Genomic DNA, 68,169 nt, shown 5'->3' with positions numbered 1-68,169 from the left:
AAGGGGCCCGAGTAGACGCCCTGGACCGAGCCGGCCGCACGCCGCTGCACCTGGCCAAGTCGAAGCTGAACATCCTGCAGGAAGGCCACTCGCAGTGCCTGGAGGCGGTACGGCTGGAAGTGAAGCAGGTGAGTGCCCCTCGTGCTGAGCCCATGGCATTGAACAAGCACCGGGCAGGTGCTGCCCTCACCACAGACACCCCGCCTCCAGCACCAGGGCTCCTGGGTCACTTACACTCACCCCAGTTGGCACCTGTGCCACCGGGCCTCTTAGCAGCAGTATCAGGCCTCATGTACCTGCTAGCTGGGACCCCCCAGCTCAGTGCACCCTGGTTTCAGATCATCCAGATGCTGAGAGAGTACTTGGAGCGCCTGGGGCGGCACGAGCAGCGGGAACGGCTGGATGACCTGTGCACGCGCCTCCAGATGACAAGCACCAGAGAACAGGTGAGCCGCCGCCGCAGGGCCAGACCCAGGGCCTGGCCGCAGCCGCAGGGCCAGTCTGTTCCTGCTCTGAGGCAGCCAGACCCTCATCGTAGAAAGAGGCCATGGCTATGGGTTGTAGCTCACTGTGGACCTCAGAGCCTCTGCCCACTTCCTTTGAAGTTGCTCATGGCCCTTCTCTCTGGGGCATTCTGAGACCATCAGGTGTCGAGAATTGACACTTGGACACCTATTCCCTAGTCACAGTGAAGCCACCACATCCCCTAGAAGAGAGAGAATGTCTGCCCACCAGGCTTTGGAATTGGGAAGGAGACCCAGGGGCCGAGGCACCTGGGCCTGTCCTGGCACCCATGACAGAGCCTTACTTTTGTCCTGCAGGTGGATGAGGTGACCGACCTCCTGGCCAGCTTCACCTCCCTCAGCTTGCAGATGCAGAACATGGAGAAGAGGTAGCAAGAGGGGCTCCCTGCCCTCCTGCCCCACCCCTGCCCTCCCTGCCCACCTGCTGTCTCATTACAAAGAAAAGCCTGATGCCCAGGACTATGGAGCTGCACGTGTCTGGGAGGCCCTCGACCCGCCCCCAGAGGCCAGAGATGCTCTTCCACCAACCTCAGAGCCGTTCCCAGCCATGGTTTCCAGCGTCTCTGTGGGCCGGGACTATAGCCCCCAGCTTCTTCCTCTGACTCCCATCGCAACGCAGCCACACCTCAGCTCTGGCCCACACGCGCTGTTGTAGCAGGCCTCACTTGTCCCATGGCCTCCCTGGCACCCTTAGCAGGCCCCAGACCCTTTCTGTGTCCCTTCCCGAACATGGGCTTGTTGCAGCCGCAAGGGGTGGACTTTGGGCAGGCATCCTCAAGCCTAGAGGGCTTCTTGGCTGGCCTGCACCTCTCACCAGCACTTAGATTTAGACTTGGCACCTGACTTGCAAGGAGACACCGCAGTGAGTTTCTCTGGTTGGCAGGGGAGGGTTGGTGTTGGTGAAGCTCAGACCTTAGAAATACAAAGTTAGGAAGGACCCTGCTGAACCCAAAGCTGAAAGCCCCCAACCCTTTTTCTCCCAATCACTGAAACACCAGGAGGGCATTGCAGTCCTGTAGCCTCGCCAGGGTAGGCTGAATAGTGTCCCCAAGATGTCCGTGTTCTAATCCCAGGAACCTGTGGACGTGACTACATGGCAAAAGGGACTTTGCAGGTATAGTAAGTTAAAGGATCTTTGGACAAGGCGATTATCATGGATGATCCAGGCGGGCCGGATGTGATCACAGGGATCCTCGTAAGAGGGAAGTAGGAGATCAGAGAGGCAGTAGGAGATACGGTGACAGAAGCAAGAAGTTGGAGTAATGCGAGGAAGGGGTCACAAGCCAAGGAATGCAGGCAGCCTCCAGAAACTAGAAAAGGCAAGGAAATGGATTCTCCCTTCAGATTCCAGAAGAAGCCAGCACTGCTGACACCTTGACTTTTGCCCAATCAGACTGATTTTAGAATTCTGACCGTCCAAACTATAAGAGAATAAATTTGTGTTTTAAGCCACTAAGTCTGTGGTAATTTGTTGCAGCATCAGCAGTAAACTAATACACTAGAGAGGGCTCAAAACTCACTGGAAAGAAGGTATCCACTCCCACCCCTGCAGGAGCAGACATTCCCTTTGTTGTGGGCCTGGATGCACAAAAGGCAGGGCTCGTCTACAAGGGGAACCTGACGGGAGGGTGCTGCCTGGCCTGGCCCTCCCCAAGGAGGCGTCTGTCTGCAGAGTAAAGGCAGACTTATTCGAGGTCATCAGTCATGTCCACTCGCTCTGCTCCACTTCCCCTCACCAAATTGGAATCCTGGCTACTTTTCAGAGGGGAGCTTGTCCCCAGATCCCAACTGGATCTGAATTAAACATGAAAACCAGCTGTTCCTCAGACCCTGAAAGAAAAAGGGTCTCCCTTTCGGTATGAGATACAGGCCCAGGCTGCCTCCAGGATCCTGTAAGTGGGGAAGCTGGAAAGCCCACCAGGTCTGCAGGGTTGAGGAAGGGAAGGGCAGAGGTAGCAATAAAGTGTTTCCAGGGAACTTGAGCTGCTGCTGTTGTGTGTGAGGTGGCTGCCGGCTGGCTGTGTGTGGGGTGAGGAACGGAGTGAGTGAGGTGAGGAATGGGGTGAGCAAGTGGGAAAGGTGCAGTGGGTGGGTGGCTTTTCTCCCTTTCTGTCCATGTTATTACCCCTGCCCACTCGGGCCCGGGAGGCAAGTTTGAGCTTGCTCTCCTACAGGGGCTGTGCTGGCGCTTGGAGCCTGGACACAGCCCCCCTTAGCCCATGGCCCCAAGGATGGGCTGGGCAGGGAAGAGTCCGGGGCAGTGGGGAGCCAGGGGCGAAAGGGAGTGGGCCCCTTCTCTTGAAACCAGCGTCTCTGAGCCTCTGCCCACCATGCCCCCAGGGCCAGGGCCCATCATCCTGGAGAGAGTTGAGGTAAGGTTTCTCAACCTCAGGTCTAAGGAGTTCAATTAATGGGCCCTTAAAGAGGTATGAACCCCTGAAATGATGTAAGATTTTGTGCAGAGAGTGCATGTGTTTGTGAGAAAAGGGTGCATAGCTTTCATTCTCAGGAGGGTCCACACACAAAAGGTTAGGAACTCTTGCTGTAGAACTTAGGGAGCAGATAGGTGAGGGGCCTGCCAAGGGCATCCTGGGCACTGCCTGGGCCCTTCTGGGACCCGTTATCCGAAGGGCAGGCTGCTTTACATTGGTAGGCTGACAGGTGGTGGCTTGCTCGGACTTTGTGAAGCTGCCTTGAGATGATTGCACGTTTCCAGGATGGCCCGGCACGGAAACTCTGGCTCAGTTCTAACAAGCCCTTGGCCTGGATTGACCTGTCCCCACCTGGGTCCTTCATCCTGGTGGTGCCTTATCCAGCCACTCCTGGCCCTGTAGCCATGTAACCATGAGAACAGACTGCTGGGGCAAGTGAATGGGACACTGTCAACTCTCCCCGGCCATGTAGACAGTGAACAAAGGGTGTGACAGATGAAGGTGGCTTGTACAGGCCAGTCATCAAACACTTGCCAACAAGGCAGCAGCCAGCCAATCTGCCTCATCTCATTTCCAGCCAGGATTTACCCTGTAATCCCATATCTGTCTGAAGAGCCAGCCAGTTCAAGACACTGGAGTGAGTCAGAAAACACACTAGTGGGCCCTGAGCTGGCTGGGCTGGGCGGGGGGCAGGAGGGAGAATCAGCAGAGGATGCCTGCCTGGGAGTTAGTTCTGTTACTGGGATAGTGAGGGGGGCGGGGGCGGGGGGGGGTTGCAGGAAGCAACAATCCACATCTGTTGATTTCACTTTCTGGGGAGGGTCCTTTGCATTATATCTCACATTTGTTCGTGTTAGAAACTATAAATTAACAGTCATATTGTCTAGAAACATTAAACAGAATTTTTTTCCATTTGTACATGGGTAATGCACTGTATTAAATATGTAAGGTCTTATCTTACATGGGTTTGATTACAGAAACTAATAAAGTATTCTCTAAATTAAAAAAGAGGGAGAGAGAAACTTTCTGTGCATGAGGCAATGGTCCAGGTGGGAACACAGCAGTGAACGAGAGGACAAAATCCTTGTCATGGCCCATGGCAAATGGTGGGAAGTGCTTGGAGAAGACACAAGTGCTCACAACCATCCTGTGAGACAACTGGCCTTGCTGCTGCCTTTGCTAGGTGAGCAAATGCAGGTTGCCAGGATGACCCCACCAGGTAGCTGGGCTGGAACCTGGACCAACCTCCAAGCTCATGCAGTTTCCACCAGGCCTGAAATTAGAGCCATCTCAGAAGCAGTTTCCTAAAGCGAGGGCGGCAACATTTGTTGATTTCTTACTATATGCTGGCAGGCCCTTCATACAAACTCTTTGATTTAGTGGTTGCAATAAAATGTTAGGGAGCCAATGTTATTGCTCCCACTATTTTATAGATGCAGAGACTTGAGGCTCAAAGAAAGTTGCTTGAGGTCAGGTGCGTGGGACCCAGCCCAGGTCAAGTGTAATCTCTGCCCAGGTTTCCAAAGTGCCAGTGTCCCCAGTGCCCCTGGGACCCAGTTGGTAGGAACCGACGGGCCTTACTGAGTGGGTCTCTCTCTCCGTGACCAGCTTCAGGTGCGGGAGGGTCTGGCCTTTTCCCCACTTAGCACAGCATATAACGTGCATGCACATGGTCACTGGGGAGCAGAGAGGGGCCAGCACTAGGCAATGGGTTTGAGCTGAGTCTGGAGTGGTCCTTAATGACCTCTGGTGGCTGCCTCCACTATTACAGGCCTTCCGAGGTGGTCCGAAAGCTCGCAATGGGACCAGGAGGGTGACAGACTGGCAAGAGAGGGAGGTGGGACCAGTTTGCAGAGGTTCTGAGGTCTGAAGATCTGCCCTGGTGGCAGAAACCAGGTGAGGCAGGCTGTCACCTCCACCTGGAGATCAGATGTGTCCTTACCCAGAGCAGGCACCATGAGCTCTGAGAGAAAAGCCCTCTGGGAGAAAATTTCTTTCCCCACAAGGGCTGCCTGCTGCCCAAACTGCTTTAGATGCTGAGCCCAAGTCACGGTTAGAAGGTCAAGAAACTGGACCGATTCCTGGGCAATCCCAACAAAGTCCCTGGCTCCCCTCAGCTATGGGGCCCAAAGGGAATTACCACCGAAACCCCCTGATGCTGGCTTGCCAGCTGACACGAGGTCTCCGTCCCTGCAGAGAGAGATGGTCAGCTCATTTTACAGATGAGGAAACAAGCTCAGGGAAGCAAAGGAGTCCTGCCCAACACCGCAGACGAGGGACCAGAGTGTTCTCTTGTCCCTATGGCTGGCCCAAGCCAACCTGGTGACTCTCCCACTTTGGAAGCCTGGAAGAATGGCACGTGCTATAGAAGCACATGGTGGTCAGCATGCCCAGGGGGCAGAGGTGGGTGAGTCCGCACTTCCTCAGTTGGATTGTGAGAGTTTTGATGGAGACCAAGATCTGCCTGGGGGAGCCCTTGAAAAATCACCTATGGCTGGCAGCAGCCAGTGAGCGATGTGACACGGTTTGCCTCCAGTGGGGCCTGGCTCAGACAGAACTCACATCTGCAGGTGGCTGAGGCACAGGACGTCAGAGCTAGGAAGTGCAGGAGCCAGGATTCCAACTTGACTTAGAATCCACGTCTTGACCCCTGCACGATGCCACCTCTGAGTTGACCTGGCAGTCCACCAATGAGCAGGCCAGCGCCCTCCCCTGCACCACCACCTCCAAGCTGGCACCTTCCCGTCCCCTCCCCATCACCCTTCCTCCTGCTTCAGTCTCACCCCTCCACAGAGCCTGGGCCACTGGAACTAAGCAGATGCCTCAATAAATCAGTCTAGTCCTCTTACACCAGAAACAATCCCAGCCTGCACAGCCTGGCCCTCTGGCCTCAGGCCATCTTGGATCCAGCTGACAGCTTGCAAATGAGCCCAGCATCGGGCTGAGGAACTGGTGTTCATTAATAGGAAACCTCAGGTACTTAATTGGTATGGATGTCCCCAGGTACACACCTCGAAGTTGATAGATGAAGCTGAGTCTGCCAGCCTTAGGCAGGGAGAGGGGTTGGTGAGTGCTGCCATGCCAACGCCCTCACCTCACCCGCCCTCCCCAGGGCTGAGTTTTAGTTCCTCTCTCCCCTTCAACTAACTCCTTCTTGCCTTTCTCTTCCCCAAAGACCATGAAACCAAATCAGACAAACCTGAGCCGAAGACCCCAGCTCTGTTTCTGGCTAGCTCTGTGGTCTTGGACAAGTTACTTAATCTCTCTGAGTTTCAGTTCCTTCATCTCCAAACTTGAAAGCAGATGAGACACAACACACCTTCCAGGCCAAGCACAAGGCCTGAAAGGTGGTAGGTGCCCAGTGCACCAGTGCCCTCTGGACACCACTCACCATGTCCCACAGGCCCCTTAGTCTCAACATGTTCCAACCAAGCTCAACATCTTCCCCCTCAAACCTGACCCCCGTCACCCCCAATAGCCCAAGACAGAAGTCTGGGGTGTCATCTGGGATCTCTCTCCTCCCCCAACAATGTTCAATCACCAAGTCCCGACAACTGTACCTCCTAAGTGGCTATCCCATCTGCCCACGTCTCCTCACGTCTCCCCACTGCTGGCGTCTCGGATATCTTCATCTCCGGGTTCCCACACCAGCCTCCTAACGCTTCTCCCTCCTCAGGAAAACCTGCCTTGCAGCCGGAAAGAGTTCCCTGAAGAGTAAATCTGATCAGGTTGTTCTTTTATTTAAAACCTTTCAGTGGCTCCCCATTGCCCTCAGGACAAAGTACAGTCTCAATTTCAGACTGAAATCCAGAATCCTTCGTGAATGCCCCCACCTCTCCCACCCCATTCCTGCCGGCGCTCCCGTGTGCCCCATTCCAGGCCGCCCCACGCCTGACTCCAGGCAGCCCATGCCCGTGTTCTATGTCTCCCTCCCCCATCTGAGCTGATTTCCTTCCACTCCAGACTTGGCCCACCAGCTCTTCCAGAAGTCTTCTCTGCCTCTCCAAACTGGCTGACGGCCCTCTCCTGGGCTCCCACAATCCCCGGTGCCTCTTTCTTTCCTGCAGGAGAACCCTGTACCTACTAGGTGCTCAGGCATGAATGCTACAGGCCCATCCCTAAGAGGTTTGCACAAATGGGAAGTGGGGTTCCTTCCCGGGCCCCCCAGGTTGCCCCAGCCCAGCCTGAGACCTTGCAGGGGATTCAGGTCAAGTGAGTTCTTCTGGGCCCCGAGGGCAGCAGCCAGGGCTCATGCAGCCTCTACTCCAGGCCCCGTTGCCGCCTCTGGCCCTACAGGACTCACAGCTCTCTTCTAAGCAAAGTACAGTAAGTTCTCACCTCACCTTGTCAATAGGTGCTATGACTTTAAACAAAATGACATATAATGAAACCAGTTTTATATAGACTAATTGATGTAAACAAGTTAAGTTCCTATGGCATATCATCAACGTTATAATGAACGAAATGACATTGAGCAAAACGACTTTATTCGAGGACCTGCTGCATTAACGACCATCTGCTCTTCCAAGCATTTCATTAGCCCCCTGAAGCAGACCCAGGAGCTTCTGGGGCCAAGCCCAAGCTCAGCAGTAGGCCATGGATCTTCCTGCCAAATCCATAACAAAACTCATTTCCCAGCCCCAGGCCAGACCCTTGGCGGTGGCTTTCCCAGCCAAGGGCTCACAGAGCAGCCTCTGGATTGGGCTCCTCGCTGCCAGCCTGGCACCTCCAACACAGCGTCTACACAGCAACTCCGGCGGCTTTCTGACCACATGTCTGATGGGGCCCCTCCCCTCCTGAAAACCTTCAGTGGTATCACCACCTGCCTGAAGGAGGAAGTCCCTGCTTTCCAGCTGGCTTAGGGGGCCCTCGTGACCTCAACCGCACCTCCCCTCGCAGCCTGCTTCAGCAGTGTGAGCCCACGCACGTATCGCTCCTACCCTACCTGTCTTGGCACAGGCTATTGCCCCATCTGGCAGGCCCTTCCCACCTTTTTCCAGGAAAATGCATATTAAATGTTACCTCCTCTGAGATGCCTGCTTGGACCGCCCAGGAAGGCAGGAGTGTCCTCCTCTGTGCCCTTTCCAAACTGTGTGCTTTTCTGTGATGGTCCCATCACACGGTGCTGTCCTTTCTTCTTTCAGTGTTTGGCTCTCCTTGTAGACTGAGAGCTCCTGAAAGGGAGAGACCAGGTCAAACTCATGCCATCTCTGTCTTCCCAGCAAGGCCTAGCTTAGGGCAGGCACTCAAATGTTGGGGGTGGGGGTGGGGGGAGAGGTAAAGGAAAGAACGAAGGGAAGTGTCATATCTCTCCTTCCCTGGCACCTCTGTGCTCATGTATCCAATATCTGCTGTGTGCCTACCCTGGGCCAGGCTGTACTGTCCTCCATTAATCAGGGCCTCCGGGCTTCTTTATCTTTCCTGCAGGAGACAGTGGAGGCCATCTTGGATCCAGCTGGCAGTTTGCAATTGAGCCTGACATGAGAGCTGAGGAACTGATATTCATTAATAGGAAAACGCTGGTTCTTAATTGGTATTGATGGGCTAGAGAGACCTGCTTTGTAGGAAGATGAAGTAGGAGGCCTGGGAGCCCAGCCAGAAGTCTGGGCTGTACAACTGTCCCTCTACCAGGTGAGCAGAGACCCAGGTCTCTATGGAGGGATTCCACTGACCAACCCTCTCCCCGGGGCCTGGGGTTTCATGCAGGATTGAACTCTGGCTCTGCTACTCCCTGGCTGGGTGAGCTTGTCTCCTGCCCATCCTAGAGGGAGGGAGGCCGTTCCAAGTCAATCACCTATCTGTGCCCACAGAGGCGACTGTGGCAGAACATAAGCCAACCCCAGGAGATTTTGTTCTCTTCTGCTTTACAGGCACTCACCGTTGTTGTGCAGAGAAATTTGTCAAATGCTTTTAGATGTTTTCTCAATGCTGCCTGGGCTGCTGTGAGAGCCATCCCTGGAGCCCAGTTAGGATCTCAGCTCTGCCGTGAATTTGCCACGTGTTTCTGGTCAAGCTACCTCACCTCCTTGAGGCTCAGCTTTTGAATGGAAGTAATATTCCTTGCTTGCCAGTGTTGGCATGAGGCCCAGATGAGCCAGTGGAGGTGTGAGTGAGGACACAGGGAGACAGAGGCCACGCTGGGTGCTGTGGAAGCGGGCAGCATCGCACCCCCTGCCCTCTGGGAAACACTGGCACTGCTGCAGCCTGAGTCAGTCATGGAAACCTTGGCAGACGTGGGAGAAAGAACACTGGCCCAGGTGTCAGGCCCCTGTGGTGGGCCCTTGTAGCAGTTGCTTCCCCCAGCTGGGTCTCAGCTTCCCCCTGTGCAGGGTGACTGCCATTCTGATCCCTGGGTCTGTGGCAGGTGGCAGGCAATGATGAGGACTCAGCAGTTGCCTATTGTCAGGAAAGGGCCTTCTCAGGGCGCTGGCAAGGCATGGAGGCCAAAAGGTCTCAGCCAGAAGCTGATAAACATTATTGGTGTGTGGTGAGGAAGGGAGGGAAGTAGGTAGCTCTGCAACCGCTGAGACTGATTTATTGGTTAATTAGGAGGTTTCCACAGCCACAGCGTACCCCAGCTGTGTACAGGAACAGGGAGGGAGGGGCCACAGGGCAGCCAGGGCTGCTGGGAGGCCAGCTGGGGCTCGAGTGTGGCTCAATGTTTCTCTTGAGCCAGGAGCACCAAATGGTTGAGGACTGATGCAAGGGGCTTGGGCCAGGCCTAGGATTGGAAGCCCATCGGAACCCACTGCCCTAAGTACCTGAACAGAACTTTCCTACGGGACCTGGGAGCCCTCTGAGGTTGCCAGGGCATTCAGCTGGGTGTGGTAGCAGTGGGTTTGGGGAAGAGGGCTGATGCAGAATCAGGAAGAACCAAGACAAACCTTGGAAACCATGGAAACAGAGTAGAGGCCCCAGAGATGGAGAAGGAGGTTCCACTGAGTAGAAAAAGTTATACAGCAGTGGGTTTGAATCCAGTGTCTGCCAAACACTAGTTACCAGACCTTCAGCAAATCACTAAACTCTGATTCTTGATTGATTTCTTCATCTGTAAAATGGAACAAATTAGATTGAACTTGCAAAGCTGTTTCTGATAATTAGATTTAAGAATGTAGCTCTGCATAAAATACATAATAAATGCTTAATAAATATCTGCTATATTAGCTGTTAATATTAAACAACTGAGGACAGGGCTTGAAAAGGAGAAGGGGCTTGGTGAAGGGTGGTGGAGGAAGCAGGTCTTAGAAGCTGCTGACGAACTGGAGGGACGGGCAGAGGTCCTGCCCTCCTGCTAGACTGGCTACCGACAGAGTCTGGGGGCTGCCGGCTTAGGAGGCTGCGCTAAGCTGTACTGACCCATTTTCACCGCCCAGGGGTGTCCACTGGGCCAAAGCCCCAACTCAGCCACTGCTCCTCACAGGGCTCCTGGCCTTGGTCCCACCTCCTAGTAGCGTCCTGCCCTAAGGGAAGAGGAATGACAAACAGACTTGACACGCAGCAGAGTGGAGAGGGACAAGGTTTATTCTGATCCTCGGGGAGACAGGGCTGGTCCAGCCTCGCGGCCGCGGGCAGGCTCCTTCCCGGGCTCCCTGCCCCAGCCGCCGCCGCCACCACCGGCCGGCAGCCTCCCGCGAGGCCGTGCGTCCCCGGGGCAGCCCGCAGGGTTCGAGGACGCCGGGCGGATGCGACGTAGGGCTCGGCGAGCGCCCCGGGGGCAGCAGGCGCGATGGCGGCGGTGGCGGCCGTAGGGCCACAGGCGGCGGAGGCGCGCGCGGAAGTGGCGCGAGGCGAGCGCGTAGACGAGCGGGTTGAGGCAGGAGTTGGCGTAGGCTAGGCAGTGCGAGGCCAGGCGGCAGGCGTAGGTGGCCGGGCTGAAGGCGAAGCGGCCATACCAGAAGCAGAGGATGAGCGCATGATGCGGCCCCCAGCACAGCGCGTAGAGCGCTGCCACGGCCAACATGGCGCGCCCCGCGCGGCCCGTGGCCCTGCGCCGGGCCTCTGCCGCTGCAGCGCCCGCGGGGCCCACGGCCGCCCAAAGGAAGTGCAGCGTGCGCGCGTAGGCCAGGCTCACCACAGCCACCGGCAGCAGGTAGCCGGCGGCGAAGGTGGCCACGTCGAGGGCGCGCCGCTGCGCGTCCTCCCAAGCCGGCACGCAGAGTTCGAGCGCGCCGTAGCGCACCGTACCGTAGTAGCTGAGGTAGGGCGCTGAGAAGAGCGTCGCCAGCAGCCAGACCAGGCCCACCGCGGCACGGGCGTTGCGCGGGGTGCGCAGGGCCCGCGAGCGCAGCGGGTGCCGCACGGCCAGGTACCTGCGGGCGGGCGCTGTGTCAGCGCGGCGGGCGGGTGGCCAGCTGGCCTGCATCCGCGCCCCCACGGAGACACTGTACTGGGGACCTGGGGCTGGTGGCCTTGATTTCCGTGTCGCAGCAGTGGGGTTGACCGCGTGACCCGCCTCCCAGGGTGGTGATGATTAAGGGAGCTGAGGCACAAAGCGCTCAGAGCAGTGCCTGGCACCTAGCAGGGCAGGGTCAGAGGCCCTGAGAGAAGTGACTTGACCAAGGTCATCAGCTAGAGAGTGAGCCTGGATTTGACCCCAAGTTTCAAGCCATGAAAACAGGTATGAACACAACCTGGGCCAGGTGTGGGCGGTAATAAAATACCTGAATTCATTCGTGTTCCTTTTGCCATTCATTTCACACTCAGAGAGCACCTACTATGTATGTACCAGGCCCTGTGCTGACACTTGAAACACAGAGATGTCCTGGGGAAGCTCACAATAGAGTTGGGGGAAGGGCAGGATGGTCCCCTTAAACACACCCTGCACGTGCCCAGAGACGGGATGGTGCCCGCCAAAGAGCTGTTACTTTTCTCCCACCCATCTCACTTTTTGGTCCCCCATTCTCTTTCCTTAGGCCAATGACCATCCATCTGTTCAGGCTTTCCCTCCCCAGCCCAGACCCAGCCAGGTCCCGGGCACAGCGCACCTGTCCACTGAGACGGCGGCAAGTGTGAAGCTGCTGGCATACATGGTGAGGTAGATGAGAAGGTGCACGGCCTTACAGACGAGGGCCCCAAAGAGCCAGGCGTCCAGTGTATAGATGGTGGCCTGGAAAGGCACGCAGCACAGGATGAAGCAGAGGTCCGCCACTGCCAGGTTGAGGATGAACAGATCCGTAGTGCTGCCTGGCTCCTGCCAGGCACTCGGGCCGGGTTGCAGCAGCACCGCCAGCACTAGCCCGTTGCCCACTGTGCCCAGCAGGAAGATGAGGGCAAAGACCACAGGCACTGCCACAGCGCCCACACTCCCTGGGTTGTCTAGCGAAATGTTCTGGGCATCAGCCATCTCGCAATCAGATGATCACCTGGGGAAGAGAAGCTGGAGTCTGATCACTCAACCCAGGAGTCTAGTTCCCCCATCCTGGGCCTGGCTAGGTCCCCTGGGCTAGAAGCTCTTAAGAGTGGGAGTGGGGGACAGAGCCAAAAGTTATCACTGAGACCCACTGTACAAGCTCCTGACACAAGTCACATTGGTGTCTGAGGTGGGTTTGTTTCCTAGGGAACAGCCCCATAGCCCAGGGTGTGAAGGGTTGATTAGGGAGTTGATGGACATCTAAAGACACAGCCAGAGTGGGGTGAGGACAGAGTGGGAGGGGGGAGGGCAACTTCAACCCCAGGAGCCTGTGCATTTTCCTTATTTCTCAGTGGGGATCCAAAGATCAGGGAAGACTCTTGGACATGGGTCATGGTCAGCAAAACACGGGTGACACCCCTGCATCATCGGAGAGTCCAGTTTAGTGAGAACCCCATAATGGCACAGCTGGGAAAACCATATAGGTCACTGCCCACTTTTTGCACGAGGAAATCGAGGCTCAGAGGGGACATGGAAAGCTAAAGATCACACTTTGAGTGGCAACTATGGGGCTGTAGCCGTCCTGGGACTCTGACTCCCAGGCTAGAGCACTCATCTGAGAGCCTGTTAACAGGTGATGCCTCTGACAACCTGCGTGTGTGTGCACACGTGCATTTGTGCAAGCTGTGTCCACCCTCACTCCCATCCCACCCACAGCCCACATCAGCTACTACCTGTGGATCCCCTAGAAGCCTGGGACCTCTGGGGTGGTGGACAAATTAAGGACAAGGGAGCCAGGCAGAGGGGAGAGAAGGTGGTATTTTGTATGCCCCCCCCCCGCCCCCAGCACCCAGCATGCAGAAGACCCCCGAGGCGCTGGATGGGCAACACCCACCTTGAGTCTGGGCCCTGGACCCTGCTTGATCCTAGGTGAACCAGCCAGGCTGAGGCTCCCTCCTGGCTCGGTGGCTGCCCCGTGGTGCCTCCCTGCAGGTAGAGGTCTGCCTCACTTCGCCCTCTTCTCCTTTAAGGCCCCTCCTCCGCTGAGCGGGACTTGGGCAGTCCTTCTGGAGTGCCCAATGGCTACCTCCTCCTCAGTCCCTGCTCTCCCCCAGGTGGCATGCTCTTCTGCCTGGCCCTTCTCTGCCTTTCTGCGTTGCTTCTGCCTCTTTCTGCAGTGGGTAACCCATTGATCTCACTCTCTGAGATTCGCTTTGTAGTTAACCCCTCCGTGCCCAGGGCCCAGCCCATCCTTGGCACTCCCACCTCTTCTGGCCCTGCCTGATGACTCCGCCTCCACCTTCCCCCATCCCTGCTCCAATTCAAGCTCAGAAAGGATTTCTAGTCTTGAATGAGGTGTCCAAGTTAGAAAACAAGAATATGAATCCATTTTCTGCAGGCTTCAGATAGGACTCCTCCCCCAGGCCCTGAGAACCCCGAGACCCATCAGCTTCCCAAAGCTTGGTCCAAGGGTCCAATCTGGCTGGAGACTGGAGGGTTTATATGCCTGTCCAGAGTCTGGCTTTAGCTCGAGAGCTATGGGGGAACTAATGAAAGTTCCAGAGCAGGGACATGACCTGCCCATTTTATAATTAGTTTATTATGGCCTGGGGTGGAAAGGATGGACAGGAGAGGAGTGATTTAATGAGTGAGCCTCTTATCCAGGTAAGAGGCAAAGAAGTTAATAGGTCTTGGTGAATGGTTGATTCACTCATGGGATTCTGGCCTGGCCGGTTGGAGGGGGCCACATGGCGAAATGCTTCCAGAGGGTTAGAGGCTAGCACCTGTGGGGCGAGGGGCATTGGAATTAGCAACAAGGAGGGTGTTGGTAAACTGGACTTTGGGCAGGTGGAAAGCAGTGTGCAAGGAATTCAGGGAGAAGAGGTAATAGGGACTGTGTGTGAAGTCTTTCTAGAAGTTGGGAGGGTGGGGAGAATGTCAAAGTCTGGGAAAACAGAGAAAATTGTCTGAGGAGATGTTAATGAAGCCAGGACTTGTGTTCAACTGAGGAGCGGGGGAAAAAGACTCTTTGGAATTGGCTGCTTCAGGCCCCTGGGATTTTCACAGTGCTCAGAGGTGCTTCCCTAAAGCCTGATGTCACTCACCCCAGATCCAGAGCATCCCCAAATTTGGGAAAGCAGAGTCACTGAAGATATTAGGAATCAATATCTACTCTCCAAACCTGAATGTAGAAGTTATCAGAATTGAATTAAGGAATTAAAATTGTTGAATCTTGTGATCACTGAAGGGCAGTACTGTAGGATTCTAAACTCATGTGGTGGCATTTTATTAGGTTGGTGCAAAAGTAATTGTGGTTTTTACAATTATAACCTTTTAAACCTTAATTACTTTTGCACCAACCTAATATAAGCATTGATAGCTAGAGATCCACAAGCACCCTGTATGAAAGTAAGGCACCAAAAGACTGCCAGAATCCTAGACTCACAAATGTAGCATGCCTGAACCCTGAAAGCCCCTAAGATCCCTGACATACAGTCCCCCCTCCTCCCCTTGGGGACCCCAGCTCTCCTGGGACAGGCTCTTTATGGGCTCTCATAGTACTAGGTCAAAGAGCTCCCAGCAGTGGTGAAGCTGAGCTGCTGATACAATAGCAGAGGCCCAGGGAAGGAGGGGAGGACCGAGGCGATTACAGAAGGCCCAGCCGTGGAGCGGGCAGGAAGGGCACAGTCATGCCCAGCTCTACACAACCCTGGTACCACCTCCTCCCCTTGCTCCAATTGCTGCTCCTGATGGCCACAGCTTGAACCCATGCCTCACACAGAGGACATAAACGACGTTCCCTGGGAGCCTGCAGCGGGCAACCAGCCGCAACTACCATATCCAAGCCAAAGCATGTGTGCCTGGAGCTGCTGCAGCCTCCTACAACCCCTTCTGGATGGTGGTGGACTGGGCGTGTGCAGCTCTGCATGCCGGTTGACCACGCAGTGTGCTACCGTGGCCAGCTAGCCCAGGATGTTGCGACGTTGGCACTGCCCATGACGTTGGCACTGCCCATGCCGTTGGCTGAAGAGCGCCACCCCAGCGGCAGCACCTGAGAGCTGCAGGAGGAGGCGACATACACTCTGCCACTGGCTGGCAAACCTGGGCCTGGTGTTCTGGCCCCGCCGGGCACACCGCACCCACTGTAGTCGTTCCCACGCAGCTGCTCTTGGCCACCAGGTATCATCATGTGCCATCCTGAGCAACGATGCATATCAAGCTGCTGGTTGGGCGTGGGGCTGGCACCAGGTCATGTACCTTTGCTGCTGCCACAGTATGCCTGGCACCATGTGCCCTATCCCATGGCGGTGGCATGTAAGTGTTCCTGCCGATGACGTGGCCACAGTAGCCCCCTGCCCCTGGCTGCATCCCCCAGCACTTGGAGCTCCTGAACCCCAGCCTCAAGCTCCCCCGGATCACAAGCCAGGAATCCCCAAATGCCAGCATTAAGATCCCGCGGGACTGGGCCGCAGCTGGAGCAGATTATCCATCCTAGGAAGTCCAGGCTAAGGGGCGGCTGGGAGTGCGAGCGCCAGACACCTGGTCCTAGTGCCCCGCTGTTAATGAACGGCCTTTTTATCCTTCCTCCTCTACCCACAGCAAATCACGAGCTTCCCAAGGCCACACCATCCTGAGGCTGGGAACTTGGTGACTCAGAAGCCATCCCCCACCCCCACCAGGTGCCCATAAGGCTGGGGCGGGGAGAGCCCCAGGGGCACCGACTGTGGGAAGGGGTTGTAATCTCTAGCAGGGGTGCAGCGAGCCTTTGCGGAAGACAAAGGCATGTGGGGCTTTGCCCGCAGAGTCCAAGGCTAGGAGTCTGGGGGCGGGGCTATAGTGACCGGAGCCTGAGTTCACTGCGCCCCCTGGCGGCTGATCATCCGGCCAGGCCAGTAGGCTTTGGGATGAGCCAGCTGGGAAGGGCCCCAGACATCAACGTAACACCCACCCACTCTTGGTACAGCAAGGGAAACTGGGGCATACACAGGGGACGGGGCCTGCCCAAGGCCACAGAGTCAGGGACAAGGTGGGCAGGAACACAGGGTTCCAGACTGTCAGACATCTCTCCAGTAGTGCCCCACATTCTTTCCTTTGAGGCCTGAATCCTCTGCTTCTCCTCCCAAACATGGGTTTGGGTGACTAGCCCCTGCTTATCTGGGCAGCTGTAGGCCATGCTTTGGATGGGGAATAGAGGACGAAGTGTTCACCAAAGCTAGACTCTGGAGGCTGTGGAGAGCAGGGGGTAGGGGGTGGGTGGTATAGGAAAGGGCCCGCAGGGTTGGTGCTCACCTGCCCTCTACAGCAGCACAGAACCCAGCTGACCAGACAATGGCCCCTGCTGTATTACCCCAGCTGCCTGGGTCTTAACTGGGGGGAGGTGATCAGCTCTGAGGTCTATGACAGTCCTCAGGAACCTGCCTGCAGAGCCCTAGCTTCTGCCTGCTTGTTCAATCAGTCAGAGAGCAGCTCAGCCTGCTCAGAGAGAATAAAGCAGACCAACAGGTAACAACCAATTTCCACACTGTTGCTTCACTCACAGCCACAAGCACAGGACTTGCCCCAGCACGACCCCAGGACTTTGACAGGGCTCAGAGCCTCTGGACTTTTGTCGCTGCGGAGCAAGGGGGACCTTGGCTCTGCTTGTCACAAGCCAGGGCTCAGGACAGTGCCCCGTGCAGCCGCCCCACCTCCACGAAGGCGTCCACGCAGCGGTCGATGTCCTCCTCGCTGTGCACTGCTGAGATCTGAACCCGGATCCGGGCCTTGCCCTTGGGAACCACTGGGTAGCTGAACCCGATGACAAAGATGCCTGGGAAGGTAGAGGGTCATCGTGGGGCTCAGTAGAGCCAAGCAGGCTTTGGGGCATGATATACACCTCCCACTTTCCAGAGGATCACAGAGGGCAAGGAAGCTGAGCAAGGTGTCTCAGACGGGCCTGCCTCATGGCCTGGGGTTTTCAAGCTTGGACAGACACATGGTCTAACAGGGGTAGCAGGGTGGTGAAAAGGGAGCGTGTTCAGTCTAGGGGTGCCCCCCTCTTCCCTACAGCGCGTCCCTCTTGTCCTGGTTCCCTTACCTCTCTTTAACATGTCATCTGCCATGCAAGAGGCCAGCCGAGCATCACCCAGCATCACGGGGCAGATGGGGTGATTGGCTCCCGAGATGGTGAAGCCAGCAGCCTCCATCTTACTGCGGAACCTGTGGGCACAAGCAGGTTGCTGGGGGGGGGGGGGGGGCTATGAAACATTCACACCTGCTCCTGATGGGCATGTGACCCAAGATCTGTGCCCAAGTCTGCAGGGAGGACCAACAAAGACAGAGATGTAGACCCAGAGAGTCAGATGGGGAGCCAGACAGAGGAACAAGCAGACAGGATTGCCCAAGATGAAGAAACACAGGGTCATTCAAGGACATATGCCAAGCGAGGGAAGGAAGAGGCTGAGACAGGCAGCTCTCAGCTAAGAGAGCGGAGCTGAGTCCCAGTGCCACCTGCTAGCGATGTGGTGTGGGCAGCAGCAGAACCTGTAGGCATGGAGCTACGGGCTGGGCAGGCACACAGGGGCAGTGCACACCAGCTCCCCCACCCCAGCCTTCCCCACCCCTGCCAGGGACCACACCGCTGGGTTTTGGTGGCCATAGACTGAACAATGGCGTTACTCTCCATGAGCAGGTCCAGGGCCTTGGAGGCACAGCCAACAACAGCAGGTGGCAGGCTGTTGGAGAAGAGGTAGGGCCGGGAACGTTGCCGTAGCAGGGATGTCAGGGCCCTAGGCCCTGTCGTGTAGCCCCCTGAAAACAAGGGCAGAGGTTAGGGTAGTCGGCGGCTTGCCGCCAGAGCCTACCCCAATCCCTTCCTGAGAGTATAATCCATGCTGCCCTCTTCTATGCAGCCACAGGTCTCCCTTCCCCACCTCCCCTGAGACCCCAGGGGCATGACCCTGCAGGCACCTGACGCTCCTCCCAGCGCCTTCCCCAGTGTGGAGTTGATGATGGTGACCTGGTCCGTCACGCCCAGCAGCTCATCCGTCCCCCTGCAAAGGAAGCTGCCACTGCTACCACCGGACGCCTGAGCACCCAGCTACCACGGCTTGGGCTGGGGGCTGGCCTCCTGGTTTCCCCACCCACCCTTACAACCCCAACCCAAGCCCTTGGGTGTCCCTTGTTCCCACCGTCCTGTAGCCCCCAGGAAGCCAGTGGCGTGACATTCATCCACAAAGACCAGGGCACCGTATCGAGAGGCGAGGAGGCAGATCTCTCGCAGGGGCGCAATGTCACCATCCATGGAAAAGGCCCCGTCAGTGGCCACCAGGCGTAGTCGATGCTTCTGCAGGGAGGACAGGGACAGGTGGCAGCTGGTATCGCAAGCTGGGCCAAACCACGCAGGCTCTGTGCTGCTTGGGGCTCTAAGTGCTCAGCTTGCCCAGTGCCCAGCACAGAGGTGATCACATAAGTACTACTGAACTGGGGCGGGGACATCTTCTCCCTCATCTATGCCTCTCTGAGCCTTACCCTTCTCATCCAGGGCAGTCTGGAGCCACACTTAGCCCTGGGCAGTGAGAATGCTCTCAGTCTGCCCTTCAGAGGGGCAGGGTGGGGATGGGGCCAGCTCTTTCCATAAGCTCATCCCACCATTCTGCCTACTAGAGGTCTGCCACACATATGGTGCCTGATAAAACTCAAGGCAGCATAGCACCATGGAATAAAGCTCTGGATCTGAGGGATTGGGGTTCAAATCTCGGCTGTTTCAGACTTTCAGGCTGTTTGTCTGTGAGTGCAGAGTTGGCCTCTTCAAGCATCCCTTCCTTCACCAGGGGGCGGCTGAGGATAAGCCCAATCTTTGTCCCTGGATCCCCTGGGCCTCGCCCCACCTGGGCCTCCTGCAGCTTGGCCTCTAGGTCAGCCATGTCCAGGTGGCGGTAGCGGTACTTGTGGGCCTTGCACAGACGGATGCCATCGATGATGGAGGCATGGTTCAGCTCGTCTGACAGGACTGCATCCTCTGGTGTCAGTAGGGCCTGGAGGAAGGCAATTGGAGTAGAGCCACCACCCAACCACCTTGGGGATCTCCCTCCCCTATGACTCCCCTTGAGCCCAAATATCACTGCCGGCCAGGGCATCTATCTGGGCAGGGAGGCAAGGGGCCCTCTGCCTCCGCGACCCCAGAGCCCCAGGACTGGGCTGAACTAGGGCCGTGCTCTAGGGAGAGCAGGTGAGAACATATTTAGCGAGTACCTGGCTCCTGCTACCCCCAGTCTTCCAGCTGATGTAGATTAACCCCCCAAAACCCTGGAAGTTGGCCTCCCTGCAAGCCTCAGGATCCCTCCTGGAGCATCTATTTGGCCCAACCTGACTTCCATAAGAAGTGGGCACTGAAGCCTCGAGCCCTGACACTGGCATCCTGCCAGGTTCCGACTGCACACTCAAGGCTTCTACAGCCTAGCAGGCTTCACCAACTCCCACCCACGGCCTCCACGCACCTCAAAGAGGCCAGCGTTGGCATCAAAACAGCTGGGATAGAGGATGGCATCCTCCCGCTGGTGGAAGCGGGCTAGCTTTGCTTCTAGATCCTTGTGGATGCTCTGAAGAAAGTGAGTGAAACAGGTGTTAATGCCTACAGGACCACATGGGACAAGCCCTGGGGACAGAGGCTTAGGAGGCGTGCAGCCTTAGCCTCTCCTTTCTTCACCACAAGGGTTCCTCATGGCTGTCAGGAATTAAGGGCTTGCTAGGTGTCCTTTCCTGGTTGGCTCTTCTTTTTGTAATAGGAGTTGGGTGGTGGAATTATGGGTGCTGATGGCAAAGGAACGTGTCTTCTTGATATCAAACTGAGTGCCTTTTTTGGTTGCTTCATGGCAAAGAAAAGGATTACATAAGAAACTCTAAGTTCATTTGGGCCTTGAATTCTTAGATTTGAAAGCTGTCCAGTCTGCGTGAGAGTTTTGTTGGAAAGTGTCCTGGCTGGGAGTCAAGAATTCCATGTCTGACATTCATTTCACCCTCACCTTTCTGAGAGGACAGGTAATAGAAATCATAAGTAGACAGGATCATGGGCTCTTGAGCCAGGCCCATGGGTTCAAATCCCACCACGACAGCCTATGTTCCCTTGAATACATCACTTCCCTTCTCTGGGCTTCAGTGTTCTCATCTCTTTAACAGGGACTAACATAGCACCTATCACTTAGGATTGTTATGAGCATTAATGAGTTAATATTTGTAAGATTCTTAAAACAGTACCTAACACCCAGTAATCACAATGAATTTCATGTTTCATGTAAATTTATTTTACAATATTTACAAAATAATAACCAACATTTATTGAGCACTACTATGTGTCAGGTACTGTTCCAAGCATTTTTGCATGTATTAACTCTTTAATTTGTACAGATCCTATCAAGTACTATTATCCCCATTTTATCAATGAAGGGATTATGGCACAGAGAGCTTAAGGCACTTGCCCACAGTCACAGAGCCAATAAAAGGTGGTGCTGGGAACTGAGCACAGGCAGAACAGTTTCAGAACCCTCGATCTCAATCCCTGCCTTCTATTTTTCCTTTCCTGTAGTGGGACAGGTGAACTCCGTTCTACAGGTGGGGAAATGAATGCTCAGAGTGGTAAAGTTTCTTGTCCAAAGCTTTGCAGCAAAACAGAAGGCTGAACAGTCTTTCTAGTGGACAGCTCTGGGGCTAAGAGTGGGGCCAGGGCCTAGGGATGGGATGAGCTGAGCTGTCTAAACCAGCCCTGCTGACTGTGGGAAGCAGACAGCTGGGGTGGGTGCCCAATGCTGGGGACAAGGCCCCCTTCCATCCCAGCAACACTTGCTGTGTACCTGGGTTCCACAGATGAAGCGGACAGAGCTAAGGCCGGCTCCAAACTCCTCCAGGGCCTGCAGACCTGCCTGGATCACCTCGGGATGGCTGCACAGGCCCAGATAATTGTTGGCACAGAAGTTAAGGATTCCTGAGGTGGAGGACAGGGAGCAGACACAGCAGCTCAAGGCCCCAGGGAAGGGCCAGAGGAGGTGTCAGTGCTAGGCCCTGGGGAAGCAGAGAGTAAATGAACCTGGATTTACCCTTAAGGAGGCAACAACCACATAATACAATTTGTTCTGAGGCAGAGGCCAGGATGGGGAGCTGGGGGCCCCTCAGAGACAGCAAATCCACCAGTTACAGGAGAGGAAGGGTCAGGAAAAGACTCTCAGAGCGGTGCCTTGAAGGATGAGAAATTTAAACTCTGGCTCTGAATTCCCCACGAGGAGGAACCAGCCCTGCCTAACAGGCTTCTCCTGTCCCCGAGGATCACCAGAAAGCCATCATCTGGGCCTTGGTGTCCTCGTGGATAAGAGAGTTGGGTCAGATGCCTGCCACGGTCCTCAAACTCCACAACTGACTTTAACTGCCTGGTATAGAATCAGACCCTGAATAGACCTGGACCCTGAAATGATAAAAACCCAGTGAACACAGCTGGCCAGAAGAGGAAACAGGCCTGAGGAGGGCAAGGTGCACGCAGACCAGGAGCAGCAAAAACAGGATGAGCATGCTAGTCTCCTAATCTCCCATCTTTTGACCTGCTCCAAGCTTTCCCTGGAGGGAAGGTAGGGATTTCCTGGGGCTTCCATCTTACCAATGAGTGCAAAGCACCAAGGATTCCATGCCTATTTCTTGGGCAGAAGGCAGGTTTGGGGGCCTGTTTACAACCAACACCCAACTTGGGCCTGGCACAGACAAGAGGGGCCGTGACCAATGGTTAGACAGAAACTAGGGAGGCCCAATGGGCCAATTCATGGTGTGCCTTCTGCAGAGGCCACGAGCCCCTTTGGCCAGGAAGTTGGCCTCTCTGGCCCATTAGGTGACCTTCCAGCTCCGATATACCAGAGGACCTGGACCAAAGCCCAGCTCTGCCTGCAGCTGGCTGGGGACTTCGAGGCAGCCCACTTCACGTCTCTGAGCTTCAGCTTCATTTGTAAAACGGTATTAGTCATTCCTATGTTTGGAGGTTTGCAAGAGTCCACGTGCAGCAATTAGTAGAGGCTTGCACAAAGTAGCAGTTCCAGAAATGCGGGGTTTCTTGCTGCGCCTTCCCACTACCCTCCCTTGAAAGAGTATGGTGGGACTCAGCTGTGTGTATCTCTTTTTTTCTCATGTTCTTCCAGGGCTGGGTTTCAGTCCAGCCCTGCCCTCTGCGTCAAACAGGCGCTCAAGGGCGAATCACCTCCCTCCGTGGAAACGGGTTTAACCAGGTTAGAGTTATCACTGGAAAGCGTAAAGTCGGCCTGATAGCTGGGAAAGGGGCCAGTGGCTACGTGTGTAGGGGCTCCCGCCGCCCACTGCCTTCAGGACCTCCATTCAGCGCAAGTCTCCGTACCGCCCTCTAACACCCAGCCACGTCCGACGACTCCCGCGAGGGGGAGTTACCTCCGGAGACGCTTTCCACGTGGATGCGCGGCCCCTGGCGCGACGTGATGACCCGCTCGCTCTTCCAGGTGCCAGCCTCGCGGATTCCTTCCAGCTCCTCCTCCAGAATGCCACGCAATTGAGCCAGCGCTGAGTGCGCGCGGTGGCCGCGGGAGAGCGCCGCGCGGAGGGCGCTGCCAGCCCACATCGCGCTCATCTCAACTGCCACGCGCGAGCGCGCCTGCCGGGGAGCCTTAAGCAACGCAGCGGCGTCACGTGACCGGGGGCCCGGCCCCTGCAGCCAATCAGAGTGAGAGCGTCCCCTTAGAAGGGCGGAGAGGCGGGCCAAAAGGCGGGCTCAGGGCCGGGTGGGCGGGGCCAGGAGGGATGCGCAGAGGACGAAAGTGGATTGATTTGTAAGTTGAGACTGGAGCGGTCCGTGAGGGGGAGGGGAGGCGACGCGGCAGAGCGAGGCAAGCATGGCCCAGCCTACCAGACCCCTCAGCATTCCGTGCCTGCTTACACACCCACCTCTCGCAAGGAACGGAGGTGCTCTGTACCCCAAGGCAGGAGCAGCCAGGATCACATTGTTCCCTACAGCCCTGAGGTTTCCCTGTTTCTGTGGAGCTCTTGGAACCCTCCCCCCCATTATCAGGTGTAAACGCCCCAGATTTCCCCACTGCTGGCCCGCCGAATTGCTCCGCCTTCTCCAATCTTAGAAGTGAGGAAAAATAGCGCTCAGGTTTTGTCCTTTTTCAATTTTTATTTTAAAGTTTTGAAGTTACAAAGACAGCAAATTCTTCCCGGCACAAATAACAGTTGTTTAAAAAAAAGGGGGGGGTAACAACGCGCAATTGCGCGTTTTCCTATTTTATAAGACTGTACAGAATTTTTCTCCCAGCTCCCGGGGGTGAAACGAAGTGCTAGCTCTAGATAGGTATATACACATTTACACGCACACAGACCTAGCTCTGTAAAACTACTTAGCAATTTAAAATCGACTGCAGTATGTCTTACTGTCCACTCCCCGCCCACTACCCCTCCCCCATCTACCACTACTTAGAAAAGACTCAGAAGTAAAGAGGTCGGGAGGTTTTTAAGTGGTGGTGGCAGGGCTGGAGCCCCACCAGACTACCAAGCAAAGCCACCTCTTGTACATGAGGAACCAAAAACCAAGGGAAAAAGAAAAAAGTCTTCCTACGATACAATCCAATTGTGTGGAAAAAACCCAAATTTCAACAGGGCATACTGAGGCACTTGGCTGACTGACTCCCTACTCTTCCTCCAAAGTTTCCACTCCCATTTAACAGACTTTTGGAAGCCACAAGGACACCCCCCCACCCCATGGCTAGTTTCCAGCTGAAAGAAGCCACAGCTTCTGAGACCAGCTGTCACATTGACACGCCCCCCCCACCCTAGCCCCTTCCTTAGGACAATAGGGAGGCCACAAGGCAGATTAAGAGAAATGAGAAGGAAAACGGATTTGGACCCCCAACCCCAACGCTCACTTGAGAGATGGAAGTCAGGCCAGGGAGGGTTTATTCCACCTCCCTCCTTTGCATCCAGCTGCTGCCACCCCTTCTCCCCGCCAAGGCTCTGAAACTTACAAGGGTTGCTCAACTTAAGAAAACTAGCTCTTCTTAAATATACTCCTACAAACCATATAATTCCTGGGCTCCCTCTCATCTAGCCAGAACAAGCTGCCTTCCCGATTTCCACTTTTATCTTCATAGCAAACAAACCTCCCAACTAAAAACACAATCCCACCCCAAACCCTAAACCCATAAGTAGATCAATAACAAATTAACAACAAAAAAATATATAAGTACATTCTCATCATTACAGAGATGAGACTGCTGTTGCTGTCCTTGCACAACCGGTTAAGGAAAAATGAACTATTCCCTAATTTCTGAGGAATCCAAATTCTGTCTCTTACAAAGTCAGAATAGAAAGGGGCAAGGGGCTGCAGATGAGTAAGAGAAGAAAAAAGTATTTACAGAAAATAGGAGACAGACAGGAGTGTCCACAAGAAAGGCTTCACTGTCACTTCTTCTTGCTGGCCCTCTTGGCACTGGACTTGGCTTTGGGCTTCACTGGTTTGGCCTTCTTAGGCTTGGATGCCTTGACTGGCTTGGCCTTGACAGTCTTGGGTTTTTTGGTTTTCTTGGGCGTGGCAGCTGGCTTCTTCTTGGCCTTCTTGACTGGGGTGGCTTTGGGCTTCTTGCTAGGAGCTTTGGAGGCAGCCTTCTTGGGCTTGGCTGCCTTCTTTGGCGTGGCCACCTTCTTGACTTCCTTCTTCGTCTTCTTGAAGGCCACTGACCTCTTGGGCTCATCGCTCTTGGCTAGCCGGAAGGACCCCGAGGCACCCACTCCTTTGGTCTGCTTGAGGACTCCGGTGGTAACCAGCCGCTTGATGGACAACTTGATCTGGGAGTCAGCGTTCTCACCCACCTTGTAGTGGCTCTTGATGTACTTCTGGATGGACTGGCGCGAGGAACCAGCGCGGTTCTTCTCCGCCTGGATGGCAGCCACGATCATGTCTGAGTACTTGGGGTGGTCTGTGGACTTCTTGGAGGCCTTGGCCCGCTTGGGCTTGGCCGCTGGGGTGGACGTGGAGTTCTCGGTCATGGTGGCCTGCCTCGTTCTGCTGTTGAAGAAGGCGCCTTCAAAAGGGCCAGCCCCCGTCGGAGACCAAGGAAATCCTGACTTGGGATCGGCTCTCGCGCCCCTGACTCCCAGGCCAGTGCAGAGCCCGGCTCTCGGGGACCTGGCTCGGGTCGTGGGAGGACTCGCTGGGCCGGGTATGCTTTGCCCAGACCCGCCGGATGATCGGTCGGTCTCGGCGCCGGGCTCCGGCTCAAGCTCTGGTTCTTGCCACCACCACCGTTCCCGCTGCCTCTCTTTTCCCAGCTCCGCGTCTGGCGCTCGGGCGGCGCATCCGGGTATTTAGCGGCGGCGGGCGGACCGCGGTGAGGACAGGGCTGCTGGCTGCCTGCTCCCGGCCCGGAATGGCGCCGCGCCGCCGCCATCTGTGTTTCTTCCGCCGAGCAAATCCGACCTTTCCCCCCGGCCCTGGCCTTCCCGCTCCCCGCTGCCGCTCGGGGTCGCTGCCCGGCTCCCTGGGCTCCCCCGCCAGGCGGCCCGCCGGCCCGGCCGCCGCCCCCCGAGACCGCCAGGAGCCTCAAACGGCGCCAAGGACCGCCGATGCGCCGGCACATTTCCCCTTTGCGGGGGGCTCGCTCTGCGGGGCCGGGGAGCCCAGATGCGGGAAACCCCCCGTAGCAAAGCCCCCCCCTGGGGCTACCGGGGACCCCATTCCTGGGCCGCTGCGGTGTCCCCCAGCCCGTCGGAGTGGCCGGAAAGCGGCCCCAACTAACACACGCAGCCCCGAGCCGGGCGACTCCCAGCCGGGCCGAGCCGGGACAGGGGGGAGGGGTCGCTCCCCCGGGGTCCGGTCACCTCTCGGGGGTCATCCCGCCACCGGGCCCCCCGCACCTCTACCCCCTCTCTGTCCATTGGGCCCCTAGGCAAACTTTCCCTGGAAGAGTTGGAAGGGCACTTTCAAACTTTGTCCCTTCCCCCTCCTCTATCTGCTCTCCCCCAGTGCGCCCCCTGACCTCTGCGGTCGAGGTTCTCTCCTGAGGCCGAACCCCCAATGCTGCCTAGTTGCCCTGAGGTAATGAGGAGGGGTCTCCTGAATCACCCCCTCTCCTCAAAGACCCCCAAATCCCCCAAGTAGCCTAACCGGGAATTCATTTATATAGCTCCCTCATCCTAGGAATTTTAGGGTATCAGAGACAGAGCCCGCTACCTCCACCCCTGAGACCCAGTCTGGGGGTCCAGTCCCCCTCCAAAGGCCCCTCGAAGGCGGGGTCTTGGGGGGGGGGGCGGACCACAATGGAGGAACTGCCCCACAGGCTCTAACCAGAGACTGTCCTGGGGGACCCTGGGATGAGGAGAGGCTCTGAGTGCACTGAGAGCTTGGGAAAACGGGGCTCTGGGGAAGAGGTCGAGGAGGGGGTCGCGTTCCTTGGGTCCTGACTAATCCTCCGAAAGTGTGCAGTCATTCAGGGAATCGGGGCCGGGACCACCGCCATTTTGCAGGGAGAAGGGAGGATGCGCTGTCTTTGTTAAAATGTATACATCTTTTCCGGTGCTTGGCAGGTATAAATGAGGCAAACAAGGGGCGGCACCGTCAATAGGGAGTATTGGGGGGCTCTGAGGGACTTTAGGGGTCCACAGGCCAGAGGAAGGGACCCCAGAGCTCCTGGGACGCCTTGTTTGCAATAGACATCCTACTCACGTGCAGTGTCCTGCTTTGGCAGGGGCCCTGGGTTAAGATTCTGGGATGTTCCTCCCTGAGCCCCCTCCCACAACAAACCAGCTTTTATTTCCCAAGCAGAGGCCCATCACTGTTCATTCAAAACAAAACCCTGGGAGTGGGGGTTTATAGTTGGTCAAAACCATGAGTCCCAGAGTCCTGGGAGCTGTTTGCAGACACTCGCTGTTGGGAAGGGAGTGGGGAAGGGTTAAAGGGTTTAGATGGGGACCGGGTGGTAGCAGGGAGTGGGGGGAAGGGCTCACACTGGACTTGGGCATCTCTGAGGCCAGGGAAATTAATGGGTTCCCCCCCCCCCCACACACACACCAAGGGATGGATTAATCCAAATGACTGGGGGAGTGAGGGGGAGGCCTAAGACTCGGTATCAGATGCCTTCTCCCCAGGGCTTATCTTGGTGGCACAGGTGGGGAAAGGAAGCGAAGGGCCAGGTTAGTTCAAAAGGTCAAGGTTCTTATTTGGATGATGTCAATTACTCCCAAAGTTGCCTCATTTGAAAATACAATATCTAGTCGGTTTGTTTTGGTTATTTTCAAAGACAATTCTGGTTCCCACTAAGATCCAAATAGACACCAGGTCCCAGATGTTCCACCCTGCGCTCTGAGACATGTCACCCCACCCCCACCCCAGGTCCGTGCACATCACAGAATAAGGACTGGATGAATCCAAAGGCACGAGGACGAAATAATTTTATTTACACGGCGCATTACATTTCGCAAAGTGCTCTTCATCCGTTTCTTGAGCCTCTAAGCCTCCAGCCTGGGGAGACAGGCAACGTAGTCACTTCCCCCCCATCACCCATTTTACCGTGGAGGCCACTCAGAAGCGTGGATGGGGGGGCTCCCCCAGGCCTTCACTTGATTTTGTAGTTCTCACATCCCTATCCTCCCCCATTCCTGCGACCTGTAAATTCTCTCCCGGAACTGAAGCCAGAAATGGAGGGAGAGATCGCTTCAGGATCGCGGGGTCTTCCCGCCGGTGGAAAGCCCACCTTCCTCCTGGTGGCCGGATTCACCACCCCTACCCCAGTTCGGGAGAACTGAGGGGAGGAGAGGGTCCGGGACGGGTTCTCCAGGAGCTGGAGGCAGAGTCCGTGGCCGAGGGGGGCAAGGTGAGGAATAGGCTGCCTCCAGATTGGCTTGGCCTCACCTCGCCTCACTGATACTGGCAGGACCGGGAGGATTCTTGACTCTGGCTGGGCCTCGTCCCGGCACCGGGCAGGCAGCTCTCGGGTCCCCCACCTAGAGCAGAGCCGTTTTCTGGCCGGCAGTCGGCGGAACTCCCTCCGCCCCTTTTAACGCTAGCCCTTTAAAATCCCGGAGCCGCAGAGCTGCGGGCAACTCCTCCTGGGAAATGTAGTCCCCCATCCGGCACCGAGACCCGCATTCCACTCCCGCCCGGGACCCTCGCGAGCCTCGGAACGTCTGGCCGCCCCGGGCGCGGGGAGAGGCCCAGGCCTCCTTGCTGTTGCCCACCTGTCAAAAGTGGGTTCTACCTACCTGTGGGGTTAGTGTGAGAGTGAAATGAAATCCTGTATGGAAAAGTATAAATCACTTTAGAATTCCAGGGGTCATGCTTTTACCATGTGGGTGTGTACATGTACCAGCATTTATTGAACATAATATCTTCATTATTCATTGAGGAGGTATAAAATGACTAAACGACTTCTCCACTGATGGGTCAGCCTGAAGGAAGTGACTGCTGACAGACTCCCAAGCCAATGACTTTCCCACTGCACCACCTGTGGTCTCCTAAGATCTTGTAAGACACCCACTCATTCTGGGCTTTGGAACCCTAAGGAATTCACTTGCTATGTGCCAGGCACTGGGATAGGACCTCTAAACATTAACCAACCTGAAATAATCCTTATGCCAAAAAAATGTTGTGGTGACAACTTCTGTTCCCCTGTAGCTCCTAGGCTACAACCCTGTACAGCATGTTACTGTACTGAATACTGTAGGCAATTGTAACACAATGGTATTTGTGTAATGCCTTGAGCTACATTACTAGTGTGCTAAAACGGCACTAGGCAATAGGAATTTTTCAGCTCCATTATAATCCCATGGGATCGCTGCCCATGTGGTCCTGTCATTGACCGAAATGTTATTATGCAGCACATGACTGTATTCAAGCCTCTTTAAAGAGTAGAGAAAGTTTTGTCCCACAAGAGCCAGATGCAGTCAGAGAGCTATGACTGGCTGTCCTTGGGTCTCTGCCTTTTTACCTTGAGGAGAGGTAGGAAAAGAATAAATTATCCAGTGTATAGTCTCTTGCTGCTGCTGCTGTAACTTCAGGTAAGCATTCCTTCTGGAAGCTCTAAGGGGAGGATCTGTTCTTTTCCAACTTCCAGAGGCAGCTTGCATTCCTTGGCTGTGGGCCCTTTCCATCGTAAAATCCAGCAACGATCTATTGAGTCTTTATCATGATGCCATCTTCTGGTTCTAACTCTTCCACCTCCCTCATTTAAGCATCTTTGAGATTCCACTGGACCCACCTGGATAATCCAGGATAATCTCCCTTCTCAAAGTCAGCTGATTAGCAACCCTAATTCCCCCCTTGCCATGTGTCATAACAATTCATGGGTTTTAGGCATCAGGAGATAAACATCATTGGGGAGCCATTATTCTGCCTCCCACATGTAGCTACCCACATGCGCACCTGGGCAGGGCCTGGGGGATCTGAGCAACATCCCTCCACATCTGCTGTGGCACCAAGTGAAGCCCAACTCCCATCCAGGGCTGTTCTGTCTTCTGAGAAATCCCTCATTGGGTAGAGAGCTGGAAACGGGATGGGTACCTCCCAGTCACCTTGCAGCAGTGTGACTGGTAGGGAAGAGGGGGCATTGTAAAAACCCTTTGGTTGGACTCTGTTAGAATCCCCATGTCCCTAAACGTCCATCGCTTTTCAATGTAAAGAGTCTAAGTGACACCTAACCTGGTGGGGGTGAGGGGCAGCTCCTATTTCTGGCAGGTCCTCAGACGAAGAGTAACTACAGAACCTTGTTGAAAGGAGAGGACCCAGCCCTCCAGGCCATAGGGGCCATCCTTCCTGAGTGAAGGAACTGTTTGCTGGCCCCTCCTTCTCCCTGACCTCCTACCCGTCCATCTCCAGGTTTGGCTCCCTTTCCCTCTGAAGGCCCCGTTCTCCCATCTGCCTTGTCCACTTCACAGAGTGTGAGCTTCAACTCAAACCATCCAAGTCAAAGCTCTTCAGAAGTGGAAGAGGCCCAGGTGGGCACTAGAACAGACCAGGCACTTAGCCTCTTGGGGCTCAGAGTGCGGTGGGGGAGGACAGCATGGATATCATTGCAAACTGTGGTTGTTTCAAGCTCCAAGAAGGAAGATAACGGGGCTGTGAGAGAGGGTGACAGACAGACTTAAATCAGGTGCCAGGAAAGACAGTTTGGTTGGATGGGGACAGTAAAGGAGAGTGTGGTGTGAGATGCATCAGAGAGGGGAACCAACCTCAGCACGTGGGGATTTTAGCCATGGCAAGGGGTGTGGATTTGGTTCTAAGTGCATTAAGGAGCCACTGCAGAATTTTAAGCTCGAAATGTTACGTTTCTTTAAAAAATTAATTCAGTTATTTTAAAATAAAAATGTTAATGATGACAAATATTCATGCTAGAGAATATACATGTTTACGATTCTAAAACTAATATGGAAAAAAAAATCAACTGTGTTCTCATCACTGAAGTTAACATAATAAACATTGCGAGACCCTCAGAAGCCCCCTTTGTGCCCTCCCTGATCAAATCTCAGTGACCTCTATCCTCAAATCATGTAAACAATGCCCTTGTTTTTCTTTATAGTTTTCCATACATGGACTTATCCCCATACACTAGATAGCTTAGTTCTGCCTAGTTTTGGACCACATACAAATGGGATCATATTGTGGGTATTTTTTTCTATAACTTGCTTCTTTCACCTAGTGTTATATTTTTGAGTCATCGACATTGGTACAAGTATCTGAGGCTTGTTCGTTTTCCCTGCTGTGGTCAGAGCGCATATTGGTTTTGCAGAAACTGAAGTTTCTATAATTTGGGGGGGTCCTTTTTAAAAACAAAATTTAATAGAATATTAGGTAATAAATGGGTTTATATTTAGAGTGAGAAAATAATTCACAATATATTATAGATTTTTTCAGAAGCTGATAAATACAAGCATCATGAAATCTAGAAATATTCTTATTTTTTTATTTTAATGTAGAAATATATATATATATTTGGAAATATATTATTTTTACTAATTAACTGTCTGATCCACATTGCTAGGATTCTTCTCAGAGCTTTGCAAGGGACCTGGGGATTCCTCTGAGGGTCTTGCAAGGGGTTTGGGCAAGGGAGGGACCCGAAGACTTCAACAAGGTCAACTTCACAGTGAATCCATCCTAAAATGTGGTATGTTCCACCATAGGAAGAGCCCACAGTTTGCCTCTGTTCTACTTGTGGTAAAATGGCTCCCAAAGATGTCCACGTCCTAATTCCTGGAGGCTATGAATATGTTGTTTCATGGCAAGGAGGAATTAAGGTTGCAGACGGAATTAAAGTTGCTGATCTTGAGATGGGAGATTATCCTGGATTATCCAGGTGGCCCAATGTAGTCACAAAGGTCCTTAAATGGGGGAAGAGGGAGGTGGAAGAATCAGAACCAGAGAGATGGCCTTCTGAAAGAGACTTGATCCACCATTGCTGGCTTTTAAGATGGAAAGAGGCCACAGTCCAAGGAATGCAGGCTGCCTCTGGAGGCTGGAAAAAGCCAAAACTGGACCCCCCACCCCCACCACAGCCTTCAGAAGGAACACACAGCTGCTAACACCTTGATTTTAGCCCAATGAGACCCATTTTGGACTACTGAACTCCAGCACCATAAGGTAATAGATTTGTGTTGTTATAAACCACCAAGTTTGGGACAATTTGTTACGGCAGCCTTAGGAAACTAATACACTACTGTGTTGGTTGTATATTTGGGTTGTTTCCAGTTTCTTGCTTTCCGATTGTTGCTGTGAATTTCCTACTTCATGCATTCTGGTGCAAACAGGAAGGAGTAGCAATATGCGTAGCTTCAGCTTTACCAGGCTGTACCTGTGCTTTTCACAGGCTGCAGTGTGGACAATGGCTAGGGAAGGGCAGGATGAGGATGCAAGGCCAGCGGGAGCCATCTCAGCTATACAAGTACTGAAGTAAAGAGGTGGCAGTGGAGGTGGAAAGAAGGGGCAGATGCGAGAAATATTTAGGACAAGTCCACTGGACTTGCTAAGGGGTTCATGGTTGGGGGTTTAGGGAGGAACCAGAAAAACTCCCCGGTTCCTGGAGCAGAAGCAAGGATGGAGGTGGGTCTAGAGGCGGTGATGGCCAGGGAATCTGACATCAGGACCCTTCCCCAGCGGGCCTGCCCTTTCCTGCCCCAGCTCTCCTTGTCCCTCCTTCTCCCTTATAGCAGGGGTGTCCGAACTGCGGCCCGCGGGCCAACTGCCGCCCATGATCCATTGTTCATTGGCCCGCAGCAAATTCCAAAAATATATTTACTTTACTTAAATAAACCAGGTGAGGCAATATGTACTTCACCTCGAGTGAGTGGCCCGGCTGTTTGTGTATTTTACCGCATATGGCCCTTGGTGAAAAACGTTGAAAAAAGTTTGGACACCCCTGCCTTATAGCCTCATGGAAGCTAACCTCTCACTTGCTTCTCCCAAGTTAGGAAAACAGTGGACTGAAAGTCAAATAATGGACAAACACATACTGCCGGGACAAAGGAATGAAAATGCAGGTGACAGCTTTATAGTTAAACTAACTGATCTAACTGAACTAAACTTTGTCTTGACAAATCTTCCTAAGATTTAAAGCAACAGAACACATCACCAATGCAAAGACTGTGGGTTTTGACCCTTTGGAAGGCTAGGAAGCTCTTACACAGGAGAGGCGGCTGCATGTGCAGACACGGGAAATGTCTGCAGTATGCTAAGTGAGAAAAACGTGTGGAGGACCTTATTTATATCAAATAGGGAAATTCAAGAGCTCCTTGCAGGTATAAAATAATAGTTCACGTTTACTGAGCAGTTACTATGTGCCTGGCACTGTGTTAAGTGTGGACAGGTGACCCAAGCTCAGAGCCAGAGGCCAGGCATTATGAGAGGGGCAGACGTCATGTGTGGCGTGGGCTGGAAGTCCTACTGGACCCACCCATTCTGACATCAATCCCATTTCAGGGAGCAAGGACTGAGCTTGTGGTGTGAACCAGAGGGCTGTAACCCCGGGCGGGCGCGGGGCGAGCAGGCCTGACCCTTGTGGACGTGGGACGGGCTTCCTTTGGATGCAGTGAGCCCCAGGGATTCTCAGACTATTCTGGAAGAGACCTCAAGAGGGAGATGCTGGGCTTCTTACCAATAAAAGAGGGCGCATGAGAGATTGGTTAAAAAGAAACAACCACAGGGCACTATGCCTGGGTCATTCACCAAGCTGAGCAAATGGGCCGTGGATGTGTGCGTGGGTTCACTCCACAGTACTACGCACTGTTTTCTGTGAGAAGTGGAATTGGGTCATGGCAAGCTTTATTTTTCGCTTTATCCACTAGACATGTTTTAATTGTATACACTAGTATTTTATTATACACTAGTTTTCATTCCTACACTGGTATTGTTTTAATTTCATAAACAATAAGCATGTTTTACTTTTGTCATGAAGAAAGAACCTTCATAATGTCAAAAACACACATGATGAAAAGGCAAAAAATAATATAGGAAAAAACCTTTAGAGTAAATACGATGAGTGATAAACATCTTTAGCACACAGAATACTGTTATAAATCCTTAAGAGAAAAATGGTCGTGCCCAAATGGGAGAAAGTACATAAACAGATCATTTATAGACAACTAAATACCAATAGCCACTTTGATTTCCTAAGTAAGCAAAGCTGTACAGTTTGAAACAACACCTATATCATGTTTGTCACTTTTCATAACTCAGGTTTTCAGAAATGAGAGTTGTGCTGGGAGTGAGCCGGGCACTCCCTTACCTGCTCGCCAAGTACACAGGACCTGAGATTAATATGTTTGGATAACAAGTTGCCTCTAGGTATCGAGAGCCTGAAACTATTCAGACTCATCCTGGATCTAATTGTGGTATAAGAACTGGACAAACCCAAACTGAAGGACATTTTGCAAGATGACTGGCCTAGACCCTCCAAAACCACTAAAGTCATGAAAGACTACAAAAGGCAGGAGACGTGTTCCAGATGAAAGGAGACGAAAGTGACCTGCCCACTAAAAGCAATGCATGATCCTTGATTGTGCTATAGGAAAAAAGCGTTCTCCCTGTATTAACTGGACCTCAGATTCGAAAAAAACAAATTCTAAAAGACATTTTTGAAACAATTGAGGAAATGTGAATGTGAATTGTATATTAGGTAATATCGTACCTATGGTCCATCTCCTGAATATGCTCATTGGCCATGTAGGCAAATGTCCTTTTACTTACGAGATGAGAGGATTGAGAGAGTGTTATGATGTCTACAACTTAGCTCATTCACAAAATATATGTATTAATATTTAGACAGAGATAGAATAATAGATTTGTATGTATGTAGACACTGATGCCAATAGACAGCACGAGACAAAGCAAAGGTGGCAAAATGGCAGTACTTGGTGAGCCTGGCAAAGGATGTTTGGGTATTTATTGTCCTCCTCTTGCAGTCATTGATCGATTTGAAACGTACAGAATAAGCTGGAGGAAAAGGATTCAAAGCCAAGGGAGTTCAGCCGCAGGGTCCATTCTCAGCGCCATATCTGAGTGAGAGAGGCAGGGTGCGCCAGTCTGATGAGACTGACCCTGGCTCTGGTCCTGAATGCCACTCTTCCTGCTCTCCCAGTCCTTAGACCCCACCCTCAGCGCCTCCGGGTTGGAGACTCTTTACAGGCCTGTTTGGGGGCTCACACCACAAGCCGCCTCCCCCACCTGGCCCTATTCCAGATCCCGGAGCCAGTCCCTCATCCCATATCAGGCCCAGGACCGAGCCAAACCCCACCGGTGTCCCAGACTTGGCACTCACAGCTGGACAGTGTCAGGGAGACTGAGTCCCAGTCCCGGCTCTGCCTGTGGCCCTGCCTGAGTCCCTCCCACCCCCACCCTTTAGTCCTGCTCTGGGACCATTTCCTCACTGGACTTGCCCATCCCGAATGCTCAGAGTATGTGTCTTTTCCAGCCATGGGCCACTGTTGGACATGTGGCCACAGCCAAGAAGGTCATGGAAGCCCCCGAAGGTGGGGGACTCCCAGGAGAGGTCCTGGAGCACCCCATCCTAAATCCAAGGCCCTTCTGCCACTCAGAGCAGGCTCTGCTGTTGAAGCCCAGAGCACATGGAGGGGCTGTTTGTGCTTTGTTTTTCAAAAAGAAATAACAGCCAACCTAAGCACCAGCTGTTTTCCTAACCTTGGGACACGTGCTCTGCTATCAAAGCTCTCACCTGAGCTTGACCTTGGGGCCCCTCATGTGAGCAAGAACACTCCTGGAGGAGAAGATAAGGAGGCGTCCCGGGGTGGGGGGACCAGGGAGTCCTGGGAGCAACACTGTCAGGGGGTTGGGGTGGGGGCAGTGGATGTGGGGCCTCATCACTCTGGCTGCACCCCCATGTTGTTGGCTGCCGGGAGAGACACCGGAAGTAGAATCAACGTGATCCACAATCCACAATCTGCTTGCTAACCCCACTTGCTAGCTGCAATCCGCTGTCTGCTTCTCTGCCTGCCGCCAACCACCAACCAACCCCCCCAGTCTAGCCACGGCAGTTATATTAGTGGCTAATGGCTAACTGGTAACAGCTGGTGTCCACCCAGCCACAGTGGATGGGCATCTGATTACAGCTGATGGCCATGTAATAACCGAGCCAGCACCTTTGCACGTGAGGCCGAGAGCCTGGAAACTGCTCTCCTGGCTCTGTCCCCACAAGGATATTCACTGCAGCATTATTTTTAATCCGAGAAAAACTGGAAAAAACTTACAAGTGAAACAATTAGAGAGGGCCCAGTGGAATACATCTTGGTCTTACGAAGCCAGTAAGAATAGTAGAGCTCTCCAATTTGTTAGCATGGAGAGATGTTGATGCATCAAGAGGTGAAAAAGTTGTGTTTCAACAGGGTAGTTTTTAGCATTTTGAGGCTTTCAAATAGTCTATGTATAGTGTGATCCCATGAAAGTATATACATTTTACACTAAAAGAAGCATATAAGTATGCGTAGTTGTCATTCAGGGTGTCAGGCAGGGTCTCTGCTCCTGCTCCCCACATAGGAACGCAGGACATGGTGAGGCCAAAAGGAACACCCATGGAGCCATAGATAGGGGAGTCATACCACTATAGTCTCACTGGCAGCTGGGTTGGAGACACAGGAAGCAGGAGCCACAGAATCCGCAATCCACACTTGTCATGCGGGAGACCCTGCTGGCTGCGCCATTTGTCATGCGGGGAGTCCAGCAGGGTCTCCAGAGTGGTCTCTGCTCCCCACATAAGAACGCAAGATATGGTGAGGCCAAAAAGGAACACCCACGGAGCCATAAGTAGGGGAGTCATACCACTATATTCTCACTGGAGGCTGGATCCACACTGTCCGCAAACCGCCATCCACACTTGCTAGCCCAGCCGCCATCTTCTTGCTAGCCCCCATTTTTCTGCTAGCGTAGCCACAGCAGTTATATTAGTGGCCAATGGCTCACTGGTTACAGCTGACGACCAACTAGCCACAGCTGATGGCCATCCAGTCACAGTTGACGGCCATTTACTACCTGAGCCAGCGCCTTTCTATGTGAGGCCGAGAGCCTGGAAACTGCTTTCTGGGGCTCTGTCCCCACAACACTCCACCACACTCCACCGCTTGCTAGCTCAGCCACCATCTTCTTGCTAGCCCCCCATTTTCTGCTAGCGTAGCCACAGCAGTTATATTAGTAGCCAATGGCTCACTGGTTACAGCTGATGTCCAACTAGCCACAGCTGATGGCCATCCAATCACAGTTGATGGCCATTACTACCTGAGCCAGCACCTTTCCACGTGAGGCCAAGAGCCTGGACTCTGGGGCTCTGTCCCCACAGTGTCCGCCTTGGAGCAGACTGATATAGCCTCTGAAACAGCCACCCAAAATGGAGACTGCGTTTCCCAGCCTCTTTTGCAGGTAGGACTGGCCATATGACCAAGTTTTGGCCAAAGGAATGTAAGCGGCAGTGTTGTGCTAGAGCTTCCTTAAGAGAAAGCTGGCACAGGCTTTTTAGCTTTTCTTCATTTCACTTCTACCTGCTGGCTGGGATAAAGATGTGTTGACTGGAGCTAGAGCAGCCATCTTGGACCATGTGGTGCATTTGTGAGTGGAGACTGTGCACGATGGAGTCTAGGTCCTAGATATGAAGATATAAGGTGTCTGGATCCCAGACACTGGCTCAGCCTGGGATCCCTCCCATCAGACTTTTCCGGATAAGATACATAAATTATGCCTTTCTAGTTTAAGCTATTGTTATTGCCACTTACAGCCAAATATGTCCTATCTAATCCACTCACTGATGATCACTCATTGCCAGAATCTGGTGCCAGGAATGAAGATAAATCAGACATGAGCCCGATCTTCATGAAACTTCCATCCCAGAGGGGAGATGAAGGTGAGACAGACAATCCCAAGACAACTCTGTTTTCAATTTCATACACTAGGCAGCTATTTGTTCACACTGTCAGTCAACTCTCACTGGGAGTCAGGTCTCCTGCTCAACACCAGGCACTGTGCTCGGTGCAGGGACTCCATTATCGCTGGCCCTCAAGGGGCCCCAGGCGAAGAACACACACTATGATCCTAGCGTCTTCTCTCCATCCAGAGCCTCTGGCCTCTGACCCAGTGGCTCCAGAATAACAAAGAACATCTATTAAACAGTGTTCTCAGTGCTCTGCAGCAACTGGCTCATGTAACCCTCACCACATCCCTAGAGGGCAGTACTGTTATCCCCAGGTTAGAGGTGAGGGAACTGAGGCCCAGAGAGGTTAAGTGACTTGCCTGGGGTCACACAGGTTGTCAGCAGTCTACCCCCAGCCTGCACCCGAGGGTTGCATGCTGCCATGACCTGCACGCTCAGCCTGCCTTGCAAGCACCTAGAGTACGTACAGGCACATGCAGGAGCTGTAGGTGAGAGCAGGGGAGCGTGTGTAGCATGGGGCAGTGTGCACACAGGTGTTCATGACAACTCTGTTTATGTGATGTGTCTATGGGTGTGTCCAGCCTGCTCCTCCTGCCTGGAACGCCCTTCCTCCCCTCTGTCTCCTAATTAGCTCACTTATCTTTGGAGACTCAGTGGGGTAGCGTCACCTCTGCCTGCAGCCTGCCCTGGCTCCTCCGGCAGGGTCAGTTTGCATCATCAGTCTTCCCTGGTGTTGTCCTCCGGGGTTAAGGATGGGTCCCTTCATGTCTGTGTCATCCAGGTGCTTGGAACAGGCCTGATTAGGACATTAACAGTAATGATAACAGCTGCCACTCAATGGGCGTGGCTTCTGTGGCGGGCGTGTGCTGGAGCAGCGCCCTCATGACCTCACCTCAGTCTCATTCATTAAGCCCGTCTCAGGTAAGGAGGAAACGAGGTCTCAGAGGGTAACTGACAGGAGCAGATACGTGGCAGAACCAGAAAGGGACCCCCACGCTTAGCTCCAGCTCTGTTGTCCCCATACTATGCTCCCTTTGGGGCTATTTCACTATTTTTCGAATATTTATTTTGGATAGAGATCACGTACACCTGGGAAACAATTCCGACTGTATGAAAACATACAATGTCAAAATAAGTGTCCCTCCACCCATTCCCCAGCCTTCTCGCCCCTGGCGTCAGGCAATCGCTGTTCCCAGTTCTTACATGTCCAGGCCCCCTTCACACTGGGTTTTCTCACTCTGGGTGTGTGTGTGTACAAATCCTTCCAGAGAAGTTTTAAGCATGTATACACACACATGCCCACCTGTACCTACCATATTTCCCTTCTTTTACACAAATAGTGCCCCATGCATCCCACACCAGCTTCTGCACCTTGCTTTGTTCATGTCACAATATATCTTGGTGATCTCTGCACATCAACATACAGAGAACCCCCTCACCGCATTTAATAACTGCTCGGCGCCTGTGGTGTGCATTTATTTAAACACTTCGACTTCTGGTGCTGTGATGAATGCTCTTGTATAGGCAGACTTTCGTTGAATGAATGGGTCAATGAAAGAATAGGGTAGAGGTCAGAGAGCGCATGAGGTCGGGCCCTGGGTTATGGGGGGACCCTGGGCATAGGGCGGGAGACACCTGCAAACTGGAGACACCTGGAAACAGGAGAACGTGAGAATCTGCTGGACTGCAGAGGGTCACAGCTGGCCAGCTCCATGTGCAGGTCTCTCGGCAGCGCCCCCTCGGTTCCTCCTCCTCCATGCAGTAAGGTGACCCTGCCGGCGAAGTGTGTCCACCACTAGTCACCTTTCAGACTCGCTCAGCCGGAGCAGCCAGCTGCCCCACTCCTGAGGCAGGGTCCTTGCCCTGGAGATGCCCTACCTGAGATCACAGGGCCAGTGGGTGGCCAAGCCGGGCCTCAGGCCCAGGTGACCGTCTTTGGGATGCCCGCTCTTCCCCTGCACTGATAGGGGAGATGGAAACACAGAGATGCTGCTGGCCTCACTGAGCCACGGCCCCAAGGAGCCTGGAGAGGGTGGTCGACGGGGTCTATGGCAGCCCGAGCTGGGATCTGACTTGTGACTGAAGGGAGTGGGGAGGGAGGGCTATGCAGGGAGCAGCACTGCAGGAGCTGTGGGAAGATGGTGGCATTAGCACCCCCCATGGGGTGAGTCTAGAACTGCAGGATGGTGAAGGGCTGAGGGCCAGCCAATGAAACAGGCACCCCTGGAACACCCTCCTGCCCTTAGGAGGAAGCTCTTGCTCTGCTTTATTAGGGAAACTGAGGCACGAGTGTGAAGAAGGCTCATCCAAGTCAGCCTAACAGAGATGCACCCAGACCTCTCCCCACGCCTACAGCCCAAACAGGACCCAAGGCGCCTGCTCTCCAGGCTGTCTCCAATAGAGGACCTGGGTCAACTCAGGAAGCCACCTATGCAGAGACCAACGGACCTGGACTCCAGCTCTGTGACCACTTGACTGCGCTGCTCTGAGTCCCGGCCCCCCTCACCTATAATGCGGGGATAATGTGCACCTCCCTCCCTGGGCTGTTCTGGGGATTCAAGGAGGTAATGAATGTGAACACTTATTGCAGGGCTTGGCACACAGTAAGTGCTCAACAAAAGCTAGATATTATTACTGTTAGGTCAGGTGGCCGGGGGGAGAGAAACTTAGGGTTCCGGAGCCAGGTGTACCGAGATGTGAGTTACTAAATTATTGACCTTGGTGAGTCATGTCTCCTCTCTGAGCCTCAGTTTCCTCCTCTGTAAATGGGGACAGCAATGGGTACTTCAAAGAGTGGTTGTGAGCATGAATGGGGATGGTGCCTGTAAGTCTGCTCATGGCAGAAGCTCCATCAAAGTAAGTTCCTCCCTCTCTGGGCCTTACAGCCCCCAGGGCCCTACTAAAAGTCCACAGGATGCTGGGATGACAGGGTTGACTCACTGTTGTAGCCTGGCCCTTTCATGTACCAGAAGCTGCCATTAACTCCCAGCTCATCAGGCTGGCTGCTGAGCTTCCCAGCTGATTTATGGGGAGACTCCGCCTTTTGCCATTTGGCGTGTGGGTGGGGCTGATGCTGTGGCTGTGCCCTGTCCAGAGGGTGCCCAGCTGGGTAAGCATTCACTTCCAGTCAGTGGGTCAGTCAGCCAGTCAGTCAACAAACACTCATCCAGCTGAGACTTCACGTGCTCTGTGCTGGGCCCTGGGGACACAGAGGTAAATCAGAACTGGTCCCTGGCTTCAGGGGGCTCAGAGTTGAGGAGAGGGGTTCTATGTGGAAAAAAAACCTATCAAGTGGGGAGAATGTGAAAGCAAGAGCAGTCATCTAGCCCAATATGGGGGATCTGGGAGGGCTACCTGGAGGTGGCAGATGATGACTGATCTGACTCCTGACTCCATCAGGTGAGGGGCAGGGGCATGAGGAGAGCAGTCAGGATAGATGAGTGCATGGCTGGGCACCCTCAGGAACCGCAGTGGGCTTCATGTGGAAGCCTGGAGCCCAGAGAGCCCGAAGGGACAGGGAGAGGGGGGTGGGGGAGGCTGAGGGGCGCATGCGCAGGAGACCAGGGCAGAGCTTCACGAGGGGAGACAATTCCCAGCTCTGTTTTAGACAGTCCACACTGGTGCTGTGTGCATTGGACAGGAGGGGAAAAGCCCGAGGCTGGGGACAAGGGAAGAGGCTAATCCAGGTCCCAGTCATGTGGACGAGGGAAGAGGCTGCGAGAGGCCATGGTCATGGGGACTGGATAAGCAGCTGCATCCCGGAGTGAGAAAGGGGGGGAGCAAAGGGCAGCAGTGTAAACAGGTACAAACAGCGTGTAAACAGGAGGAGCGGGAGGGATGGGAGTGGGAGTGTGGGGGCCTGCATCATTAGCGCTTTCTGAGGGGGAGTCGCTGTGGGGTGACAATGTCCCCTATATACCCAAAGGCTCTGCAGGTCCCTGGGGCTGAGAGGGGTGGCTGGTCCTAGAGCCCCTGGGTGGGGTGTGGTGGGGGTGACTGGAGCTCTAGGCCTTAGCAAAGGGAGGAGGAGTAAAATCTGACTCACCGGTGACAAAGGAAGTGACAAAACCTCTCTGTCCTCCCCCACAGCCCCATACCCATAGCCTCCACACCTCTGCGGCCTGAGGAAATTCAGTGGCCATCTTGTGGGCCTTTTCTTCCGGCTCCTGTTGGCCATTCGCTTCTTGAAGCTTCCGCTCCCTCCTGCTATGAACCCACCTGGTACTTTGGCGCTCTGGCCTCCTCCAGGAGGAGCTGAGGAGAGCTGGAGAAGCAGGAGCTCGGAGAACCACCCCCAGCACTCATGCCCGACTGCGGTCCCCTCCCCTGGAATCTGGGCTGGCTCTGTGACCTGATTGTGACTCATGTTTTAGAAGGGATGCCACAGCACTTCCAAGCCTGTCATAAGCAGCATGTCATTCCAGCGGGGTCTCTTAAAACTCTTTCTCTGGGAGGTCAACTGCCATATAAGCAGACCACAGGCTACCCTGAGACTGCCATGCTGTGAGGAAGCCCAAGTTATGCCACATGGAGTGCTGCATGGAGAAAGGGAAAGATGTCTGGGGGGCCCCTGTCGTAGCCATCCCAGCTGAGGCACCAGACAGGAGTGAAGAAGCCATCTGACATCCAACCCAACTGAGCCTTCAGATGACGCCAGCCCAGCCACCATTTGACAGCAACTGCAAAAAAGACACGAAGAAAACTGCCCATTTGAGCCCAGTCAATGCACGGGACCATGCATGATAATTTAGAAAAAAACACCTGTTTGTTCTACGGTATTAAGTTTGTGGTAGTTGGTTACACAGCAAGATATTGAAACAGTTGGTAATTTAACACCTGAACAGCCCTCTGTGGTAGACATTATTGTCCCCATTTAACACATGGGGAAATAAAGCCCAGGAAGGAATGTGACTCAGTGAGGTTCACGTAGCCAGCTGGAGGCAGTGATTGGGGCTTGAATCCAGGCAGGCGTTGTCTGATAGCCCAGCCCATGCTCTTTTCACAGCACATGCCTGCCTGCCTGCCTGAGACCTGGCAGCCAAGCCACATGGTTTTGGCTCAATTCCCTGTGTGACAGGTTACTGGGGCTTTCCCCTGGTGGCTTGCCTGGGCACCCACTGGAACCCTAGCTTTCTAAAAATTAAGACATGATTCACAATCAAATACACAAACATTACGTGTGCAGCACGTACATTTTTGCATGTGTACAGACCATGTGGTCACTACCCAGATCAAGACATGGACCATTCCTGGCACCCAGCAAGTTCCCTGTGCCCACTGCCAATCAATGTCAGCCCCGCCCCAGCCAGAGGTACTCCCTGTCCTGATAACCATCACCATAGTGCCAGTTTTGCCTGTTCTTGAACTTCACATAAATGGAATTGGACAGTATGTGCCCTTTTATGGCTGGCTTGTTTCACTCTGTCATTATCTGGAAGATTCATCACGCCGAGTGCAGCAGCAATTCTTTTTCATGGCCGTGTATAATATGTACGCTAATATATGAACATACCACCATTTACTTATTCATTCTGCTGTTAATGGACATGTGCATTGTTTTCCGATTTGGGCTGCTGTGAATATTATTGTTCTAGTTATGTTGTGGCTCTAAACACTCACTGCTGCTGGATGTGCAGGTAGGAGTGGAAATTGGTCATAGGGTAGACGTGTTTAACTTTCTAAGAACTTGACAAAGAGCCTGACAACGCGTCGCCCACAGTGGTGATACAAAGGGCACTCCCACCAGCAGTGCGCGAGAACGCGTTCCCCACATCCTCAGACACTTGGCATTGTCAGTCCTTTTAACTTGAGCTAGTCTAGTAGGTGGGGAGTGGTATCTCAGTGGAGCACCTTTTCAGATTTTGGCCTGATTTTTTAGCTTGTCCAGGCAGCCCGGAGGAGTGAGTGGGGCGGGAGGGAGCCAGTGAGGGGGGTATTGCCACAGCCCAGGTGCAAGATGGGAGCCCCGAGTTGGCTGAGGCAGTCATGGAGGCAAGAGAGCAGTGACTATGGGCAGAGCTCTGGACTCAACTGTCTGGCTACTGGGGCTGCCATCCCATCTCTGCGTGGCTCAGGGGCGCTCCTTATCTCATGAGACAAGAGGCCTGACGCAGGGCAGCACCAAAGCTGGGTGATTTGATGGTTCAGGGTCCTGGTCCTTTCGGCTTGGCCACTTGTAACATATTGATAAAGCAAGATGGTGGTAACAGGGATTTCACCCGATGTCCAAAGGCCTCCCTTCCTCGTGACTCAGGAAGAGCAAGGAAAACCTTCCCTGCAGCCCTCCCCTGCCACCCAGACTTCCCACGGCATCTCAGCGGCCAGAACTGCACCACATGCTCACCCCTAAACCCATCGCTGGCAAGGAAATGGGGTCCATTTCCCCACACCCCCTGTGAGTCTTTCCCTGAAACCACCAGGGATGTTCACAGGGCATTTGCTCATGCTGTTCCCTCACTTGGAATGCCCTTCCTGATTTTTCCATCTAGAAAAGTCATATTTCAAAGCCACCTCCAAAAGCCCTTTGACCCATAGGCTGGGTCGAGGTCTCTTCTGGGTTCCCACAGCCTTTTGGGACCCAACTCCATGTGGCCTGTTTTAGTGGCCTCAGTGGGGACAGGGCCAGTTCTTGTTCACCTCTATGTGCCCAACCTGAGGTGCCCAAGAATTGATGGGTACAGCCATGAGGACGAGGCTGGCTCAAGTTGTCCTTCTGTCTTCATCAGCCACAGCCTTGCAAGTCAGACACCTGGACTGGGTCTAGGGCTACTCAGAAACGGGGCCTCTTCCCAGCCCTACACGTGGCCATGATCAGCACCACCAGCCAGCAGTGATGAGGCCCCACATCCACTGCCCCCACCCCAACCCCACCCAGGGCTGGATAGGACCTGGGGCATAGCCTCAATATAGGACTGGGGTAGAAAGGTACCCATTTGATGGAGAAGCAAATCAAGGCTCAGAGGGGACGTGGCTTGCCCAAGGTCGGTCAGGGGCAGTCTCAGCCCCTCCTCTTTCGAAGGCCTGGGCCCAGCACCTGCTCTAGGGCCTCTCAGACTCAGGTGCATGTGAATCACTGGGGAATGTGTTAAAATACAGACTCTCGGTCAGTAGGTCGGGTGGGGCCTGCTGTTTCTAACAAGCTCCCTGGTGGCGCTGCTGGTGGAGGTGCTTGTGTGCAAACCCCACGTGGAGCCTGCTAGAGGAAGGAGATTCTCAGCTCCACCCTCAGAAGCCCACAAGCCACCCTCTAGGAAGGGTGGAGTGCTAGGGTGGGGGGCAGGGGATTAAGAAACCCCAACTTCCATAACGCGCCCTGCCCCAGCCTTGCAGGACACCGGAGTTGCTGGAACATTTTATTAAGTTAAGAAGGCTGATGGACCAGGAGAGAAATGCCTTCATGGGGCGGCTCCAGCGCCTCCACGCCCAGCACCCCCTCAGCGGAGGAGGTGGGGCCATGGGGATAGCGGCTGGCTCCCTCTGTCCATCTGTCCCTCAGTCCAGAGTCCCAGGGTGTGAGTCCCCCCAGGGCAGGAAGTAGTTAGTGGGGGGTAGGGTAGGAGGAGGGTAGCTGGCTCCTTGCCTCTCCCACCAGAGTCAACGCTGCCATGGCCGCTTCTAGACCCGGGGGCAGGGCCATGAGTCCAGAAGCCCAAGCAGGAGGCTGGAGACAGAGGGGGAGCCAGTATTGGAGGCACACGTCCACCAGGAATTGCTTTTTAAAAAGTACAAAGGGTTTTGGGGGGGGAAAAAAAGAAAAAAGTCTATATAAAAATCTCTTCACATATAAAATCCTGAAGAAGGTGCAAGGTAAGACCCAGTGCGAGGGGCGCGCTCAGATACGCAGTGTGTGTATGTGTGTATGTGTGTGTGTCTGTGTGTGTGTGTGCGTGTGCAGTGTGTGTGCCTGTGCGTGTGTCGTGTGTGTGTCTGTGCGTGTGTGGTGGTGAGTGCACGTGTAGCCCACAGAGGGTGAGAAGAAAGCTTGGCTTCTGACTTCCATCCAGCAGGGAAGGAGGGCAACTGGTCCCCTCGGGCTCAGGGGTCTGCAGCGGGGTTGGACCATATGGACCTGGAAGACAAGAGAGGGGCAGCTGAGGGCTAGGGAAGCCCCAGCCTCAGCCCTGAGCCCCAGCGTGGCTTTGGCCGGGCAAGGGGAGGCCGTAGGTCCTTCCAACACCTCTTGGTCCCAAAGGCTGGACCAGATTTCCTCTACATCTCCTCCGGGCTTCTCCCCAAAGACTCTGGCGCACAGAGCGGCCACTAGGAAATCCACAGGCCTTGTCAGAAAGAGGAAGCTGTCCTTGATGAGTGGTGTCAGAGTGCGAAGCTCAGTGGAAGGAATGGCGGGAGTGATCAGTGATGAGTGCCTGCTGCAGAGTCTGAAGTGGGGCGGGCGCACAGGATTTGCCACCCCAGCCTACGCAGATCAGCCAGGGGCCGTCAGCCCTGAGCAGAGGCGTGGACTCATCAGGCTGCGGCTGTGGCACTGTGTTAAGAGGTGCCGCTGTCACATGGGGGCACATGGCAATAATCAGATCCCCAGTGACTTCCCCACCTCTGCAGAAACATGCTCAAGCTTATAAAGCAGCCCTGGCTGAGTCGGACTAATCCCCACAACAGCCCCATGTTGCTGGTGTCACTGTTCTCATTTACAGAAAAAGAAACAAAGGCCAGGAAAGGGAAGTGCCCTGGGCCTGGTGGCCCAGCATATCGGGTGGGGATGAGCCTTGAGCTCACAGCTTCAGGCCGGGTGCCCCGCCCGGCCTCACTCCTGTCTGCCTGGTGGTGCCGGCCCGGTGGCACCCACCTCTACTCGGCCACACTGTTGCGCATCGCCTCCTTCTCCTGCAGGGCCGCCATGGCAAGGCGCAGGTGCTCCTTTAGCTGCTCGATCTCCCGCTCTGACCGCGTCTTGATGTGGTTCAGCTCCACATACACGTCCTGGTACTTTCCTGAAGCGAAGCGCTTGTCCTAGGGGGCAGGGAGGGGTTATGAGGGCATGAAGCCCTCCCTACCTGGCCCTGCCCACCTGGCACATGCCCACCGTGCGCCCTGCTGGCCAGCACAAAGCAGCCAGGCCCCTCCACAGCCCTCATGGCCTCGTCCCTCCTGGTGGCCCTCCTAGGCAGTCCCCAGCCCTGGGCAAACCCCTCCCAGCAACACCCAGGGACACAGGCTTCAGCTGCCTTTGCATTCTGCTCGAGAGCTGAGGCTCAGGAAGGTGAACCTTTTGCCCAAGATCACATGGCAGCACGTGGCTAGGATGAGACCCAGGTCAGCCTGCCCCAGTGCATGGGCCTTTTCCATGAGTCTGGCTCACACATGCTCCCAGAGTCACAAACACACAGAGCGTGTCAGACACAGGGACAGGGCACCAGGCAAGCCAGACTTACAGATCCCGGCCTTCCCAACTGATAGCAACGCGGCTTACTCCACACTGGAATGCACGTTCCACGTGTGAAGGGATTTGGGCCCTTTTTGTTCACAGCTGTCTCCTAGCATGTGCCTGGCATGTAGCAGATGCTCAATAAATATTTGCTGAATAAATCAAAGCAAGTGTGGCCTTGAGCAAGTCACGTACCCTTTCTTAGCCTCAATTTTGTCTGTAAATGGGGATAATGACACCTCCGCGGGAGAGGCACGAGGAGTGCCTGGCACAGAGCAGGTGCTCACAGGATGGGGCATCCAGATGGAACCAGAGGGTCCCCACCCACAGACACCTCGCTTCACCTGGCTGGGACCTACCTTCTGCATCATCTGGAGCTCGTCCCGGAGGCACTGCACCTCCTTCTTCAGGTACTGAAGTTCATTCTCCTTCACTCGCAGCAGCACCTAGGGTCATGGGTGCCAGGCTGATCCAGGGCCAGAAGCCAGAGCTATCCAGCCCACCGCACCCTGCAGACTGGCTTCTCCCTGCCTCAGGCCCCTAGAATTCAGCGCCCAACGTGCAGCGCCCAGGGACAGACTCCTCCAGGAAGCCCTCTCTGATTTCTCCTTGCTCGCTCACCCATGTCCAAATCAGGTTCTCAACTTGAAGGCAAAGAAGACAAAAGGAGGCCATAATGTGGCCCTACTCTGAACCAGAGAGGCTGGGACTCCCTTCAGACTATCTCATTAAACCCTCCCCAAACACTGAAAGCCAAGTGTTGCTATCTTGACTTGACCAAGGAGACAGGTTCAGCCAGACTGGGGAGGCTTAAAAGCTTAGACTCTGAGGCCAGAATACCAGGTACAAATCCCAGCTCCCACAGCTGACTAGCTGTGCGTCCTTGGGCAAGGTACTTGACCTCTCTGTGACTCAGTTTCCTCATCTGTAAAATCAGGATAGTAACAGCATGTACCTCCTAGGCCTGTTAGGAGGATTCAGTAGGTTAAAATGCAAAGGGCTTCCAGAAGTTCCAGGCAGGGAGTAGAGCCACATATAAATGTTTATGTAATAAAATATTTTCTCACTCCCTTGTCTCCCAGTAAGAAGGGTGCTAGCTCCATTTTACAGATGAGCCCTGGGGCTCAGAAAGGTGAGGCGACTTGTCCTGGTCACACAGCAGGCCGGTGGAGGACTGGGATGGAGGCGCTGGACTCTGGCTGCAGCAGTGCTGGGCACACAGTAGGTGCCCTTCCTGGCTGTGCTGGCATCTCCTCACTGGGGCCCAGGCCCTCAGGGTCATGCTGCAGGGCAGACCCAGCCTATCGGGTTCTCGCCCCACGCCCAGGCCACGAGGACTGGCTGGGCTGCCTGGCACGTCACTCACCTCCAGCTCACAGGAGCTCCGTTCGCTGCGCCCACAGCTGTTGCCCGTTCCCTGCGAGGCGATGAAGCCACGCAGCCGGTCAATCTCGTCGGACAGGCGGCCATGCAACTCCTGGGGGCGGTTTGGGATGGTCAGTGCAGGGCTGCTGGGGCCACCCATGCCCACAACCCCGGGGGCCAGCCCCACCTGGTTGTGGCGCAGTAGTTCCTGGCCCTCCTGCTGGCAGCGCCGCAGCGTGTGCTCGCGCTCCTCGGCCTGCCGCGTCAGGGCCCCGATCTCCAGGCACTTCTGTGAGTACTGCTCCGATAGCACCTGCAGCTCCCGCTTCAGCGCTTCCACGTCTGACCTACCCAGGGCAGAGGGTGGCATGAGTTCGCTTGCTCTCCGCCAAGCTCGGAGTCAGGTCATGGCAGACTCAGCAGCTCAGGACTCCTGCGTTCCCGCCCTAGTTGTGCCTTTAGCCCGCTGTGAAGCTGTGAACCTGTAACAGACTCTCTGGGCTGCAGGTGCCTCCTACATTAGGGGTGGGTTGGAAGAGCCCATCTCTAAAGCTTCCATAGCCCCAACATTCCAGAACTGTGCTCTGTGGCAGGGAGGGACCCTGAATGGCTGAGGGTAATACTGCTGTTCAGCTCTAGGGGACACTAATGAGGGGAAGAGGGTGGAGGCCGAGACCAGCTAGACAAAAAGGGGCTTGAAAAACTGTATATGTGGATGGCATGGAGGTCTGGCTGCGGCCCCGCTGGAGTCTCAGCTAGGGGCAAACTGAAGTGTCCTTCTCCAAGGGGCCTCAGCACAGGTCCTTGACTCATAACCACCAGGTGGGCAGCTGGGCCCCTGGCTCAGAGGGAGGCCCAGCCCACAGAGCCCAGGACCCAGGTGCCATCTTACTGATGCTGCTTCCGGACGCCATCTGGGCCCTGCTGGAGACTCCGTGTCTTGCTCAGCTCGCGGCTCAGCTCCTCCTGGTAGGCTTTCTTCATGGCTTCAATGGCTGGAAGCAGGGCAGGAAAGCGGAGGGAGGTTGCAGAGAACAGCTTACCAAACTCGGCCTCCTCCAAGCATCCACATGTACCGTGGAGGCAAGAGCAGGGAGTGGTATGCAAAGAGCACCGGGACGAGCTGTGTCACGAACTGAGTGGCTTTGGGTAAGATGCTCGACCTCTCTGAACCTCTCTAGCAAGGGAAGATAACAATCTGTCTGATGGTCCTTGCTGGGGAGACACCCCAGTGTCGGACCACTGGTCCCTCTATTTAGTGATGGCTGGGTGAGACCCCACCCAATGCACTGGTGGGTCCTTTAAAAGGTCCATCTGCCTCACCCAGCCTAGTAGCCAAGACTGCAGGCTTAGCAATCGCTACAAATCTAGGTGACTTTGCTCAGGGGACTTAAACCCTCTGTGCCTCAGGTCTTTCATCTGGACAGCGGGGATAACAGCACCTTCTCTCCTGAGTTACTGGAAGCTGTGTGGAGAGCATTTAGAACAATGCATGGCACACACACGAGCTCCCGTTGGTTTATTTTTCAGACTGTGAGCTCCCAAGGACCGAGTCTCTTTTCACACTCACACAGGGTTGTTGTGAGGATTAAACAAGTCTTCATCCATCATCTTATCTATAATTCCAAAATGCAAAAGCTCTGAACACTGGAAATTTTTCATAACTCTTTTGGTGACAACCCTGACCTGAATGGACACAAGGCTATTTGAGGTCATTATCCCATTTAAATATGACCTTGACAAATTTCACTGCAAAAACCTTAGTGCTAGATTTCAGGATAAAGTCCAGACCCTGCTGTGGTGGGTGGAAATCTAATACACGCACTGGCTTAGCTCCCAAAAATGCAAAACGCACTGGCCCCAGGGTCTGGGATGAGAGACATGGACTTGAGTGTGTGAGGCACTTGGCAGGTGGTAAGTTCTGGATCATGTGACTCTTTCATCATTTCCATTATTCTACACCCCCCTGGAGGTACCCAGGATGTGCCAGGCATACACAGCAGGTGTGCAGTGGGCAGAGAGACGGAGGGAGTTGCCCAGCGTCTCGGTCAGGCAGTTGGATATTCCTGTTTCTGGCTTGGGAGAGAAGAAGGTGGGATTCAGACCATGGCTTTAGAGTCAGAGTGCTGTGGGCTCCAACTCCAGCTTCTGCCACCTCCAAACTGTGCCATCTGGGACAAGTCACTCACCTCTCTGAGCCCGTTTCCTCATCTGTGAAATGGGTCACTTCCTCAGGCACTGCAAGGACTAGGGTGCTCACAGGGGTACTGGAGCTTGGTAAATGCTCACGCCATTCCCCACTCTCCCCAGGGTCTGGCCGGTGTCCAGGAAGGTGGCCCTCTATGAGAACAGGGTCTGAGGCGGACCCGTCTCTCCCCCAGCACACGGCACGGGCCTAGGCATGGAGTGGGAGCTTGTAGTGTGCGTGTGGCCTGGGGGGGACCCCCCAGGGACTGCAGGCCCCGAGGGAGAGCAGTCACAACCCATGAGGTGTATGTCTTATTGTTGACTCAGTTTCCCCTTTTCAAGTAGGGTCAGAGGCCAGTTCTGGGGGCTTCCAATCCCTCCTGATCCCTTATTCCAGTTTGGCACTGAGACTCCCACCTCTTACTTAAAGGCCTCCGCAGTTCATTTAGGAGAAGCCTCAGCCTGGAGGCTCGTAGGCCCAGCCCCGCTATGCCCCTCCTGCCCAAGGTCCTCACCTGAGGCCGTGGCTGCTGTCTCCTCGGCCAGGAGCCACTCCTTCTCCTGTTGCAGCCGCTGCAGCTCCCGCTCGTGGTGCCGCTGCAGCTCCTCCATTACCTGCTGGTGCGAAGACTCCATCTCTGCCAGGCTGCGCTCGCACGCCTCCTGTGGGCGGGAGGCCAGGGTGTCACGGGGCTGCCCCCATTGCCTGGGACAGTGGCCCTTCTCCAGCCTGAGGTGAGAAGCCTCAGGGGCAGGCCTACCTTGATCCAGGCCTCACCACCTTTCCCTGGAGCCGGGCGCAACCAGCCTGCACCTGCGCCCATCCTGCCCTCCACTCCCCCCATCCACAAACCTCACCCTGTCACTCTTCTACTCCAAATCCTGCTGAGGGCCCCTATCCTGAAGGGTCAAGTCCCTGTTCCTGTCTGACCATTGTAGCCTCATGCCTGGCCCCCTATAGTTATAAAAAACAATTCACCACATGCTCACATCGCTGAGCTTTAGCTCATGCTATTCCTGGAACATTCTTTTGCACCGTTCTCTTCCTGGGTAATTCACTTGGCCTGAAGCCCAGTTTAAATGTCCTCCTAGCTTTGTCTCTCTCCTGTTTCCAAAGGCTCTGCTTCTGCCAGGCCATAAGTACCCCAAAGACAGGGAAGATCTGATCCAGCTTAGAGTCCCAGGGTCCGGGCTGGCTGACATGTGGCAGGTGCTGAGAAAGTAAGCTAAGATTGGTAACTTATCACAGAACGGGGCCGATGGATCAGACAGGACAGTATTTAAAAGACTGATAATACCCACTGCTAGGAGAGTTGCTATGACGGGATGCGTGGCGGCAGTTTGGTGGCATCAATGCATTTTTAATGACCCCATCCCTTGACTCAGCAGGTCTCCTCCTAGGAATGACCCCACAGAAAGTCACAAGAGTACAAAGGCTCTTAGACAAGGGCATTCCCTATGGCAAGGTTGGTAACAGGAAAACGAAACAATCTAAATGCCTAACAGGGAACCTTTAAATAAATGATGGGATCAATCCTTACAAAGGACCCAGACAGCTGTTAAAAGACAGAGCCACCCACGTGGACTGTTGGGGAAAGCTGTCCGGAAAGTTAGGTGATGAAAGCTGGTTTCTGACAATATGCATGGGGTGATCCCCACACAGAAACAAAACGCATGGAGACAGATGTCCAGGTACCTATATGCAAAAACACAGGACAGGAGGGAAGGTAGGCAAGGACACTGTCGGGAGGCCGAGCTCTGGCCCCCAAAGACGTCCGCGTCCTACTCCCCAGAACCTGTGAATGTTACCTTACACGGCAGAAGGGAACTGATCTTGCTAATCAGATGACCTTAAAACAGGGAGACGATCCTAGATTATGTGGGAGCCCAATGTAGGCATGGGGTCCTCAGACGTGTTAGAGGAGGCAGGAGAGCAGAGAGGGAGAAGTGACTGTGGAAGGAGGTCAGAGTGACGTGAACGCAGGACTTGACCGTTTTGCAGACTTTGAAGATGAAGGAAGGGGCCCTGAGCCACAGAACATGCGCAGCCACCAGGCGCTGGAAAAGGGGAGGGACCGCAGCCTACCCGGAGCCTCCAGAAGGGGAAGCAGTCCTGCAGGGCCTGGATTTTAGCCTGGCAAGACCCATGCTAGACTTCTACCCTCCAAAACTGTGAGACAATAAACAGAAAACTACACAGATGTGCTCAGATGTTAACCTAGGTGACCCCTGGCGGGAAGCAGGCAGGGAAAGGAGACTTCATGTGTTTATGTCTAATCTTTTGTTTGAATTATCTTTGAAAATGTAAACCTATTTGTTATATAATTTTAAAATATTTAAGATAATTAAAAAGGGAAAGAGAAGAGCCAGGGAAGGAACCGAGGCACAGAGGCACAAAGGCCCATGCCACAGGGCACCTCACAGTGGAGGGGACGACCCTCACCCCTCCAGCAGCCACACCTGGGGGCTGCGAGCGCCAGTTTGGGGGTCTAGAGCCAGGCCTCCTGGATCCTGGTGTTCTAAGTGGTGAGCAGGGGCCCACCTGGGCCTCTGAGCCTGTCCTGTGTGTCCCCTGAATTAGGACAATAGAACAATAGAACATGGCTTTGGGGTCCCCCAGACTGGGTCCTAATCCTGGCTGTACAATGGAGTAAACTTGAACAAGCCCCTTCCTCTCTCTGAGCCTCAGTCGCCTCATCTGTAAAACAGGCCCCATTAAACCAACTCACAAGGATCCCTAAGGTAAGCCAGCACCCACCTGCAGAGATCACCCACCTGCAGAGATCAAAGAAATATGGGACGTGGGGACCTGTTCTTAACGGGCCAGATCAGGCAGGCAGAGCTGGGGAGGCTGATGCCAGGAGGTGGGACCAGCCCATAAGGAGGGGCTCCTAGAAGGTCAGGTGTTGCTTTCTGATCTACCTTCCTGAAGGCTTGAGGTGTCAAGTGCTACCTCTGACATGGATCAAAATGGATACAGAAATGTCCGTGGCCCTCACTGCCATAGGCTGGAAGGGTCCCCTTTGCTAGAGAGGCACTACAGCCCCTGTAGGTGGATCCCCAGTCCCCCCAGCTGCTGTCCTATGGTGGCAAACCCCACCAGCTAAAAGAGAAGCACCCACTCGGCCAGAGATCCCACGCTGGGGGATGCCTCCCCAGCTGTCACCTCTCCAGGGTCCACTGAATCTCCAGCTGCCTCCTCCGGTGCCTGAAGTGGGCACAGATGGCTCAGCTCCTCTTCTCTGGCACCCTCCGCATCGTGGCCCACTCCTCCACTCCCGTATTCTGCTCTCTGTTTCCCCTTTATTCCCTTCTCACCTCCCACCCCAATTCCGCCTGCTCCCCCTGCCCATCTCCACCTAGTAGGGCAAATGCTGACAGCCCCTGGCATGTCCAAGGGGGCGCCTGGGTACCAGGAAGCCTGGATTGCAGGCACAGGTCTGCCTCCATCCAGCTCGAAGTTTTTACCTCCTCTCTGGGCCTCAGTTTCCCCATATGTAAGCTGAGAAGTCAGAGAAGTGCTTTTCAAGCTTCATTTTAGTGACAGAAACTTTTCCAAAGGAAATCTAATGCAGGTTTTAATAGTAAAATGGACGACGACGGAGCTGCTCTGATTATAGGTGGATGTGAATGGACCAACCCCGAAAGGCAGCCCCTGGGCATCTGAGGCTCCACAGAGCACAGCTTGAAGCCCACTGGGTGGAGGTCTCTGAGGTGGTCTCAGCTGCCTCAAACCCCGGTGTTGGAGCCCACCCTGCCTGGAGATGACCCCCCTGCCCCTTCCTCAGGCCTCAAGGGAGCCTTTGACAACACTGGCCCCTGCCCTGTCCCCTGTCCCCATGTCAGGTGAGCCCCCCGAGCTAGCCCTCCACATCAGGCCAACCCCCCTAGGCCCTGGTCTCCCTTCAGCTGAATGTTCTATCAACTACTCAGCCTCAGATGGGCCCCCTGACCTTGACAGCAGCCCCAGCCTTAGCGTCCCTGGGGGTCCCCTCTGCCTTCTTTGAACCCAGTCACCCAGTCCTGAACTCTCCTCCCTCCCCATCCTCCTACGTCCCTTTCTCCTTCAATTATCATCCTAGCTCCTGACACTGGCCTTGTCCCCTCCCAAGCCCCCCTTCACGCCAACATCACCTTCCCGATGTCACTGGCAGACCCCAAACCACCTCAGGTGTGCAGGACGAGATCCCAAATCCTTGGCTTGGCAGTGGAGGTCTGCAGGATAGGCCCCCATTGGCCTTCCACCTCCCGGCACAGCCCATGCCCCCACCCCAGCCCCGCCCAGTGCTCAGCCCTGTGCCTGCCCTCAGGAAGCCTTTCCGAGAGCGCTGCACAGCAATCTGCCCCCTGGGAAAGTCTAGAAGGCCCCCCTACTCAGAGTGTGGGATCCCAGCATCCTTTTCTGCTTCAGGCAATGAATGGTGTGTTGACTAGAGGCAGCTGACTGTCAAACGTTTAGGAATTCTGTGACGCAGTTGTTAGGCACAGCCATTGTGAAAAATTATATAAACTTATAATTAATTACATTAAAAACAAAGCTGATACTCAAAATTCATCACTTCTCAATTAGTTCACTGCATTTTATTAGTAGCTATGCTGTCGAGGTTATCTATGTCTTCTGCATCTGTATGGTGGAAATGCGCTATAATGGTGTGTACGTGTCTTCCCAACTCCGTGTTCAGGTCCTTCGGCCACGTGGGAGTATTTCCACCACGGACATTGGTAAACGTTACAAATTAGGACTTGATTTATTGTTCTGTTGATTGTTTAGACTTAAGCCAGTGATGAGAAAATGCTAATAACGTAGATTAAAATTAAAAGTGTGCTGTATCTGATATTCACATTGTAAATAGAACAAAAACCTGAGGAAATACTCTTCAGAAAATATTCTCAATAGAAGACTATTATCCAGTTCAGCAAAGAAATTGCTCATAACATTAACCAAGTAAAGTTTCGACGTGTCTTCTCGTCTTACTCATTAACATAAACAAAAATGTCAACCAACATTCATGTTAGAACGACACTCGTTTGTTAGTTCGCTGTGGATACAAGCATTCGGAAAAACCAGTGGAAGTAGTCTGAGAAATTTCAATTTGCTATATAGAATTCACAATAAAAAGTATTATGTAGTTTTTATTTGTAAGTTGTGTACTAAACATTCTTTGTATCAGTAAAATTTATAACCACATATGTAACATATTATCTTATATATGTATATATATATATATAGCATATGTAAGTGTGTATGTATGTACACACACGTATATTTTCTGGAGAGCTACCTGTTTCAGTGGTGACAATCAAAAGTGTCTCTAGACACGGCCAAATGTCCCCAGGGAACAAACTCAGCCCCAGTGAGAAATGCTGTCCTACACAGACCAAGCTCCCAGATCCCACAGACCACCTTGTAAAGACCTCAGCCTGGCAGGCACAGGCAAGATTTCCTGCTTATGGAGCACCTCCCAGGGGCCTGCCCACTGGGTGCTCCCACTCCCCACTTCCCCAGGGTGGTGTGGGGAAAGGGATCAAAATGCAAAGTGTCACATTAGGGCAGTCAGCCAGACCCGAACTCAAATTCCCTCTGACATCTACGGGTCGGTTGACCTTGGGCAAGTTACATAACCTCGGAGTTCAGTGGTCTTGTCTGTAAAATGGGCACAGTGCTCACGTCTACCCACTCAGGACATTCAATGAGATGATGCATGTCAAAGGCCTCACAGGGTTCTGGTATACCCAAAGGGTTCCCAAAATATTAGCTGTTTTCTGAAAACATGGCAACCAGAAAGCTGTCCCCATCCCCCACAACACAGCTCCTCAGCCTCACCTGCGAGATGTAGCCTGGGGGGACATGACCATCGTCCTGGGACCCGGGTGTACCCTGAGGGGCTTCCCCTTGGACACGCCACGCCTCCAGCTGGGAACGAAGAGACTGGACCTGTAAAGGGAGGAGGTGAGGTCAGTAGGGGCCTGAAAGAGGGAGGAAGGTGGCGGGAAGCAGTGAGGAGCTTTGGGTTTGAGAAGGGGAAGCACCCTGGTGGGGACGTACAGGAAAGGGCGTCTTTCCAGCTGTTTCCTGGATGGCAGGGTCAATGACCCAGAAGAGCTTTGACCCAGAGCAAACTAGAGAGGGCTGCGAACAGGACACTGCAGTGACATATATTTACATTACGTAGGTGGCAGGGGAAAGGCCTTTGAGCCTCAGCTTCCCATCAGTAAAACTGTGACGAGGTCTACCCTATGGGACCACGAGACAGCTGAGGATTACACAGGGCCCAGCACAAGATGCTCAATAAATGGTCTTCCCCTTCTCTTGCCTCTTCCCTTCTCTGTGGCTGCTGAGGGTAGAACTAAGAAGAAAACAAGGCTTGGGAAAGCAGATTCCCGTTCAGCAGTCTGGTGTCAGACAGCGGATCAGGGGTGAGCTCCCCTATGGACATGCAAGAAAAATGCTACAGCAGGACTGCAGGGATAGGAGGGTGTTGGTGGGGTGAAGGGGTTCCCAGAAGCCAGCTGTGAGGCCTACCTCCTTCTCCAGGGCCTCATGGTTGTCACTTGGGGGCCCCGGGCGCTCCCCGCGGCTTTGATTGAGCAGGGCAGTGAGAGGCACCCGTTTGTTCTCCCGCAGGGGCAGCTTCTCCAGCTCCTGCCACTTCTTCTCAATCTCCTCGCTGAGCCGACTCTGCTGGTCCTCCGTTAGGGGGGCGCCCAGAGCCCGGCGCGGCCCCTCGCCAGCCGGCGTCTCCGTGGCCCTGCTGTCCACGGACTCGAACCATTTGCGTCGCTCCTCAGAGCGCTGGGCCAGGTCCCGCTCCAGCTCCTCCTGCTTGGCCGGACGGTCAAGAGTGCGAGCCGGGGTGCGGGCCCGCTGTGGGGACCCTTGAGTCAGCGGGGAGAGCTCCACGTAGTCCAGGGACAGCCGCTGTCCGTCTGCCTTCCGAGGGCCGCCCCGGCCGATGACCTCGGAGCCCATGCGCTGCTCCCCTGCCTTCAGGGAGCCCTTCTGGGTGCCGTAGCTGTGCAGCGTGTTCTCCTTATTGCAGTCTGAGAGCCTAGGGTACCAGCAGAGACACATCAGGCAGGACCTTGCCCACTCAGTCCCGAAATAAGCACCTCTGCAGTGCCACCTGTGTGCCAGGGCCTGGGAATGAAACCCAGCGGAGGAAACCACCCAACCCAGAGGTGAGAACTAGAACCTCATCATTAACACACTCTGGGAACCATCCCAGCTCTACCACTTATCAGCGGAGGGACCAGGATAGCTGGCTTCCCTCTGAGCCTCAATCACTCATCCGTAATACGGGAAAACGGTATTTCTCACAGGATGGATATGAGGACGAGGTGGGCGAATATATGTAAAGCGACCAGGAAGCCCATGACAAGGGAGGATCAAAGTATTATTACAAAAAGTGTGGTTTGAGACAAGGTCCTGGGTTCAAGAGGCTCACAGTGGAATAGAGGAGATGTCCGTGGTCGCTGCCGAGGAGGTGAACCCTGACTTCTGGGTACACAGGGCGCAAATTGTGGGGACTTAACAACTGTGGCAGAGCTTCTCTTCTTCCATAAAAATAGCTGGGTACATGATCACCCAGCCCAAAACTATACTTCCCAGCATCCCCTGCAGCTACGTGTGGCCATGTGTCTACATTCTGCCCAGTGGGAGTAAGAAGTGGCACCCTTTAAAGGACTGGGTGTGACCTGGCCTGGTTACTGTCTGGGACTCCAGGAGACTCTAAACAATTCCCTGAACCAGAGGCAAATCTGTAAGTTGAGGGCCTCAGAGCTGCCAACCAGGCCTGGACTACATACTTCTGGACCGTTCTGGAGAGAGCAATAGACCTCTCCCTGTTTAAGCACTGTGTTTGGAGCTTCTTTGTTACAGCAGCCGAGCCTATATACTAAGTAATAGTCCGGCTGCATTGTGCTCCAGTTCACAAAGGGACACCGTATATCCTCATAACACTCAGCCCGACACATGCTGACATGAAAGTGACTGGCCTCAGGTGGAACAGCCAAGCTGTGGCCAGACGGAGATTCACGTGCTCAGTGCCCCACAAGACTGTTTCCATTCCTGCTGCCCTGCAGCCACAAGTCCCAGACCCCATGGGCATCCGGGGTTTATACTGGGGGGAGGGGGGCTTTAACACCAGGTAACTCAGCCCTCCTGCCACTCTATCCACCGTGACCTCGGGAGGAGTAAGCTCCCTACGCAGACTGCCGAGCCATCCCCTGTCCCTAACACAGGATGAGACATCGCTCCCAGAGCACAGATAATCAGCCACCTAGGAGGGGCCTTTGACTCACCAGCACCTTCTCCAAAGAGCTGAGGCCTCGCCCCACCCCTTCAGGATGTGGGGCATATAGAGGGATGGCAGTCAAACCCCAAAGCTCTTAATACATTTCTGGAGGACTGCCAAGCATGCTCACTACCCTCTCCCCATTTTGTTGACAGAGAAACTGAGGCCCAGAAGGTACAGCCACAGGGCCCCCAGGTGAGTGCCAGAACCCCACTCAGGAATGCAGGGTAAGTGCCTCCCCAAGGCCCCAGTTCAGCCCAGCACGTACTTGGTGACGTCTGGGGCTGAGGTGGGACGCACGGTCTTCCTCAGAGCCTCGATCCAGTTCCTCCGGATGCCCGAAGTCATTGCCGACAAGGTATACACAGCATCCTTGGTCTGCAAGTCCACCCCAGAGGGAGGTTGCCACGTGGCCAGTCCCATGGCTCCCTCCCCACTATGGACCCCAGGGAGGGCAGCCCTTCCCTCCTAAGAGGGGATCTAAGGTCTTAAGCCTGGAGGGAAGCAGAGGGTGCAAAAACTCCTCTCCACTAGCCTTGGAAGAGCCTCGCTGGCTCTAAGATCTCCCCAACATTCCAACTGCCCCTGCCAATGATACCTGGGATTTCCCCAGATATGCTAAGTGTTGGCAGCAGAGATTCTGACTGGCTCTGAGGACAACGTCTCTGGATAAACAAGTGACAAAAGCCAATCTCTGATGGAGAGCTGCGCTCCACACCAACACCACCTCCAGGGAGCCCTCCAGCCATGCTGCCCCCCAGCCGCATGCAGCCTCACATGGATCTGGAAGCCGTAGTTGCGCTGCACTGCATACTCGGTGACGTCCGTGCAGGAGCGCAGGTCAATCTCGCCATCCAGCTCATCTGCCTGCAGCAGGAAGGTCACGATGGTCCATGCACTCTGGTGACCCTGCCCAAGCCCCCCAAACCCCCGCCAGGGTCCCCTGCACCTGATGGGGGGACGGAGCCCTCCCATCTCGCTGTCTCACCTCCTCAGCAGTGGAGTCCCTGTAATATTTGAGGCTTGAATCAGTCAGCACAAACCAGTGTTTCTTCCACTGTGAAGGAGAGACGGTGGTGAGCGGTGGGGAGGGGGGCTGCAAGGAGGACAAATGAAAGAGTATACGTGTGCTACTCTGCGGGGACCCTGGGCGCTGCCAGGTCAACCATTCTGCTCACAGTAGGAGCCTGGCACCCTCCTCTGCCCTGCGGAAGGGCAGGGGTGGGGGACGACAGGGGACAGCGAAGTCAGAAAATCCTCATTTGAAGCCTGGCCCTGTCTGAGCCCCAGGGGCAGCAGCATCTGTGACGTGGGCGAAGGTGTCGTGACCGGTGTCAGGCCAGCTGCCCAGCAAGCCAGGGCCCAGAACTTCCCAAGTTATTTTCCACATGCCCCTCTGGATCTCCTCAGTCGCCAGGGACAGGTCTCCTGGACAGCGAGACTGGAAAATGGCCCAGGGGCGGCGTCTGAGCACTAGTCGTGTTCTGTTTCTCGATCTGGGTGCTGGTTACATATGTGTTCAGCCTGTGAGATGCATTATCTGTACATTTATGATTTGGGCACCTTTCCACAGTGCCTGTCTCTGCTCCAGCCAGCGTTAGGCTGGCAGGACGCATGGGAAAGGGGTGGAGGTATCAGCATAGCCTGATATTAAATGTGACAAGCTTAGCCCTCCCCTGGCTTCCGGCCATTCACTGGAATGCCAGTCCGAGTGCACCCATCGCCAGGGTCAGGGCCTGGCACCCAGTCCCCGCCATCTTCTGGGCTCCCACGCACCACCAAGCCCTTTCGACACTGTTTGTTATTTCAAGCACTTAGTTTTTATCCTCAAGAAGATGGTAAGTTTTCAAGGATGTACCAGGATGACACTTTCTACTTCTTTCCACACTGCCTCCCCCAAGAAATAGGGTTTCAGCATCCAAATGACCCAGGTGACATCTCTTCTACCCTTGCTAGCTGTGTCTTTAGTTAAGCTCCTCGACCTCTCTGAGCTTCAGTCTTCTAAGCCTTATCGAGAGGTTAGGAGTTCCTAACCCTCCCTGGTATGTCTCTCATGGCACTTGGCGTAGGCTCAGGCACTAATTGTTGGGACTGTTCCAAGAGGGCGGCCCCCAAGAGCACCACCCTGCTCTTACCGAGTGACCTGAGGTGTCACTCAGGGCCTCAACCGTCCCTCTGTAAAGCGGAGCGGGGGTTCTGCACCAAATGATCCCTTTGGCCCCTCCAGGCCTAGTCTATGACTGTATGACATGGGAGCAAGATGGAGCTTTGTGGGCCCCTGGTGCCCCAGGTTCTAGGCCTGGGTCTGCCCAGGTGCTGCTAGGTCCTGAAGAGAAGGAAGTCCTGTGGGCCTGTCTTCTGTCTGTGCACCAAGGGACCGGGCTGGCTGAACTCCCAGGGCCCTTTCAGCTTGGACATTCCAACACCCCGTGAAAAAGAATGAGTAACAGCCAGTTCTGGGTGGGGCCCATAACCTCTGCCCTCCACAGACCCTGAGTGGGGAGGGCGGCAGGGGTCACTGGCAACGTGCCAGGCCTTGTGTGAGCCTGGAGCGCAGCCACCAGAGGACTGGAGAGCAGGCAGCGGGTACGGAAGGCTGTGGGCTGGAGGGAAAAAAGCATGTGGGTCGGAAACACAATGCGATTCCCTTTGGCTCTGAGCCCTCCCGGCATGCGGGCTGCATGCAGACCAGAGCCGTGAGCGCATGCAGGGCAGGGGCGGGGAGCCGTCCTCTCCCAGGCGGGACGGGCAGGAAGCCAGCTCCTGCTCCAGCCTGGCAGCCGAAAGGGTAGAACCTGTAAAAGGCCACTGTCCCTTCTGGTTCTAAGGACGGACACACTAAAGGGTTATTACTGGGGCCCTAGCAGGCACCAGGGGCTACGTGGGAACCTTCAATGACTCGAGCTCTGTGACTATTATCCACCCTAGAAAGAATCATCATTATCCATTACGCCCCTGAGGTTAGAGGAAGCTGTGACTCGACCAATGGGGCCCCAGGTTGGTGAGACTTCAAGATGTCTCTAAGTCTCACCTCCAGGGTTAGAGGCTGCATGACTGAGTTGTTGGGACTCTGTGAGTGTCTCAGGCCAGATAATCTCTGTGAGCTCTTCCACCACAGAACCTTGGATACCCAGCAGGGTTGTCAAGAGGTGGGAGGGCTAAGAGGCTCTTGGTGAGAGAAAGGGATGGGGTGCAGAGCCTGAGGGGCTAGAAGGCCCCCCTCCCTGGTGACTCCAACACTGCAAATTGCTCCAAGAAGCCTCTGACCTCCCACCCACAGCCAAGGCCCTCTCTCTGACTGGAAAAGAAACACTCCAGCCTCAGGATTCCTATTCTGGCCTCCACCCTGGACCTCTCCACACTGAGGCCAGGTTCTCTGAGGCTGCACCAGCCAGGAAAGCAGCTCAGCCTCTTGGGCTGCCCTCAAGGACCCTCCAGGGCCCCGCAGCAAGCCAGACCCCTCCCCTCCGCTTCAGCCCTCCTACCTCTCCGGGCACGTCCAGGATTGACATCCATCCCTTCTTGAAGTTGAGCAGATCAGGCTATGGGGAGATGAGGAGGCACATGAGTCAGGCCTAGCGGAGAACCCAATGGGGCTGGGGAGGAGGGGTGCTGTGCCACCCTGGCCCTGAGTCCTGTAAGACTGAAGGCCTGGGAAGCCAGGAGAGAGGGCTGAGGGCCCAGGTAATGCCCCAAGTCCAGGCAGGCTCCCCAGCCACTGAGGCGGCCTTGACCCCTTTCCCCAACATCCAGCAATCTCTGAGAGCCAAGAAGATGGGCCAGACGACTGGCGCATCCACCAGAGCTGTCCAAGCTCTCCTGTCACCAGCCTACTTTGTCACCCGAGAGTGGGAGAGAGGAGGCCCAAGAGAACGCTGCCTGTAAAGAGACCCTTAGCTCAGAGAACAGGCCGGACCAGCAGAGCGAGCGAACCATCCAGGTCCTCTTACTGACGAGGCCCAGGTCGCTCACCAGAAAATGCCTTACTGCTCCCTCCCACCCCCAACCCACTGTCCCTCCTGTGGTCCAACCAGCCCTGCCTTCTTCTGTCTCCTCGAGACCCTGGAAGATGGCACCAGGCATAGGTCCGAGATCCTCTGGTCCCCACTAGACCTCTGGAAAGGAGAGTCTTGGCAAACCCTACCTGCCAGGTGCTGCCCAAGGGGGCACGGCCCCGGGGTCTGGGGGCTCCCAGCTGAAGCATGTTCCACAGGGGTCTACGGGCTATGTACCCCCACCTAGGCCTAGATGAAGAAGTTGCTCATCCAGGCATTTTCTCTGGACAGGTCCATCCGGTGAGCGCCAGCTACCAGACCCTCCCCGCCCGCTGGGAAGACCTCTCTCTAGTCTAGGTCCCAGTCCCTCTGCAGAGTCTCAGCTCCTGCCCACTAGCAGGAGGGAGAGCAGGGCGGGCCAGGTTGGTGGGCAGGGAGGAGGTGTCCACCTGTTGCCATGGCTCTGAGCCCACCTATCAGCACCCACATCGCAGCCTCATCAGGCCAAGGTGTCTGGTTGCGTGAGGGAGCGGGTGGCATGGCTCAGTGGGGTGGGCAGCGAGGACGGCAGCTGGAAACCTGGAAACCAGAGCCACCTGACCTGGCCACCTCCCCTGACCCGCCTTTCTCCCAGGGAGCCCCATTCTCCTCTTCCTTAGGTGGAGGAAGTGGTCTGAGGTGAACTTGGGCCAGCAGCCTGGCCATCCAGAGCCATCCCCAGCCATGGCCGTGGGACCAGGACCCCTGGATCTCAGCAGGCCAGCAGCGCTACCCCTGCATTACAGCCCTTCCCTGCATACTTGTCTGAGGGAAGGGACACAGGCTCTGCTCAGACCTGAGAAACCCTGGGGCAATGTTCACCCTATCTGCCTTCCATTCTTCCCCGCCCTGTTCCCCAGGTGTGCAGGAGGCTGCCAGGCTAAGACTGAGACTGGGAGACCAGCAAGTCACCTGGTCCACCTGCATTCAGACTGGGACCTCCGTGGCCCCAGGGCCAGGCATGCTGTGGCCAGACCCTTGGGAAAACCTGCTAAATAAATATCCACCTTCCTCTACCCCTGGTCTAAATTTCTGGGCTTTGGAGGCTGCCCCATCCTCATCCCCTGGCCCTGAGGAGCTAGGCTTTCTGGCAAGACTCACGGAGAGCACCTCAGGAGGAGCAGATGACCCAGCCAATAGGACTGGGCCAGGGCCAGAAGATCAGCCATTGGCTTCCAGAGGCTGAGGAAGGGCTTTCGGCGGGAATGGCAGGCTGGGACCCCAAGGGCTGCCTAGGAAGTGGCGTCACAGTGACCTTCCTCAGTCACATCCTCTCCCTGAGCCCAGCTGCGAAATGTGGTAAAGATGGGGGGGAGTCCTGCCCTCCCCCAAGTTTTAGGAGGACTGAATGTGTCACTCATGGAAAAGCCTAGAGACCCTCTGGAAACTGGTACAAACATATCACACACCATCAGGCACGGTGACCTTGGGAAGAGGAGGCTGTCAATGTGAGTTTTTAAGCTGCTGGCAGGGGAGATCCTACAGTCACCTGGGACCCCCCCACCCCCACCCCCCGCCATGGGTCCAAAGGTCTGATAACCTAAATCCTTCACACTGCACCTCCACACAGGGCTTCTCAGGCCTCAAACACCTTCCCTACACCTACAGGAAGCCCACTTTCTCCTTTCTCCCTTCAGGAGCACCGATGGGCTCTCATAGCCCATCCTCCCTTTGGCCACAGGGTCTGCACTGCCTCCGGTCCACCTGGACTTTTGACTCGTCATCCTCTAAGCACACTCTGGCAGGGGACACAGGCACTGTTCTAGAACAGGAAGTCAGCTGTGAACGAGAGATGTGGCCCCTGTCCTGGTGAGAGTCAGGAGAGAGACAGACAATAAACAAGTGAACAGGTATATAATTTGATGCCAGGCAGTGGCTGGGGAATGAGGCACTGGGGCAAGGCTGTCCTGGGCTCCAGCGAAAGGGGGTGGAGTGGATGCTGACTGGGCCCAGCTTCCCAAAGCTTCCCAGCATTTACCCATTGCCACTTGATCCAAACAGATCCCTGAGGTCAGGGAGATGGGGCCGGGACAGAGGGCAAGGGTGTGAGGAAGGCATAGGAAGGACACTGGCCTGGAGCAGGCGCAGGTGGCTGCAGATGGCGAGGCTGAAACCAGCAAAGACTGTCAGTGGTGATCATCAGCCTCCTCTGTCCCAAAACCTTTCACGGCTCCCCAGTACCCTGACCAAAGCCCAAGCTGCTTTTCCTGCCTTTGGCTGGGCTGCTTTTCTCCCAAGCCCCTTTTCTGTTTTTGCCATTCCCCAAACGTGACCACCAGCCTTTGTTCACACTGTTCCCTCCCCCGGTCCATCTCCATCTGACAAAGTCCCACAATCACAGGAAGGCTTCTCCCACCAGCAGGGACATGCTGTCCCTCCTCCTAGCACCCCACAGGCTACTTTCAGCAGCCTTCCCCTTGCTGAGCATGTGCTTCCTCAGAGGCAACTGTGTACATTTCTTATCTCGCCCCAGAGAGAAAACTGGGACAGCCCTGGATACCAATTCGGGCTCAGCCAGAGCCCAGCTGTGTCACCTGGTATATGTTACTTCACCCCTCCACACCTCAGTGTCCTCATCTGTTAGATGGGGGGTTGCCATCAACCTCAGAAGACCAACTCTGATAAAAGTGAAAGCACCCAGTTCAGGGCCTGGCAGGCACCCAGTGGGCATTGTGACCACCCTCCCCGGGGCTTGGGGGGCAGGCAGGACACTGGCTCAGCTCCTCCTCCCCACAATCCTCCCTGCTCTCTGACTGGGCAGGGGAGGCTGCTGAGGACAGGAAGGGCCAGCAGGGTGGTGGCAGGATGTGCGGAGGCTGAGGAAGTCCAGGCAGTGGCCAGGTCATCATACTCACAGGGGCAGGGGCCCCTCTTGCCAACCAACACCACCACCACCCCACCAGGGCCCAGCCCACTCTACTCAGTTGAGGAAAGGGGACAGACCCATGCACATACACACCCTGCTCAACTCCCCTCTCCCCACCAACTGTCGGAGCCTCCCTAAGGCGCTAATCAGAAACCAAAAGCAACCTTACCCTTCCCTTCCAGAATATCACAGAGCCTCACTGACCTGGAAAGAGGCTACTCCTTCCCTTACACTCAGGGTAACTTGGGGCAACTCATCAAAGTCTCTCCCCAAGCCTCAGTTTATCTGACTGTGAAATGGGGATAATTGTGAACTCAGGGGTGAGGCTCAATATAATTAAGGCACAGGTATTGATGGAGCTAGGGTAGGGCTCACCCCCAAAAGGCACAACCCTGTTCATCTTGTACCCGACCCCCCACTCGCGGGCTTGTCCCACCCAAGGCCACTGCACCGCTGCGAAGGGGCAAGCCTGGGAGAACATGGTATCCCGCCGCTTCAGAAATCCCAGGATGGGCTCCCAGACAGAGTGAGACGCGGCTGCCTCTTCTCACCCACCCAACCTCCAGCCAGCGCCCACACAGGTGGGCAGTCTTCCCAGGCCCGGGTAAGCGCGACCCATCTGAACCAGAGGGTATCTCTCTCCAACCCCGGGCAAGACCCCAGACCCAGGCCAGGCCCATCTCCGCTCCTCCCACGATCCGGAGCCCGGGGAGCCCCTACAGATCTCGCAGCTTGGGGTAATCAGGTCAGGTCTTCACCAAGGAGGCTGGAGAGGAGGTAGTAAAGGGCCACCCTGAATCGATCCGTGACTGGTCCCGCAAAGATGAGGAAGGGCTGCCCGGGACGGGGCGATCCCATGTCCTCAGGGTCGCCCGGGCTCCTGGCCCGGAAAGGTGAGGAGGAGGCTGGGGGAAGGTGAGGTAGGACGGCCGGCCCTGCCGCTGGGGTCGCCCAGTCTTCCGGCCGAGACCTCTCGCCTCCGGGAAGTGAGGAGGGAGCTGCCCAGGAGGGGAGAGGCTGGGCTCGGGCCGTCGCTCTCACCCCCACCTGGGGCGCGGAGGGGCTGCCCCGGAGGGGGGGTGTCACTCACCGTCATGACGGCGACCCGGGGCGGCGAGAGCAGAAGGTAGAAAGGTGGAAAAGGCTCTCGGGTCGGGCTCAGGGGCGCGGGAATCCCGCCACCGCCGCCCCTCTCGGCTGCCGGCCGCCACTCCTCCGGCCCTTCCCTTCCCCGGCGCTGCCCCGGCCCCTTCCATCCGCCCATAAAACTTTTTTTTTTTTCAAACTTCCTGGGAGGACCTGGGGGGGCCAATGAGCGCCGGGAAAGCCCGGACAAACAGCGGCGGGGGCGGCAGGCTGGCCAATAGGAGTGCTGGACGGGCCCGGAGGCGGGGCCTGCGGCGATGGGACGGGCGCGCGAGGGCGGGCCAAGCGAGCCCATAGAGGCGGGAGGAAGGGAGGGCGGGTCCGGCTTCTGCCGCGGGCGCGCTGGGCGGAAGGAACGGCCTCGCGTGCAGGTGACTCCGTCCGGCCACGGAGCTGGGGTGCCGGGTGTGGCTCCCACGTCGCCCCCTCCACGGCTCCCTGCCCCAGCCCTGAGCCGCCGGACACAGCGATGGTTCCACTAGGACTCAGCGCCTGGGTTTGATGGGGACGTGGGCAAAGCACCCAGTACTAACAATTCAGCGGGTCCCATTCGCCAAGCGCTGCCTGTTACCTGTGTAGTAGACTTTCGTCCTCACCATAGACCTGACAGGAAGGTGTCCTGGTCCCCATTTTACTAATGAGCAAACGGAGACTCAGAGGCGAACTGACTTGCTCAAGGTCACGCAGTAAGAAGAGAAGCCATTCCTAGTAGGTAATCTTCACACAAAGTGAATTGTGGAATGGTAGGGTCTTTCCCAAATGCCCTCGCCTTACAAGCAGGTCTTTCTGGGCTTACGAACCTTGTTTTGGGTTCTTGGATGTGGGTGTACATCCGTTTCTCGCCGTCTCAGAGCAGTTAGCAGTTTTTCACAGGCCTTTTGCCTGCAGGAGCTCTTCTGAGCCCTGCAGTAGTGTTGGGACCTTGGTGGAATTTGCTGCTAAATGCATGTAGTAGCTTGTGTGGCATTGTGATTCAAACCCTACAAAGTACTTAACTTCTCTGTGCCTCAACTTCACCCTCTGTTAAATGGGATAATATTACTGTCTCATGGGGTTGCCATAAGTATTAAGTGTTAATTTAAGTATAGCACCAAAACAACCGCTTTATCTCTAGTTCACTATCCTTTGGTAGGGGGTCAGGGGAGCTTGGGATAATTGCCATTTCAATTATTCTGCCATCTCAGTTTGGGGATGTCAAA

General features: G+C 54.9%; 5 protein-coding genes across 8 annotated transcripts in view; 1 reads left to right on the top strand and 4 right to left on the bottom strand.

The window, feature by feature from the left end:
- ANKRD54 (ankyrin repeat domain 54) overlaps positions 1-1,745 on the top strand; it is a 10,669-nt gene extending 8,924 nt beyond the window's left edge. The window contains exons 6-9 of one of the 3 annotated variants that reach the window (XM_019753009.2): positions 4-128; positions 339-446; positions 822-892; positions 1,598-1,745. In XM_019753009.2, the coding sequence (XP_019608568.2) occupies positions 4-128; positions 339-446; positions 822-892; positions 1,598-1,613 (320 nt within the window). In that variant the 3' untranslated portion in view covers positions 1,614-1,745. Of the gene's footprint in view, positions 1-3; positions 129-338; positions 447-821; positions 1,387-1,597 lie in introns of those variants that run through there. The other 2 variants (XM_074326382.1, XM_019753010.2) reach the window with 2 other exon arrangements.
- Positions 1,746-10,458: 8,713 nt separating this feature from the next.
- GALR3 (galanin receptor 3) lies at positions 10,459-16,668 on the bottom strand. 2 transcript variants are annotated; one of them, XM_019753020.2, is made up of 3 exons: positions 13,201-16,668; positions 11,941-12,318; positions 10,459-11,265 (listed from the first exon to the last, which is right to left on the bottom strand). In XM_019753020.2, the coding sequence occupies exons 2-3, from the start codon at positions 12,297-12,299 to the stop codon at positions 10,476-10,478; spliced, it is 1,149 nt and encodes a 382-aa protein (XP_019608579.2). In that variant the 5' UTR covers positions 12,300-12,318; positions 13,201-16,668; the 3' UTR covers positions 10,459-10,475. The 2 variants fall into 2 exon arrangements, with proteins under 2 accessions (XP_019608579.2, XP_019608580.2); XM_019753021.2 differs by lacking the exon at positions 13,201-16,668 and having other exon boundaries at positions 11,941-13,150.
- A 141-nt stretch (positions 16,669-16,809) lies between these two features.
- On the bottom strand, positions 16,810-22,967 carry GCAT (glycine C-acetyltransferase). The gene is made up of 9 exons (XM_019753018.2): positions 22,719-22,967; positions 21,134-21,264; positions 19,784-19,885; positions 19,175-19,321; positions 18,476-18,630; positions 18,255-18,337; positions 17,924-18,095; positions 17,383-17,504; positions 16,810-17,115 (listed from the first exon to the last, which is right to left on the bottom strand). The coding sequence occupies exons 1-9, from the start codon at positions 22,912-22,914 to the stop codon at positions 16,964-16,966; spliced, it is 1,260 nt and encodes a 419-aa protein (XP_019608577.2). The 5' UTR covers positions 22,915-22,967; the 3' UTR covers positions 16,810-16,963.
- A 473-nt stretch (positions 22,968-23,440) lies between these two features.
- On the bottom strand, positions 23,441-25,747 carry H1-0 (H1.0 linker histone). Its single transcript, XM_019753029.2, has one exon. It carries the CDS (start codon positions 25,323-25,325, stop codon positions 24,741-24,743), a length of 585 nt encoding a protein of 194 aa, XP_019608588.1. The 5' UTR covers positions 25,326-25,747; the 3' UTR covers positions 23,441-24,740.
- Positions 25,748-45,032: 19,285 nt separating this feature from the next.
- LOC109458923 (TRIO and F-actin-binding protein) lies at positions 45,033-67,103 on the bottom strand. The gene is made up of 14 exons (XM_019752965.2): positions 66,915-67,103; positions 62,410-62,466; positions 59,913-59,981; positions 59,702-59,791; positions 59,193-59,302; positions 57,154-57,679; positions 56,455-56,565; positions 51,146-51,293; positions 49,336-49,438; positions 48,631-48,790; positions 48,445-48,555; positions 47,438-47,524; positions 46,500-46,663; positions 45,033-45,761 (listed from the first exon to the last, which is right to left on the bottom strand). Exons 1-13 carry the CDS (start codon positions 67,086-67,088, stop codon positions 46,502-46,504), a joined length of 1,908 nt encoding a protein of 635 aa, XP_019608524.2. The 5' UTR covers positions 67,089-67,103; the 3' UTR covers positions 45,033-45,761; positions 46,500-46,501.
- Positions 67,104-68,169: the final 1,066 nt, after the last annotated feature.

The sequence above is a fragment of the Rhinolophus sinicus genome, linkage group LG02, assembly GCF_036562045.2.
Source record: "Rhinolophus sinicus isolate RSC01 linkage group LG02, ASM3656204v1, whole genome shotgun sequence".
NCBI classification, from domain to species: domain Eukaryota; kingdom Metazoa; phylum Chordata; class Mammalia; order Chiroptera; family Rhinolophidae; genus Rhinolophus; species Rhinolophus sinicus.
Note: the sequence above shows the minus strand (reverse complement) of the source record. Positions and strands in the feature narration are given on the sequence as shown.

Coding starts and splice junctions, on each gene's coding strand:
- GALR3 (XM_019753020.2), bottom strand. CDS start 12,299: ATGGCTGATGCCCAGAACATTTCGCTAGACAACCCAGGGAGTGTGGGC. Junction 11,266..11,940: donor GCCGCCGTCTCAGTGGACAG/GTGCGCTGTGCC, acceptor GCCCGCCCGCAG/GTACCTGGCCGTGCGGCACC.
- GCAT (XM_019753018.2), bottom strand. CDS start 22,914: ATGAGCGCGATGTGGGCTGGCAGCGCCCTCCGCGCGGCGCTCTCCCGC. Junction 18,631..19,174: donor CCAAGCTGCAGGAGGCCCAG/GTGGGGCGAGGC, acceptor TCCTCCCTGCAG/AAGCATCGACTACGCCTGGT. Junction 18,096..18,254: donor GGCGCTGGGAGGAGCGTCAG/GTGCCTGCAGGG, acceptor CCTTGTTTTCAG/GGGGCTACACGACAGGGCCT.
- H1-0 (XM_019753029.2), bottom strand. CDS start 25,325: ATGACCGAGAACTCCACGTCCACCCCAGCGGCCAAGCCCAAGCGGGCC.
- LOC109458923 (XM_019752965.2), bottom strand. CDS start 67,088: ATGGGCGGATGGAAGGGGCCGGGGCAGCGCCGGGGAAGGGAAGGGCCG. Junction 56,566..57,153: donor ATGAGGCCCTGGAGAAGGAG/GTAGGCCTCACA, acceptor CTCCCTTTACAG/GTCCAGTCTCTTCGTTCCCA. Junction 47,525..48,444: donor GGAGCTCCTGTGAGCTGGAG/GTGAGTGACGTG, acceptor CCATGACCCTAG/GTGCTGCTGCGAGTGAAGGA.